General features: G+C 43.3%; 1 protein-coding gene across 2 annotated transcripts; it reads right to left on the reverse strand.

The window, feature by feature from the left end:
• Positions 1 to 4,746: 4,746 nt before the first annotated feature.
• On the reverse strand, positions 4,747 to 56,776 carry LOC147451510 (semialdehyde dehydrogenase family protein). 2 transcript variants are annotated; one of them, XM_086520402.1, is made up of 11 exons: positions 56,382 to 56,775; positions 29,521 to 29,606; positions 11,074 to 11,173; positions 10,876 to 10,998; positions 10,713 to 10,799; positions 10,593 to 10,637; positions 10,430 to 10,525; positions 5,813 to 5,914; positions 5,464 to 5,550; positions 5,248 to 5,315; positions 4,747 to 5,137 (listed from the first exon to the last, which is right to left on the reverse strand). In XM_086520402.1, the coding sequence occupies exons 1-11, from the start codon at positions 56,670 to 56,672 to the stop codon at positions 5,056 to 5,058; spliced, it is 1,167 nt and encodes a 388-aa protein (XP_086376528.1). In that variant the 5' UTR covers positions 56,673 to 56,775; the 3' UTR covers positions 4,747 to 5,055. The 2 variants fall into 2 exon arrangements, with proteins under 2 accessions (XP_086376528.1, XP_086376529.1); XM_086520403.1 differs by lacking the exon at positions 10,713 to 10,799 and having other exon boundaries at positions 56,382 to 56,776.
• Positions 56,777 to 70,531: the final 13,755 nt, after the last annotated feature.

Consider the following 70,531-nt stretch of genomic DNA (forward strand, 5'->3'; position numbering starts at 1 on the left):
ATTTTGACTTATCAAGATATCATTGGCCATCACAAGCATCATCCAAAAACAAAGATCTATGCAAAAAATATTGCATTGTGGTCTTCCCAATCAATCTGATAAATCTAGAACATGGTCAACCTCTTTCAAGACCCATCCCTACTTGGTGCTTCCTAAATCAATGAGTAGACACCACAAAGGCGTGCTACCTAAATTAGAAAATTGGAACTACCCAAATCACTTCTTATGTAGTGTTTCTTGGCATGCTACCTAAACTAGCAAATTTGCACTACTAAAACCACTTGTTATGGAGTGCTTCTTAGCATGGGAAAGTCCACCATGGTGGCGTGCTACTTAAACATGTTAATAGACAGTACAAATTTTTTGATCCTAAAAGTAAATTTCTAAAGGGTGTTGACCTAATCATCAAATGGATACCCGGGAGAAAAGAGTGCACTACCTAAAGTAGCAACGTTGTATGCATGCCATGACCAATGGACTAGACATGCTATGATCTACATTACCTTTGTCACTTGATTGGCTATAAAATTCAAATGAGTTTGAATATTGAAATATGTACAAAAGTATCACCCCTTGTTCCAAATTTTCTTAACTCATCTATTTAGCTTGCACATATAATGTAACAACAAAGCACTTAAAATGTTTTTCCATTGAGTTCCAATCCAAAAAGTTTCCACTTTTTATGTTATTCTTATAGTTTCAACTAGAAACTAATGTCTCAAGTGACACTTTGCAAAACTACTCATAACGTGATGTAGATAAAGAAAACTACGCTAACAGATTCCTAGAAGGTTTAGTCATGCATATGTTGATACTGATAGTAGTATTTGGGATAATATCAAAAGGAAAAATTCTTTGTGATTAGGAAACTACAACTAGAGCAACAGCTATGGAGAAGCACATCAATGGTGATAATGTAATAGCAATTGTAAAATGTGTAATGTGGTGTCCCTTTATATAGTTTCCAACTTGGACAGTCTTCATGACCCTTCAGTAGTGTACATTGACTCCATGCTGACATTTCTCTATCGTATGTGCCAATTGTCACTTGTTGTCTCCTAAGGCATTGTTCTTGTCTTCTCTACCACCAATAGTGCCATATGAGCCAAAAAGATATAGAGCTTGGCATACTCATCACACACTTATAAAAAGGTTCTAGTAAATGACAGGACATATTAGAGGACACGTCTACCTCGAAATGTTATAATGCTATTACAAAAAAATTTCCTTGTTTAATTTCAAGGCTAAGAACTCTTCCAAAGGGAGAGGAGGGGGGGAGAATATTACTTTGTAGTCAATAGTGATACACAAGGTTAATGGCATCAAACCCGCCCATTAGAAAGCGCCGGAGTAAGGCCAAGGTTCATAGGTTGGGGCGCTTGCATCATAGTTTGCAAGCAATTGGGCTAGTGTGGGCAAACAACCCCCTACTTTTAGACCGACCATGACAAGTCATTCTAAGTCTCTCTAAGTGGAGAGCCAAGCCTTGCTCCCTCTCATGATGCAGGCCCGTAGGGGTGCAACATTTAGTTGTGTGTTAATGTAGGCCCATCACCTCCCGTAAGTCCTTTCAAATCATTATTTCTCGCTTCGTGGTTCTAGCGTTGTCAGCCAACAATTACCTATTTTGAAGTACTACTAGCAATGCCCAAGCAACAATTTTCCACTGCTTTCCCTATCCTATTGACATTTATAGATTTTGAGGTTCCCTTAACCCTCTTTTTCTCATGAATTTTTTATCGACCTACAATTAGGGATGGATTTTCTTCTCCTAATATCGGATGGGGCCTTTGCCTCGAACTTAATAAGGCTACCTTAGTAGCCTTAGTAGCCGTCAATGTTGGCTATGTGTACATGGTGTGCAAGTTGTTCAGCATCTCATTTGGATGCACAATGAATTTGGATGCACAATGACTATGTTTAAATCATCCCACTAGATCCAAATCACTTCAATATTTTTCTTGACATTAGAATAACAAGAAGACAATGATTGCAAGTCAAGACCACACGATAAAGAATGTTTTTTCTCATATCAGTTTATATTATCTTGGTCCTCTCGTTACCATCTTCTAGCAACAACTAGTCACCTTTGACCACTTCTTTCTCTAAAGCACCTTCATCCTAGTGTGATCAACCATTTTTTTAAAATAAGAAGGATCTTGAAACATGGTCATGCATGGTGAGGGGACCACATTGGTTTTCAACCATTGCCTCATTGTGCCTCAATATGAAAGAGACAGAAACATTGTTGAAATTTGCAACCCAGAAAGAAACAAGAAACATAAATGAACAAAAAGAACATCAATGCAATGAGGATTATTCATGAGCCTATATTCTTTATCTCTCTTGTCGTAAGACAAGACGCGACCATGATCTCACATCACACTTACAAAAGGCTTAAATGCTTGCCAAGGAACCCATGGCCACAAGGACATAATGAGCTCCTAGTCACAACCCAACTACTAAGGAATAGAGTGTGCATATGGTTGTTATAGCTATACTCGATGGCTTTTACCACATTGCCTAACCCTATTAGAAACAAAACATCAAAAATCAAGAAGATGGAGATAATAGTAGACCAAATCTCAATCCCTCCTCACAAAAATCCTTGTTCTTCTTCAGCAAATCAAAATCCAAAAGCTTTCAATTGCATCCTCATGCAAAAACTCCTCTCCTCAACCCACATAGATGTATCCCACTTACTTATTAAGTCCTTCACTTATTGACGAAGCCTCTCTATCTCTACCTTCAAAAACCACTTCTATGCATATAGTTAGAGTGATGCTTGTACAAGAGTAATCAACCCCCATTTGGGAATGAAAACACGAGACATACCCTCAACCAAACCACAAAGCACCCCTCAACGCATTAACTCTAATTCTCAACAAAGACCCAAGCATCCACCCTCTTCTCTACAGAGACATGTATTTAGCTTTTATCCATAAAGCACTTTTTTCTTGCCCTCTTCTTCAAAAACAACCCAACCTCATCTAACAACTCCTCTCCTAGCCCACACATGTATCCCACTTGCTTATTAAGTATTTTAACTATTTAGGAAACCTCAACCTCTATTTTTAACAAAACTATTCATATCTAACAAAACTTTTCATGTTAAGCAAGAATGTCACTTACTAAAACTAGTTGCATGCAAAGCTATATGTCGCTTGTGCATCTAATTTCCTAAAATGGTTTAAGGACTACCTTCTTGCCTTATTCTTTCAAATACATACTTGTCACATGCATGTATGACTTCGTTCCCATTGGAACAAGGAACCTGACGTACAATGCATAACACAGATAGCAACTCAAGACTTCGCTACATAGTATTTCACAGTGGCATATTGACCATATTTAAAAATGTCCTTGCCTTAAAGAGATCTTCAAAACACAATTTTGCATAGTCAAGAAATCATTGTTTATATTGCATATCGAGTGGATACGCAAGTCTTTATGGGATAGCTAAGAAAAGACAGAAAACCCCACTTCCCTTGGAATCGCAAATGAGATCTTCAAAACACGCTTTGACATATTTGGGAGGTTATGGTTTATGATACCATATAAAATATAATCAAGGAACTGCAAGGACCGTCGCATGGATGAGCAAGCACATCACAAGGAGCAAACCACATCCAACAAACAGCGACACACGACCTATGATTCAATACAAGAGGATAGATCATTCATTATCATACCCGATTGCCATTCTCTGTTGGCTTTTAAACCTTACTCACCCATGCATGAGACATCAACAACCACATCTGACAAGACCTATGAGACCCGACAAGAGGATTGATCAATCATTATCATACCCCACTGCTATTCTCAATTGGCTATGAACACTCTACCCACCTTTGCATGAGCTATATCCTACACCCGAACATCGGTACTAAATGGAGCAAGCTAGGTACATAAAATTACAGCTATGCTCCCTATTAGGTAGTGTCTAATTTTCTTCACCCCTACAATTCGAGCTCCATCTCTCCATTCCTACACGTAGCACTTCCAACCGTTCGCTTTTGTACCTTGCCTTTTTAACCCCCCTTGGAATTTCTGGCCTCCGATAAAATTATAAAAGCTTTCTCTCCTCATTTTGTTGCCAGCCCTAGCTTCACCCCAACATACAACCATGTTGACTTTCATGGTCTTCTACAAGAAAATTTAGTGTACCTTTCCAACTCCCACTTCAAATTAGCTGGTTTGCAGCAAAAGAGCAGCCGATGCTGTTCAAGAGCACTACAATAATTGGCTCTCAGCTCAGTGCTTATGCAATCCTGGGTCACAACTGACTGTCTAAAACATAAGCTTTCAAGAGAAGTAGAATTCAGTATGCTGGTGCCTTGGCTATAGAGTTGTGATGTCATAGAGAAGACACCTTCCTCCCAAGCAACCATGGACAAACTGATGGCATGGCATGAAATATATAAAGTTGTCTATTGTTGAAGGTACCAACACCAAACCCCCTTCACGGAACGGGATTCCAGGTCCAAGCATTCATGCAATCCATATACTTTTGAAGTTATCCATGCCATATAAACCAACCAACCGGTATGCCTCTTGAAGCCAACGGAGCTAACTCACACGCTTCTAGGCACGTGCTAGGGAACAGGAGAATGCAAATAAAAGCAGTCATAATGATGTGAGGCACATGGGTAGGCCAACAAGGGACACTACCGAAAGAAGGTGGCTCGATTGTATGGAGTGTAATACCCTTTGGGATCAATATTTCAAGAATGCTTTCTTCGACAATTGGCACAGTAAAGCTAATCAAATTAATAATCAAAAATTACAAATCATTTGAGGAACATTTGTCTGATCTCTTGCTCTTACGATTAAATTTTTTCCAATGCCGGATAAAGGATTCCTTGAGATTTCTTTGAAAAAACTGGAGTAATGAAAAAGCATACTGCCCTACAACAGGAGCAAGCAAGGGACTACTCAAAAAATTGCAATGCTCAACTCTAAATTGGTTAATGCCGTGTAAAACTGGCCAATCGCCAAGCTAACCGTGGTCAGCAACATGGTGTTCTCTCTCACAAAATTGTTTCGATGGAAGAACTAGAGCAGCTTCTCAGCAATTTGGACAGCATTCAAAGCAGCTCCTTTACGAATTTGATCTCCACAGACAAAAATGTCCAACCTGACGTAGAAGATAAAAATTAATACCAAGGTTCTACTTCCTCTTAAAGACAAACCAAGCTACAATCACTACACTAAGCATCCCAAAGAAATTTTAATCATGTAAAATACCCATGATTTCCCTCTTGAGAAATGTCATGCCTCACTCTTCCAACCGCAACATCATCCTTGTTAGAAACCTAAAACAAGCAGGCAGTTCCAGTCAGTGGAAGACACACTAATCAAATATTACCTAGCCATAGGAAGGCGAGAAGCAAAATTTATCAACTTCAACAAGCTGACCAAAAGTCTTATCCTTTTTACAAAGGTTGAAAATGACCCTTTTACCTCCAAAGGTGTCGGAAAATTATTTGAAGCTCTGTCATCGATAAGAACCACACCTGCTGCTTGTCTAAGCAGCTGCCTTGCAGTGTCCTACGGCATGAAATAGACAGGTTATTCAATAGATAGAGTTTAATCACCTATTTAATACCAACAATGTTAGATTAAATAGCATGTGCTTAATAAGCTTTGTCAGCTAAAATTTGATACATTGACACGCACGTAAAGAGAAAAGAAACTTAAGCCACAGCCATAGTATAGTGATGATCGATGTCATTAAGTCAAGCCACTTGACCAAGTCCTATCAACTTCAAAAATAAGACCTTCATCTTGATAAATATAGATATAGATATACCTCATCCAAAGGTTTCTCAAATTGAAGGTTTATGCTTTCTGCATGAGCACGCATCACTGGTACGCGAATGCATGTTGCAGTCACCTTGACATCTGGATCACTCTGAAATCATCAAAATCAATCAAACTCAATCTCACACAAACACACACACAGAGTAGCCTACTAGACCAGCTTGACGGAGCAGAGGATCAGAATGTGAAAAAGCCAAGTCTGTGCCCGGCTGCCTGGAATTTCTGGCATACAAATAAGGGCACAAAAATCGGACCGTATGGCAGCAGCTGACGTGGCAGTTTTTACACTCGTTGCTTTTCTTTTTTCTACCCGTTAGTGATATCACATGCTTTTAGGCACCAGTTGTAAAGTTGCTTTTCAGCCAAGGTCCTATGAATTAAAGGGCAGGGCCTCAGTTGCAACAAAGAAGTTGTGAGAGGGCTCATATCGAGCAGTTTTGTTCACGACAGTTTATTGATGCAATAAATCATTCCTGCTAGGGGGGGGCAACACTCTACGAATGGGAACTCAGCCTCCAATTGTTTGAAATCGGTTCCACTGATTTTCCATCGGCACACATGGTGCTGCCCAGTTACAGTGGTATCAGCAATCAGTAGTTTGCTTGTCTAACAAGTGAGCCGGTCCTGCTGCTGCTACACAGTAATTGTAGCTAGGCTAATTTCCCTGCATTCACACACCGCATTTGATCACTTCAGATTTTATTGCATCTGTGCATTGGAGAATGTGAGCATGGAGCATAAGCATTGTTACCTGTGGCATACTAACAGTTTTTACTTAACATTGGAGCTATGTACCCAAGTGTAATCGAGAAAGATTACTCTTCTTTAAGAGAGCGGTATTTAACAAGCTGGTGATGTGGCACTGACCACCGACTAGAGCAAACGAGGATACATCAGACGGGGCAGCCGGCAGCCGGCACCAAAAGACCAAAAGCTCAGCTAAGTAGCCCCAAAGATTCTTCCACAAATCATGGGCAACTGTACAAATAGCTGGGCAGGTTTATTGGGCGCAAGTTATTAAAAGCGTTGACTTTATAACATGCAATTAAAAAAGTAGATACTTTTTAGAGATCATTTTTAAAAAAGAATTTGATGCTGTAAAGGACAAGTGGCTATAAATACAGCACACTCTCAGTTGTAAAATTGAGATCAGTGTGTGGTCACATAACAATTATAACTCTCTTAAGAATCAATAAAGAAATACCGCCAAGGGTGCTTAACTCGAGGACAAAAACTCACTGAAGAGGAGAGAACCAAAACTCTCTGAAGAGGACTGCCTCTTCCGTCCCCAGTACAACTTACTAGTGCAAAGTATTTCCAATAAGTCTATTCTATTTCAGTTAAATTGAAAGATTAAATCATCTGACCACAATGATTACACCTAGGGCAGATGCAAAAAATATCCTAAGACCACCAAAACCACCAAGAGGCACAGTCTATGACTCTGCCAGCAATACAAGGTGGAAAAAAAATTGGCAAAAGCAGGCTGAAAATGAGGAAACTACCTCACATAGGCTGGGCACAGCCACAAAATAGCCCTCACTCCCTATGATCAGCCCTTGGGAGATATTGGGGGACTAGCAACTTCGCCAAAATGTAACCGGCTTGACGTTGACAAGGAGGTAATCTCACAGCAACACACGAAAAAAACTGAAAACTTCTGACATTTGAACTTGAAAACAGACAATAGTCACGACATGGAGTGGCGGAGTGAAACCGGCCCACGGGGCGGTAGGCGTTCGCTTTCACCCGAAATTCTTTACTTTAGACACACACAGAGCACTTTGCAAAGGAAACATGCGACGAGAATTAACACTTGAATACACATACGGCTCGGAAGCTAGAATGCTCCGAGCAGACGCCGACAACCTGTAGGCCCCAAAATTGGCGCCCCTTTCGGTATTTCTTTATACATTGAGAGGGTAAATTTACAAAGTAGTGTCCTGGGAATCCTTTGACTATATCCAACTAGATACCACTTGATTTGGCCAAATTTCGGCAACATAACAACCCCAAAATTTGTGCGAAGCCAATTCCCCTGCTGGAACCTACTTCCACTGGCATAAACCCTCTGATTCCTGCTCAAAAACAGTAAATTCAGCACGCTGTATTTATTGGTTTTTGCCCTGTTTTCAACCCCAAACAGTCCCCTAACTGTCCTCTGCCAATGGGGCACTAGTCCCAATGGTTCTGGCGTCCGTATGGCTGAAAAACAGTCAATTTTCTGTGCATACACAGCGCTGAATTTGCACCTGTACGGTGAGGCTATGACCCTCACCGGTGCCTGCTTTGGAGTAGCGGCTAGCTACCCCTGTTCCTGCTCAAGGAGGCTCTTGCCTCAACACAAAAGCATGAACCCACACAGATGTACATCAGTCAAATGAGAAGCCCTCTTGTGGGGCATCACATAACTGCACGTAGGGGAGAGAGAGCAGTGTGTAGCATGTAGGGCATCACTCCTAGCACCACATTGTACTTGAGAGGGAAAGAAAGCACTCCATAGCTCTTAACCTATGACAGGTTCTCAATGAAGCATCCCCCCAACATAAATCGAGCGCCCCCTCTTCTACCCTTGACCTGTAATGCATCTGTGAACAAATAGATGCAAAAAGGGGAAGATTTCCATGGCTGCCAAAACCTGCGTATCGCTGAAAATGCAGCAAAATAGCCCTGTAAACACGCATCTGACGCCTTCCAATGCTGAAAATGAGCTCCTTGGTCCTAGATAAAGTCATGGGAAGCTCAAAAATGGAGAGAAATGGCTGAAAATCAGTGATAACAACCTCCAAAACTGCTCCAAAAAATCAATTACGAGTTCTGTTCTCCCAAACTTGGTAAATTGGCCAAAAGGTGCCACTTGGCACTCATACATGCAATTTCCCTGCATTGGGCTTCCTGCTTAAAAATCTATCAACTGGTGCATTAGTTGACTTTGCAACAGAGTAATAAAATGTTCCCTTGGTCATACCGGAAATAATGACGCGAACACATTTCATGGCCCAAAATAGCAGTTCCATATATTTTAGGAGATGCTTCCATTGGGCTCCCATTGGTCTTCAGACCATCTATCCTCATTGGGACCGCATCCAAAAGTGCAATGTGGCCCAACTGTCGGATACTTTCTGTTGGTGATCCCACCTTGACTTTATGCCTTTATTGAGTTCACTTCCTAGTATCCACCAACCTGCTAAGTGCGACGGGGGGACCTATATGATCTTGAATTGAGCCTAGACATCCTCTTACTATGCGAATTCTAGTGCCGACCAACTTCCCGTCTGCGGGTGAAACTACCGTTCACATTGGCCATACAATGTCCGACCATTTGCAACTTCAAAAAGAGGGTCTCAAAAATTAAACAAAAATCATTGGAAAGAAACCAACAACTAAGGTTAGCAGTTGCCACGTCCTCGTGTGATGGAGTTTCATTCCAGATAAACTAGCCCCAAATTCTAATGCCCCTTTCGGTATTCTTTTTAAATTGATGAATCACAGAGTACACTGTTGAGGAGTCACTCTGCAATTTGCTACCAAGCTGATCTACCACGTGACCCCCTCGGTACCTTTTAAAGGCCCCTAGCCTAAAAGCAATAGATACAAAAAGCTAGCGCTGCAAAAAGCCACTGCTAAAACTGACTAGCGCCCAAACTCTCAATTCACAGATATGCCACATCATCAATTCTATGGATGGCCGTAAATTGCACCAAGTTTTACGTGCTGTCATCTCAGCATTTACAATTTTTTTCGCTCTCTTCTCTTATGTCAGCTGGTTTATGCCATGTCATCACTTTGTGATACAAGGCCAGCCAGACAGATGGCAAACTCCTAACACCCCCTCTCAACTCCTGGTCAGGAGACAACTGGGGACCTACTAGGTGACATTTTAAAAAGCTTCTTGTCAATCCCACATCTAAGAAGACAACAAGACAAGACACGCCTCCATCTCTCTATCAATAACTACTGTGTAACCCTAACTGGCATCTGCAAGTGTCAACACTAGCTTGACACCCCCTGACCCTATGTAGGGAGCCTCCAAAGATACCCCATCGCCCAAATAAATAGGGCCAAAACTGGGGGAAAATATGGAACTGGCCTGTAGGTGAGAAACCAGAAGCACAAGGCAAATGCAAAAAAGTCCTATATCTGGGACCACCAAGAGGCCCACTCTATGACACCGCCAGTAATACAGGGCCGAAAATGAGTAAAATACCTCACATAGGCCTGGCACAACCACAAAGCAGCCCACTCCTTATTATCATGCCTTTAAGAAATGTTGGGCATTAGCAGCTCCGCTAGGAGTAGCAGAGAGGTGGCAAACTCTAGCAAAACATCTAGACACCATTTAGCCTAAAGAAGAGTTGTGATGATACTTAAACAGTTGTTTGTGCAGTGTGAGATTCTCTTCCTCTTTGGAGAAAAAAAGGAAACACATAGATTAAGGCCTTAGATCCACACAATTGTCCCATCAAATTTCAATACTTGCAAAAGCTACATCGCAGACAAAGGTGTTGCACCTTGCCCAGATTTTTGGTAATTTAACACATTGTGGAGTTACTCTCTCCAAGATGCATTCATGAATTATCATTCAATATACAGCATAGAAACATACCCATATCTTCTTAGTCTCCTTCACCAATTTCATTTCCTCTTCATTGTAGCCATTCTGCATTACTGCTGAATTGTGGCTGAAAAGATTGAAGGCATACTAAAACGCACCAAAACAAATCAGAGGAAAGCTCAAAAGATCTCTACTTCCCAAATTAAGTTTCTACCTGTCGCTGGAAGATATTGCATGTGGGAGGCTTACCCTCCAAAACCTGAGAAAAATGCAGTACTTAGAGCTGTACTTCAAAATTCTCTTTTTAAAAGCAAATACAATATACACATTAAACCTCACGAGTTTGCTGTTCTAGCTCAGCCATGGCGGCAGCACCTGCCCCACTGGCTGCCTGGTATGTACTGACAACCATTCTCCTCACCTGTCAAGTAACAACTTTCTTAAGATGCACACATACATTTGTTGGGATTATATATAGAACACTTAATCACACTCACCTTAGCATGGCGATGCAAAGGAGTTGCCGCCATCAAACATATGATTGTCGAGCAATTCGGATTTGCAATAAGAGCACCTTTCTTGTTGCTCAGCTTGATATGAGACATGGCATCTGAGTTCACCTAAGGCATAACAAGCATTACATAAAAAGTAAACCAACGATATGAACCAAGTTATGAGTTAAGTTACATCAGTACCTCAGGAATCACAAGAGGGATGCCTTCATCCATGCGGAATGCTGAACTGTTATCAACCACAACTGATCCTTTATGTACCGCAATCGGTCCAAACTTCTTGCTACAATCAAAGGCCAGCTACAAAATCAGTGCAAATGTGCTTCACAATGTCAACAAAGAGGAGGTGAGGGGATGAACTTACATTTTCACAAAACACAATTCACAAGAATCTGACCTTTATTAAAAGGATCACTGCAACCTTTAGCTGAACATAAGCAAATCAACTACTTAACACCAATTTACTTACTGATGCCTGATTTAATTTTGATATCATATCTAACAGTATCCCAAGTTACATTCAAAGGACTTCTTGTGGGTGGCCCAACAGGCCCTCGCAGAAGTGTATGAACGTGCATGCAGCAGATGTGATCACAAGCATAGAAACAGAAAACGCCTGTTCGGGCCCTTGCCTGCTCGAACAGCATTCCAACATAGGGCTGTTCTCAAAAGACCATGTCCAGATTCAGGTCCAATCCAAGATTAGAAGGCCAAAATTAGGCTTTGTAGCTTACAAGTAATGTTCACCTCTTTCTGGACATTCTTGGGGCCTTGTGCCCTTTGAAGCCTAGCTCCTCAATAGAATCTTGGTGCCCGTGCTTCTAGGTGAGGGCCCAAAGTCTTGAGTGGAGAGTGTGTCTCATTGACAAGGTCATGAACATGCTGTCTTCACTCTGCATATTGACTCCTCTCCCATCTTTATTTTAATGCTGCAAGTAGTGTTGTGTAGAGCTCTCTTCTGCATCCCGGTTTGAGTCTAGGGTTAGGCAATCAAAGACTATGTTGCACATGTGAATGGCAAACGGCTTGCCCATGTTTTCCATTGATTTTACCAAGTTTTTTTCTCGACTTTATATGGTTTTGGATAAAGGTTTGATTTGATCTGGTTTTGATCAAATGATGTGCACGTTCCAAGTTATGCAAATGGTTTTATCATACCAATTGCAGAGTTCTCCATATCCTTTTCGTTGAGATTTTTGTTACATTAAGCAAGCCATTTGCTTTCTCAAATATCATTGATATTAGTAGCAAGACTACTGGTGTAGAGGAAAGCTAGTTGAGGGTACGAGAGGGCAATTTGTGCTAAGGGTTGAGAGAATTTAGAGGAGAGAGAAATCCAACACCTTAAGCGTTGGATCTCTCAAGGAGATTGGAGTTGTCACGACACTGTGACAACCATTATATATATTTGTCGATTTCTTTCCCTTGATTTTATTTTAACTGTTGAAATCACCAATGCCCGGACATTGCATGGCCAATGTGAAACGGCCAATGGCCGAGAGTTTCACCCGCAGGAGTCAAGGCCGGGCAGCCACAATATGGTTGGGCCAATCGGCACTGGAATCCGACTAGTGAAGAAGTGGCTAGGCTCAATTAAAGTCATTTAGGCCCCTCGGTAGGACTTTATAAGTTGGTGGGTACTAGGAATTAAACCAAAAGGAGCAAACTGGACACATGGCAGTATGAGAGCACTCAGCAACCTCCAAGTCAACTCTCAACTTCCAGTGAAGAGGTCGCCCCAAGCACAACTTTAATGGAAAGTTTGCCTTCTCCCCTGTCTCATGTAGCGCGATGATTTGCTCTCGCGCATCTCTCTCCCCCCTTTGCACATATGGCATAGTTACCCAGGAACGGGAAAACAGAACGGGGAATGTGAAACGTAAACTACCATGAAATGCCATTCCCGATTATAGATACTCATGTCTGAAACACGGAAAAGAGATTTGGAACGCGAACCTAGAATGGGAACGGGGAACGGAGACCCGAAAATGGTCATTCCCTATAACTATGACATATGGTAATGCCCCACTATAGTTCTGAGGATTTGATGCGCGTTTGCCAAGGTAGAGCCTTCTGTACAAGAACCGGATTAGCTAATTGCTAATTCCCTACAGACACGCATAGTTCCATCGCGAAGGTACGAGAGGGCAATTTGTGCTAAGGGTTGAGAGAATTTAGAGGAGAGAGAAATCCAACACCTTAAGCGTTGGATCTCTCAAGGAGATTGGAGTTGTCACGACACTGTGACAACCATTATATATATTTGTCGATTTCTTTCCCTTGATTTTATTTTAACTGTTGAAATCACCAATGCCCGGACATTGCATGGCCAATGTGAAACGGCCAATGGCCGAGAGTTTCACCCGCAGGAGTCAAGGCCGGGCAGCCACAATATGGTTGGGCCAATCGGCACTGGAATCCGACTAGTGAAGAAGTGGCTAGGCTCAATTAAAGTCATTTAGGCCCCTCGGTAGGACTTTATAAGTTGGTGGGTACTAGGAATTAAACCAAAAGGAGCAATCTGGACACATGGCAGTATGAGAGCACTCAGCAACCTCCAGGTCAACTCTCAACTTCCAGTGAAGAGGTCGCCCCAAGCACAACTTTAATGGAAAGTTTGCCTTCTCCCCTGTCTCATGTAGCGCGATGATTTGCTCTCGCGCATCTCTCTCCCCCCTTTGCACATATGGCATAGTTACCCAGGAACAGGAAAACAGAACGGGGAATGTGAAACGTAAACTACCATGAAATGCCATTCCCGATTATAGATACTCATGTCTGAAACACGGAAAAGAGATTTGGAACGGGAACCTAGAATGGGAACGGGGAACGGAGACCCGAAAATGGTCATTCCCTATAACTATGACATATGGTAATGCCCCACTATAGTTCTGAGGATTTGATGCCCGTTTGCCAAGGTAGAGCCTTCTGTACAAGAACCGGATTAGCTAATTGCTAATTCCCTACAGACACGCATAGTTCCATCGCGAAGGTACGAGAGGGCAATTTGTGCTAAGGGTTGAGAGAATTTAGAGGAGAGAGAAATCCAACACCTTAAGCGTTGGATCTCTCAAGGAGATTGGAGTTGTCACGACACTGTGACAACCATTATATATATTTGTCGATTTCTTTCCCTTGATTTTATTTTAACTGTTGAAATCACCAATGCCCGGACATTGCATGGCCAATGTGAAACGGCCAATGGCCGAGAGTTTCACCCGCAGGAGTCAAGGCCGGGCAGCCACAATATGGTTGGGCCAATCGGCACTGGAATCCGACTAGTGAAGAAGTGGCTAGGCTCAATTAAAGTCATTTAGGCCCCTCGGTAGGACTTTATAAGTTGGTGGGTACTAGGAATTAAACCAAAAGGAGCAAACTGGACACATGGCAGTATGAGAGCACTCAGCAACCTCCAAGTCAACTCTCAACTTCCAGTGAAGAGGTCGCCCCAAGCACAACTTTAATGGAAAGTTTGCCTTCTCCCCTGTCTCATGTAGCGCGATGATTTGCTCTCGCGCATCTCTCTCCCCCCTTTGCACATATGGCATAGTTACCCAGGAACGGGAAAACAGAACGGGGAATGTGAAACGTAAACTACCATGAAATGCCATTCCCGATTATAGATACTCATGTCTGAAACACGGAAAAGAGATTTGGAACGGGAACCTAGAATGGGAACGGGGAACGGAGACCCGAAAATGGTCATTCCCTATAACTATGACATATGGTAATGCCCCACTATAGTTCTGAGGATTTGATGCGCGTTTGCCAAGGTAGAGCCTTCTGTACAAGAACCGGATTAGCTAATTGCTAATTCCCTACAGACACGCATAGTTCCATCGCGAAGGATTGCAAAAACGGACAGTTTTCTCGTATGAAAACTCATCCGGTTTGAAAGGGAACTGTTTCATTGCATGTGGGAGCCTCTCAGATACGCATAGACATGTTTGCTCCGCTCAAAATGCTGTGAAACAAGAAATTACAGCCTACTCTGTTTTTATGAAGGTTTAGGATTTCGCACCTAAACTACAAGTTATCGCCAGAGGAGCCTCGGGAAAGCCGCAGGTGCTTGTATAGGACAGTTTAGAGAGATTTCCCGCGAGGAATCTCGTCTAATTTAAAAGGCAAGAGACCTTGCAGGTGCAATAGCTCGAGGGGTTTCGAGTGCTGTAATTTGTCGCCAGGTTTTGTAAAGTGCTCTAAAGTGCGTGGAAAGTCACTGTTTACTTGGGATTTTGTCCGTGGAGACTTCTACCGCGGTGATGCTGCCATAATCGGGTTAGAGTAGGGGAATTTCAGCCCGATAAAAGTGGGATAGCTTGTAGAAGTTACAGGTTTTTCTCAAGTGCAATAAGAATAAAGAAATACCCAAAGGGGCGCCAGTCTTTGGGGCCTACAGGGTATCGTTGTCTGCTTGGAAACTCTAGCTCCCAAGCCGTGTTTTCGTTTGAAGTGTTAAATTCCAATCACAAGTTTATCCATGAAGTTCCTCTGTGTCGGAAGGTTTAACAGTGTAAACATCGGGTGAAAGCTAAAGTCTTCTGCCCTACAGGGCCGGTTTCATGGTTCCGTCGCGCGGACAGAATCACTTTTTCCTTAAAGAGTGAGCCTTGGTTGGTTTTCGGCTAAGACACAAAGCACAGTAACTTGGAATTACACTATGGCTGACAGAGTAAATGACACCAGGGAAGAGGGTTTCTCTTCATGGGATAGACAGGTTGTTCCTCCTCCAGTGTTCGAGCATGGCGAAAGTTCACGGCCACCCCTTTCTGTACTTTTTGTTGTTTTCAATTCTCCACAAGGTCAAGGGTTTATGATTAGGCAACTAGATGAGGATGCGTTCAGGACACAATTGGTTGCTCCTATGAATGTGTTTTCTCGATTGGTGCAGAATCCTAGGTTTATGGACTTTCTCCAAGCGCCACCAGTGTCACAGCAGAAAAGGCAACTGTCTCATACTGTAGAGTTTGTTGAGGGCTCAAGCCCAAGTCCCTTGTGCGTCCCAGTAGGGCAAGGAGCACTCACATGTTGCCGAGTCAGTTAGGGCTCCAAGACAAGTTCCTTCTGTCCACGAACAGGTGGTTAGGACGCCTATTCCACAGGCTTTACCAGTTCAGCCAGCCACCTTTTAGAGTGCCAATGTTGCATTAAATGGACAGGGGACCAGTTTTCAGGCTATGCATCAGGTTTTTCACCACCATTGATACATCCTGGGTATTTCGGGGGTGAATCTGTGTTTCAGAGCATGGCTGGATATGCGCCTAGAAACCAGCAATATATGTCAGAAACAGTCTTTGGCGGTATGCAAGGCATGATGCCAAACCTCATGTAAAGTAAAATTGGCCTTCAACAAGGGTTTCAGTGCAATCAGGGCCAATTTCGGGTGCCACATGCCGCTTTTGGTATGGCCGGTTTTTCCGACCAACAGGAAAATATGGCACCGAGGAACCAAAATGTTGATGGCCAAGGGGCACAGATGATCCCCAACACTGTACCCAGGGTGCAAACAATTCCCTATGATAATTTGGGTGTTAGGTGCAGCGGAAGTGAATGTCGAACTTTACTCAAGATGAGTGCTCCAAACTGTGCTCAAGGGTTCCTTTTACTTACGGAAGGGAGAGCCTTCCATTCCTTTAGTAAGAGAGCGCAAATGGTCACAAACAAAGTGGATAAACACTGTGAATGAAGGTGCTGAGTTTGAGAGATAGAGAGAGAAGAATACGACACCAGAATGTTGTCAAACCCTCCTCCAAAGGCCCCACTCTCTATGGCGAGAGCGGTCTACTTATGATTGCACAAATCTCTACAATGCTTGGACTTGCCGACGATGACGAGACGGGCTGAAATCTGAAAATGCTAAGGGGCTGAAATCTGCAAATCTTTATCTGTTGAATTCTGACTCTATGTTGATGATGATGTCGATGGCGACGATGCGACGACGACGCGCTGAAAACGCAGATGCTGAAATCTGCATTTTCCGGGCTGAAACTGCAAACTTCGCGGGATTGACCGTGCGGCGAGAATCTGCTGCGGGAAGGTGAGATCTACGAGGTTCGGGACTTCTTCTACGGGTTCTAAATGCTGAAAACTGAAAACGCTGATGCTTGTGGGGATTCCGTCGCGAAGATCTGTAAAAACATTGAAGTGTCTTGCAGATGCAAAAACGCTAGGGCTGAAAATGGTCTTGCTGTGGAGAATCTGCTAACGTGGGAGTCTTCTGCTTCTTGTTGTCACCAAGCTGTTGCCAATGCAAAAACGCCGGCTGATCTGGTCCAAAAACGCTAGCCTTTTGCTGTGATGCAAAAACGATAGGGCTTGTTGGGGATTTTGTTGAGAAGTTGCCTGTTGAGCAAGTGCTCCTGCTGCCTCTTCTACCAGAAAGTGCTAGCGCTAGGTTTTTATTTATACAAACTTAGAAAAATTGCCCTGCCTACTTTCCAACAAAAGTCACTTAATAAATAAGTGAAAAATATCAAAAATAGGAAAAATGGGTTTAATGCACTGGAAAATTCCCTTGATGGATTCTGATGAGAATGCTGATGATCATGTTGTGTGCAACCGGAGGATATGCATCTACTCTACGTTTTTGGTCATGCACGGTCTGCGAATAGACTCACAAAAGTGCCAAATCACTTCCTATTCTAGACTGACTTGACTGAACTGAACCCTGGTCATGCTGTAGCTTGTCCACGTACACATAGGGTTGGATGTGTCACATGACATTGGGAGTGCTGGAAAAGCCGAAACCGAGAAGTATTGTTGTGGGCTGCCTAAAGGGCTCATGAATTACTGCATAAAGAATAAAGTGGCTATCCTTACTCAGCTTATGGAAGTTGCCAACAGTGGTCATGCCTTGTTGAAGGCAGAAGACAAAGGATTTCAGGGCAACGTGAAAGGGGGCCGAGAGTTTCACCCCCACACAAGTCAAGACCAGGTAGCCACGAGATGGTTGGGCCGATCAACACTGAAATCCGGCTAGTAAGGAAGTGGCTAGGCTCAATTAAAGTCATTTATGCCCCTCGGCAGGGCTTTATAAGTTGGTGGGTACTAGGAATTAGATCACAAGGAGCAAACTGGACACATGGCAGTAGGAGAGCAACTTGCAAGTCAACTCTCAACTTCCAGTGAAGAGCTCATCCCAAGAGGGAGCGCCCCAAAATGAGATCGGGGCTGATTTTTTAATAGAAGTGCTCCACAATGTGTGTGTGAGTAGTGGGTGCAAGTAATCACAGCTTTAATGGAAAGCTTGCCTTCTCCCTCGTCTCATGTAGCGCAATGATCTGCTCTCTCAGGTTTTATGCGCGTTTGCCAAGGCAAGAGCCTTCTGTAAAGGAACCGGATTAGCTAATTGCTAATCCCCTAAAGGTACACACAGTTCCATTGCGAAGGATTGCAAAAACAGAGAGTTTCGTCGCATGAAAACTTGTCCAATTCAAAAGAAAACTGTTCCATTGCGTACGGGAGCCTCTCAAACATGCATAGATGTGTTTGCTCCGCTCAAAACGATGCGAAACAGGAAATTAAAGTGTAACAAACTTGGACACCCCAAGTCAAGATTTTACAACGAACACAGCAAAGATTCACTTCAAAACACTTCACAATTCACAATTAGGTCGCCACGGCCCGGCGTAGTTCCGTGCCTAGAGATATTGACCCCAAAGACTGGCGCCCCTTTCGGTATTCCTTTTTGTATTAATCTGTGTTCAAAGTACAAGAGAGTGGGTACGTGCTCACTCTCAGACTCTGCATCCAGATGCTCTGAGAAGTGAGGCCTAGCTCCCTTATTAATTGATGCAAAGGGATGCCCCAAAAGCTGAATGTTAAAAGCTTCTCAAATTAAAGCAATAAGCCCAAAAGCTGTGAGTGAATTCAGCCAGTATAAATCCAGGGAAATCCATACGCAATGCCACGTCAGTAGCTCTGCAAAAAGCGGGATTTTCCGTACAGCCAGTCTCAGTGGATTTTACGGAGCGTCCTTACAAGCTTGCCACGTCAGCCTGTCTGCGCGTTTTGCGGGTCCGTACCCTGCTGCCTAACTCGGTGAGTGTGTCCAAGGGCCTACTGCCACGTCACCAGTTTTGGGGCCAAGGGGGTACCCACTTCCATCATCTGGTTACAATTGTATAGGGTCTTCTGCTCATGGTAGTCATGGGGAGTTGATCACCCCCTCTTCACCATATCTTGCGTTTGTGGCACTCTCTCTCTCTCTCTCTCTCTCTCTCTCTCTCTCTCTCTCTCTCTCTCTCTCTCTCTCTCTCTCTCTCCGATAGACGGATGACATACACACCATGTACATTTGATTTGTCTCATAGGCCGATTTCGGCCTGACATAGACGTTAAAAATCTTTCTTTCTTTCTTTCTTTCTCTCTCTCTCTCTCTCTCTCTCTCTCTCTCTCTCTCTCTCTCTCTCTCTCTCTCTCTCTCTCATGGTATCAACAGCTTCAGGCTTTGTCGTGTTCCAAGGTGCATCTCCGCATCAGGTACTCTTCCCAAGCGATCGCATCAGCAGCATTTTCTCCAAGAATCAACCAGCGTTTTTACATCCGCCAGTGATCAACGGAAAACCAAGCAAGCGACGACATCTGGAGGGTTTTCCTCACGGGCATCCCCATTTCTACATGCAGTTTTGCATCCTCCATTAGCAATCACCTGCTGGCTGCCAGCGCCAGACATTTCTGGACATTTTTGTCGTGGAAAACTGCTTCAGATCACTTGCGTTTTCTGCTGCCCCTTGCGTTTTTGGGGAGCATCTATGTTTTTGGTGGAAAACCTTGCGTTTTCAGCAGAGGGGGGCAGCACCAGCATCAGCCCACTCAGATCTTAGCCCCACCAGCTCGGTATCCGGTGCTTTGCCGGCGAGAATCATCTTCAGATCTACTGTTTTCAGCCATATATACTTGCTGTTTTGTCTGTTTTGAGCCCTCTCGTGGCAGTGGCAGTGATTCACCGCCCTCCCCAAACCCTCTGCACTGCTCCGGACCATGCCGGGAGCGGACGAGCATGCTGAAAATCACTGGACAGAAGCGTTTTCATCACCTCGCAGTTGCGTTTTTGGGTGGACAGCAGTCACATGGCTTGTGTTTTTCACAAAGGATGAAGTTACCTCCTGCCAGGACACCATCCGATGGCGGTCCATGCGGTCTCTCAGTGATTGCTGCAGTACACGGTATCCTCGACATGGGCTTGATCATCTACTGGCATACGATCCTTGGGAGATCCATTCATTCCAGCCATCATTCGGCGGTTGCACACTCCAGAGGGGGTGGTGACTTGTGGTTTGCCATGGACACACCTATGCACTCATCATAGGAGTTCACACGAGATATGGCCATGCTCATGGCATATGGGAATCCGACATTCCTAGAGAAGACACCACCATCTTGGGTGGACAAACACTTATCACTTGACCTCGACATGTCAGATCCATAGAAACAAGGGACCCGCGGACGGGGGCCTTTACGGTGGGGACGCGACGTGGGACACGGGGATGGGGGACGAGATGCGGGAATGAGACGCTCAGACATCCCTCACATGGGTGCAACAGCAGGACGCATCCCAGGACGAGCGTCCCCGGTGATGGGTGCGGATGGGACGCGGGTAGGGGGTGCCAAGGGGGACTTTTTCAAATTTCAAAAGTAAAAACGGAGCCGTTTTGTGGCCGTCTCACTAGGGGGGTGTTTCTACATAATAGGCCCAAGGAGGACACGTTTTCAAGCTAGCTTGCTAAGGCCTCATGAGTCATACTACATACTACATACCCAAGGGCTTCAAGCTTGACTCTTGAGCCGCCTTGAGCCTTGCCCTCCCCTCTCGAGTCTCTCCTTCCCCTCTCTTTCCCATCTCTCCTCCTCTTGAAGTCGAGACTTTGGAACCTTGAAGCCTACCCCTCTCTCCTTCTCTCTGGATCTCCGAGCTTCCATTTTAATTTTTCTCTAATATCTATGGCATCTCAAGATGGATTCGGAGCTTCTCTAAGCCCTTCTCCTTCTCCTCCGTTCTGTCCCACCATGGCTTCTCAACCCCCTACCTCCCCCAACTTCATATAGGCTGTCACGTGACACATCCAACCCTATGTGTCTGTGGACAAGCTACAGCATGACCAGGGTTCAGTCAGCCAAGTGAGTGTAGAATAGGAAGTGATTTGGCACTTTTGTGAGTCTGTTCCCAGACCGTGCATGACCCGTCACTTAGATTAGATGCATCTCCTCCGGTTGCACACAGCATGATCATCAGCATTCCTATCAGAATCCATCAAAATCCATCAGGGGAATTTTCCAATGCATTAAACCTATTTTTCCTATTTTTGACACTTTTCACTTATTTATTAAGTGACTTTTGTTGGGAACTGGGTAGGGCAAAATGACTAAAGAATATATAAGCAAACCTAGTTCTACAACTTTCTGACTGAAGAGGCAGTAGGAACTTCGCGTTCAATAGGCACCTTCTCAACAAGACCCCCCACCGGCGGTAAACCCTTGCGTTTTCAGCCACAAACCCAAGATCAGCCCAGCGTTTTTCATCAAGAGCAACCTGGCGACAGCAGGACCAAGCAAGACATCAAGCGTTTTGCATCAGCACAACAAGACACCTGGCGTTTTCTCAAATTGACCCCAAGTCAGCCTAGCGTTTTTGGGAGCAGCATATCCACCTAGCGTTTTGTAGTTCCTCCGCGGCAGATCAATAAAGAGGACCAATGTTTTCAGTTTTCAACAGTCAGACCCCGCAGTACGACCCCCAAACCTCGCAAATCTCACCTTCCCGCAGCAGATCCTCGCCGCACGGTCAAATCCCGCGTAGTTTGCAGATTCAGCCCGGAAAACGCAGATGTTGACGCAGATTTCAGCATCTGCGTTTTCAACGCGTCGTCGTTGCATCGTCGTCATCAACATAGAGTCAGAATTCAGCAGATAAAGATTTGCAAATTTCAGCCCTTAGCATTTTCAGATTTCAGTCTGTCTCGTCGTCGACACCGTCGGCAAGTCCAAAGCATTGTAGAGATTTGTGCAATCAATAGTAGACCTCTCTCGCCATCGAGAGTGGGGCCCTTGGAGGAGGGTTTGACAACATCTCTGGTGTCGTATTCTCTTCTTTCTCTATCTCTCAGTCTCATGCACTTCATTCACAGTGTTCATCCACTTAGTTTGTGTCCATTGCACTCTCTCACTAAAGGAACAAAAGGCTCTCCCTTCCGTAAGTAAAAGGAACCTTGAGCACAATTCGGAGCACTCATCTTGAGCAAAGTTCAACATTCATTCCGTTGCACCTTAAATTGGTATCAGAGCTTTGGCAGTGTTCTGTATCACTCAAGGAAAGAACCACAGAATTTTTTTTGCTTGTTGAGGTCGCACGAACCCAAGTTCGCTTGGGCGTGTCGATTCCTAATCATGTTTTTGAAGAGTGACAGGAAACCCAAGAAAGAAGGGCTTGTCCAGCCTCCCCTTGTGCCTCTTTTCACTCATTGAGAGCGGACCGTGCACTTAGCCGCCACCAATCGACGTGAGGTGGGAAAAAGCAACCTTGGTGTGAGCGCAAGGTCGCCAAGGGGTGCACCGTGAAGAAGAGCACAACTCGGGTGAAGAGAAGATCCGTCTCTAACACAGATTGCAAGCAAAGGAAGCACCTCAAGAACTCAAGAACCTCAAGAACCAAAACCCCCAAGAACCCAAGTTCCTCGTGAACTTAAGAACCGAAGAACCCCAAGAACCCAACTTCCTCGTGAACTTAAGAACCCAAGACCACAAGAACCCACGACTTCAGTGGATGGTCATCACTCAAAGCGGAATGGATACTTCGCTTGGAGGTGATGAGCATGAGAGACGCGAAGAAGAATTTTCCCCACCAGGAGGATTTTCTGACCCTCCCCCTTCCCCATCTACGGCAAGGATTGCACTAACTCCTATGAAGGAGTTGTCACATTTGTTTATGAACAGGAAGTTAGAACGCGAAGCAAGAAGAGCAGAAAGAATGGCAGAATTTGATCGTGTATGCGCAGAAAGAAAAGCAGAAATGGATCGCGAGAACAAAGCAAGAAAAGCCATGAGCGACCGACAAATGAAAGAGATGTTGCGACTCGTTTCTCAAGTGCAGACACAGATGCAAGAGATTCTGGAAAAGGAGACTCTCTCAGTCTCTTCGTCTCCAAAGCATGACACACAGGATTTGCATGATGATAAGCATGATGATTTGAATGATAATGATGAGCATGATGATTTGAATGACAATGACAAGCATGATGATTTGCATGACGATCAAGATGTGTTTTCTCACAAGCATGATGATTTGTATGATCAAGACGTGATAGTTCACAAGGATGATGGTTTAGTTGATGCTTTTTCTAGCGAAGCTAACCTCATTGCAGATTCGATCAATCACGAAGAACCGGTCTTGGGTCTTGAGTCGAGGTCCACAGAACCCCCAAAGGAAGCTTCGATCAAACTCGACGAACCGATCTTGGCTCTCGAGCCTAGGTCCAAAGAACCCTTACAGGAAGCACTATGTGTTCGCATGATTAGTCAGCACGCATTGTTCGAGTGTTTCATTCGTGATCGTTTCCTGTATTTTAGTCAGTGTCTTTATGCGATCCTTTTTCCTAGGCATGACATATTGTACGTTGAGCACGTTTCACGCATGAATGAGCACGGATGTATGTTGATTATTCATGAAAAGCTGAAAAGTATGCATTCAAGGAATTAACATTCCATGTTTCGTCCTTGGCATGACACAGTCGTAGAAAGAGCACAAGAAAGATTGAGCATCAAGCATAGACATTTCCATTGTGTTTTGCCACAGTTGATTGATTTAGATAAGAAACACAAGATTCGATCTCATTGTTTGCGTGTGTGTGGTGACCGGGTTGGCACTCCGTCTATTTGTTCATCTACATTGCATGCACAGTTTTTTCGTAGGAATAGTATTTTTCCACTCACTTTACATGGAATGGGTATGTTCATGTTTTTGTGTTAGAAGTGGTTTCAAGCAATTTCATCCTCGGAGATTCTTGAAGAAGGTAGACGCATGACTATAGACGAAGATGAAGCATCAAAGGAGCCACAGAAGATTTTGTGTCGCTTTCGGCGCGGCCCAAAGAAGCAAGGTTGCAGACCTTTATGAAGTTCAAGTATCGCATGACCCACGATCAGAGTGGGCCGGCGAAGAGTCCTTTCCAGGATTACAGATGTTGTTGGCGGTCTCCCTCCACACCATACAGTTCGGTACCAATACCTCACTTTCAAAAGGACGGGATGTCACGTGACACATCCAACCCTATGTGTCTGTGGACAAGCTACAACATGACCAGGGTTCAGTCAGTCAAGTGAGTCTAGAATAGGAAGTAATCTGGCACTATTGTGAGTCTGTTCGCAGACCGTGCATGACCAGTCACTTAGATTAGATGCATCTCCTCCGGTTGCACACAGCATGATCATCAGCATTCCCATCAAAATCCATCAGGGGAATTTTCCAGTGCATTAAACTTATTTTCCCTATTTTTGACATTTTTCACTTATTTATTAAGTGACTTTTGTTGGGAACTGGGTAGGGAAAAATGACTAAAGAAATATATAAGCAAACCTAGTTCTACCACTTTCTGACAGAAGAGGCAGCAAGAACTTCACGTTCAACAAGCACCTTCTTGCGTTTTCAGCCACAGACCCAAGATCAGCCCAACGTTTTTCATCAAGAGCAACCTGGCGACAGCAAGACCAAGCAAGACATCAAGCGTTTTGCATCAGCACAGCAAGACACCTGGCGTTTTTGCAAATTGACCCCAGATCAGCCTAGCGTTTTTGGAAGCAGCATATCCACGGCAGATCAATAAAGAGAACCAGCGTTTTCAGTTTTCAGCAGTCAAACCCCGCAGTACGTGTCACCAAGAGGTGTATTTTTCTTGTTGCCTTTCGTAAATAAGTACTAGATAGTTTTATTTCTACTTGTTTCCCCGGAACCCTTGAAACGGTGCAAGTGGACATTGCATGGCCAATGTGAAACGGCTGTGGCCGAATAGGTTTCTCACATCGGGAATCTGGGTCGGTCAGTCTGGGACTGGTCGGGCCAGTTAGCACTGAATTCTAATGAGTATGGAAGCCTGTGCGCGCCAAATGAAGTCTGGGCCACTCGAAAAGTCACTTAAAACTTTATAAGTCAGTGGGAACTAGAGAATTAACTCAAAGGGGCACACTGGACACTTGGCAAGAGGAGAGCTGCCTGCAGGACACCTCAACAAGAGGAGGCGCCCAAGAGAGAGAGAGGGGGCTGATTTTTTACTCATAAGTGATCTACAGTGTGTGTGAGTAGTGGGTGCAGGTCTACAGCTTTAATGGAAAGCTTGCCATCTCCTCTGTCTCATGTAGCGCGATGATTTGCTCTCGTGCATCTCTCTCTCCCCTTTAGTACATATGGTAATGCCCCACTAGTTGGGCTACTCAGATGAACATGTACAGTTCTGAGGGTTTATGCGCGTTTGCCAAGGCAAGAGCCTTCTGAACAGTAACCGAATTAGCTAATTGCTAATCCCCCACGGGTATGCACAGTTCCATCGCGAAAGATTGCGAGTTTTGAGAGTTTTCTCGCGTGAAAACTCGTCTAATTCACAGGGGAACTGTCCCATTGTGTGCGGGAGCCCTTGGGACACGCATAGGCGTGTTCGCTCCGCTATTGCAGCCTGCTGTGTTTTTCTACAGGTTTAGGATTTCGCACCTAAACTGCAAGGGAACACCAGGGGAGCCTCGTGAGAGCCTTGGGATGCGTGTACAGGCTTTTGGGCACCCGACAGTGAAAAACAGAGAATTACAGCCCGCTGAATTTCTGTGACAGCTCACCAGAAAGCTTCCAGATAGCGAGGGAATCCGCCCTAGACAAGTACTTTTGACCTACAAGGGTTTTTGCGCCGTTATGCTGCCGAAATCAGGTCAAAAACCTGCGTTTTCAGCCCTCTCCAGGTTTGGACAACTTTGTGAAAGCTTGTACTAAGTGGTCGGATCGTCTACCTTAAATTGAATAAAGAAATACCAAAAGGGGCACCAGTCTTTGGGGCCTACAGGGTGTCGGTCTCGTGTGAGCGGTGACATTCTAGTCGCTGGACGCAACTGTGTTCTCTTTCATTCTCAATGCCCTGTGTAAAGTTAACAGGTAATTGAAATAATACCGCCCTCCACGTTGTACACGCCGGTTATAGTACGACCACCAAACCTCACAGATCTCACCTTCCAACAGTAGATCCTCGCCGCACGGTCAGATCCCGTGTAGTTTGCAGATTCAGCCCAGAAAACGCAGATTTCAGCATCCGCGTTTTCAACGCGTCGTCGTTGCATCATCATCATCGACATAGAGTAAGAGTTCAGCAGATAAAGGTTTGCAGATTTCAGCCCTTGGCATTTTCAGATTTCAGCCCATCTCGTCGTCGTCCTCAGCGTCTTCGACACCATCGCCAAGTCCAAAGCATTGTAGAGATTTGTGCAATCAATAGTAGACCGCTCTCGCCATCGAGATTGGGGCCCTTGGAGGAGGGTTTGACAACATCTCTGGTGTCGTATTTCTTCTCTCTATATCTCTGTCTCATGCACTTCATTCACAGTGTTCATCCACTTAGTTTGTGTCCATTGCACTCTCTCACTAAAGGAACGGAAGGCTCTCCCTTCCGTAAGTAAAAGGAACCTTGAGCACAGTTCGGAGCACTCATCTTGAGCAAAGTTCAACATTCATTCCGCTGCACCTTACATGGGCATGGTGGAATAAACAAGTTTTTTTTAATGCGCGTCCCCTGGCCTGTCCCCCGCCCCTTGTTTTGACGAGTCCCGGGGACGTCCCCGAGACCCATCCCCGTCCCCATGTGACTATGGTCAGATCACTTGCTTACACAAGAGCACCTACATGGACTTAGGCAGAAGATCCTGGATCTCTTCTTGGACAGGTTCATTGCTTGGATCTACAGACTGGAGTGGGACTTCAGTGCTTTGGACTCTCTTGGAGAGTTTACCCGTGAGTTGCAGGAGATCAAGCATCATTACGCAACTACATCCGAAGTCACCCGGAGCTTGGCTTGGATGGTAGTGCAGTTGCTCTTCAACACTCCTGATCGTTTGGAATGCTACCTTCAGAGTTGCTTACACTCACCCTCGGTAACCTTACAGCAGACTTATCCCCCTACCTGGGCAGTAGGCCACTCCCAGCTCATTCACATAAAGAGCCACACCGAGTTGCGTTTTGGTGGCGTTGTTGGCACGGATTCTGTTTTGGTTGACACCGGATAATTGGAGGCAGGAGATATAAGCAAGACGGCGCAGACAGATTGGTCTGGCCTTTCCTCTTCTCAGAGGATCTTCACAGTGCAAACTTCTCAATCTAGCTTCCCTACTCATACAGGATGATTACCGTGCAGATAGCTTGGTCTGACCACACCTCTTCTTAGAGGCCCTTCACAATGCAGACTATTGAGTCTGGCTTTCCCCTCATCTTGGATTACCCTACCTACTGACAAGACACCATTCGGTGGTGGTCCGTGCAGTCTCCCGGTGACTGCTGCAGCTTACGGTAGCTTCTACAGTGCAGACTGTTTAGTCTGGCTTTCCTTGTTTCGGAAGACGCTTTATGGAGTGGATTGCTACACCTGGCCTTCCTGGAGTTTTTCACAGCTTAGCCACTTGGCCACACTGGGTTACAAGTTCATGCATTGACAAGCTTCACGACATGCTTATGACGGTTCCTGGGCTTCCCCATTTTCTCCAGACATTTTAACTACAAACACCACATATCCTATTGGGCAGGACACTTGCAGGTCTATTGACACTTCTTTCACGACTAGGAGTTGTTTTCACACTCGGTTCGGGACCTTGACGCAATATCTTCACCCTGTATCGACGGAGTACACCAGTTTGCTACAATGCTCATGACGACACTTTACCATGGAGATCTCTCGGAGGTTGGGACACCCTAGATTGTTGCAGACATCGCAACAGACATCTTCATCCTTTGCCTCACATCTTCGCTTCACGCGGTTTGTTCAGCATCACCTGCTGAGAGGGGGCGTTAGACTTACACCACTCTGCTATTTCACAGGTCTAGGGCATACATGTACGGCTAGTGTGCCTTCGGGTTGGCCACCCGTTGCATATGCATATAGGTTGCATTGTCCGGCCGCTCACCTTGTCCGGGCGCCCTCATATTTCATATATATATTTCTTTTCGTGTTGGGTCGTGGGAGATTTTTCCAGGCTTTGTCCTACCTCGCTTTGGGCACCTATTTATGGGGCCAGGGAGGTACCCACTTCCATCATCTGGTTACAATTGTATTGGGTCTTCTGCTCATGGTAGTCATGGGGGGCTGATCGCCCCCCCTTCACCATATCTTGCGTTTGTGGTCTTCTGTCTCTCTATCCTCTCTCACGCTTCCGCACACGTGCACTCTCACAGAACTTGCCTCTTGAATAAAGAGGTTATGTGGTAGCATTATCACTAGTGTCTTGCCACTAGTGCCCTTACATGTCTCAGGTATCTTTGCACAAATCTTACCTTTTTTAAACAAAAAAGTGAATTGTCTTTCATCTTTGACAAGTGTCCTTACACACGTAACAAGTGTCTTAACACTTGTTTTTCTTTTGGATTAGTTCTTTTAGATTCTTCTAGCCCTTGACTAGAAGCTTCTAGAACATTCTAGAATCGACAAAAAACTAATAACAAAAACGTCAATATGGAAATCAAATGAAAGCTCTTTTCGAGTAGAATACCTAATGCTCAAGCATTTTCAAAACAGCACTCTATGCGAGTCATCATGCATGTTGTACTCTCTGTGGGCCTAAGGTAGATTCTATCCATTCCATACACTTGTATCCATCTATACCTCTCTTTTAATATAGTCCTTCATGTTTTTCAAGCATGTCAATGGCCATTCATACTTATAGAAGTATGTCTAACCAATCACGATTCTGTTCAATCATGGTTCCATAAACACAAGAACACGTGTCCAATTATGTAATCTTTCAATCGGAAAGACAACATATGTAATCTTTCTTTGATTGATGGGTTCATGTGCAAAGACGACACATAAGATCTTCTATGGCCTTGAGCAGGCTCTTAGAGATTGGTACAAGAAAAACCATGCTAATCACTAATGCCAACAACACTTTCCTAAACTAAATAAATTCAATTAAGTTTTATACCAAGGACGCTCAGGCAATTTTTAAAAACAATGACAAAAAAATTGAATACCTTAGAGCTCTCTAAAATACTTAAGAAATTTATTGAACATAAGCAAACCCTACCGAAAATCCAAAGGAAAGGAGCGCGAAGGGAAGTAGGGTATAAATTTACCTTGGGAATATCAAAACATTGCCACAAAGCATGAACGTGCATGCTAGAAATTTTATATCACATAGAGCCTAGAACTCAAACAAGGTTAGCACAACAATCTACCTTAAAGGCATTCCTTATGATCTCATCTCCACAAATAGTCTAATCTTTAATGACTCAAAGTGGTTTAGATTGAGCATTACCCAAACTGCCAATTAGAGAGAGAACACACAAAATTTGCACAATGAAGAAACATTCGACTATATTTGTAAGTGACACGATTGACAGAACTTGATCCATGACAAGCTATACTACTAAAGTTGTCATTCACCAAGGCGAAATCTTACCTGATAGAGCCTCCGGCGCTAAAAAGAGCAACATCAATGCCATGAAAACTATCCTCTGTAAGCTCCTCAATCACTATCTCTCGGCCCTGTGTGAAAAAACAAGGCACATAACACAATTAAAAGAACACAGAGTTAGATGCTAGTGTTTTATCTCAAATAGTCATTACTTAAAACAACTTACTAAGCCTAATCATTTTCACTTGATGAAACAACTATTAAGTACACCGCAAACTCTCACCTACGTGCAACTCTCTCTCCCCTTGCCCCTCCCGCTCTATCTCCTATTCTCTTTTATATCTACTATCTTTTTTCTGATTTACCTAGGTGCCTTGGACTTTTTCCCAAGCAAGCCTATATTACATACTGTAAGCTAAGACTCATGCTAGACTGTAGCAGAAGCATGTCCACGTAGCGCAAGTGAAGTGCGCACGTAACATCCCCCGCTGTTAAAGGTGAGGCACAATTGTTGAACTTCCATCTTTGGATTCTTTCTGTACTTCTGATGTTGAATGCTTCTGATGCTTGTGGATGCATCACCAATGAAGATTCCTCCAAACAGGTGGATATTGCGGATGTAGGTATGGCACAATGTAAACACCGACCAACCAAGTTACTAGGTAGCCTTACTACTGTCGCAGAATACCAGCCTCGGTGTTGACTCTGCCTTGCAATCAAGTACTACGACTCAAATAGTCGGGTCGTGAAAACACTACGGGTGAAGCTGAAAGGTAAGGGTGCTCGAAGGGTTTCTTGTAGAGGAAGTAACAGACTTGGACACTCCCGTCGAGAATCTACCGCGACACCACAATAAATCACTTCAAAACGCGACACCACAATAAATCACTTCAAAACAGTTCACAGTTCACATGATTCGACACGGCGGAGTTCCGTGCCTAGAGATATTGGCCCCAAAGACTGGCACCCCTTTCGGTATTTCTTTTGTATTAATCTATGTTCGAAGTACAAGAGTATAGGCAGGCGCTCACTCTTAGACTCTACGTCCAGATGCTCTCGAGAGTGGGAGGCTTGCCCACGTTTTTAAAGAGTTTACAAGGGATGCTAAAAGCAGAGCCCAAAAGCTGAAAATCAAAAGCTGTCACAAAAATAAAGCTCTTCCAATTTTCCTCTCACAAACGCTCTTAGGGAAAAATAAAGCAAGGCTTTAAAAGCTCCCTCTCTCTCCTCTTGCGTAGAAAAAGCAGGCCACGCAAAAAGCTGGAGTTCCGTACGGCTGGCCGCAAAACGCGCCGCATATTCCGGGGGATCTGTACAATAGTGCCACGTCAGCCCTAACAACGTGATATCTGGAAATTGCCACGTCAGCATTACACGTCATTTCCGGGGCTGCCCATGACCAAGGGAGTGTGTTAGGGTTTGCCACGTCACAAAATTGTGACATACCCCCCTCTTGAAAGCATTGTAATTGCCCTCAATTACGCCTTCCAAACAGACAGAGCCCATAAACTATCTTATCAGACACTGACTGTTAGTACCGACGCACTAGGAACACACATCTAGCACATGTACCAATTGACAGTCACAGCACACGACATCACAGGACGTCACTTGACATCACAGGACATCACATGACAAATCACATTCAACATTCATTCGGATCTCAAACCATGAGTTATAGGCAATGCAATTAGCAATCGCATCTAGATCCACTCAGCACCTCATAGATGCGCGATTGACTAATCCCTATTGCAACCATGTCTATCGAGATCATTCAGACCAAAAATGCTGCAATCATTTCGTCTATCAATTCCTGCACTTAAACAAGTCAAGAACAAACCAATTTCATATTATCCGAAATTCCATTTCATAAAGTCATACAGCAGAATACTGTCAACTCTCAGTATCCCTGAAGCTCAAAGAGACGTCAGTGACTCTAGTATTCTAAAAATCAAGGCATCTGTTGACAAAGGAGCGGAGTAACTCCCCTCTTGTGCAACCCACTGCACCAGATCTCCGACCAAGCTGAATTCGGGGTTCTATTTGGAATAGACTATGCTAAACCAAAAGCTTCAAGGTAAAGTTTACAATGTGAGGAGTATCTGCTAGGTCCTCCTCCTCCATCCACTTCCCATCCAATGCAAGATAGTTCTTGAATTTAACCAAGAACCACCTTCTCACTTTACCCTTATTCTTTATGTCCTTATGTGCCAATATCTGTTCTGGAACAAGAATCTCCTCGTTCTCTTCTACTTCGGGTTGCTCATCATGCTCCCCATCTTCGGGCACATCACCTTTAAAAGGTTTCAAGAAACTCACATGAAATGCATTGTGAATCCTCCAAGAGTCAAGCAGTTTCACTCGGAAGGAGACATCATTTATCTTTTCGGAGCTGGAAAAGTTCGTAGTAATGTATACTAAGCTTTGGAAAAAGCCTCTCCTTTCCCTTTTTCTTTCTCAAGCGTGCCTTCTCAAAACGTAAGAGCACCCAATCATTCTCCTTCAATTTCAAATCGTGACAATAGCAATCTGTTGCCTTTTTCTATCTATCCTGAGATTTCTGCAAAGCCTCGCGGCCCTTGGCAAAAGCCGTGTCCAAGTCGCGTGTATACTCATCAGCTTCAAAAATCTTATCTTTCATGCTTAGGCAGGGTGGAACCTTCACAGCACCTTCAATAATCTCAAATGGCGCCTTCCCCGTCGAAGAGTGTATCGTGTTATTGTAGGCAAATCCACCAAAGGTAGATACTTTTCCCATTGAGTCTTCTGATCTGAGATGTAAGACTTTAATAAATCTAAAACCACTGAATTGGCAATCTCAGATTGCTCATCAATCTGCGGGTGGAAAGATGACAAGAACTGCAACCACGTGCCAATGTTCTCCCAAATTGCCTTCCAAAACAAACTCATGAATATGGGGTCCCTGTCGGAGACAATCATCTCAGGCATGCCATGTAATCTGAAGAACTGGGCTAGAAACAGTCTCGCTAAGTGATCCGGCTTGATTGTTTTCTTCACTGGAATGAAATGAGCCTGCTTGCTAAATTTGTCAGTAACAGTCCAGATACCATCATGACCACACTGTGCTCTCGGTAGATCAAAAATGAAATCCATTGCAATACTTTCCCAAGGGCGGGTGGGTATGGGCAAAGGCTGTAACAATCCATGTGCTTTATGCCTGTCAAACTTGACCTTCTGGCATACCAAGCAACTACGCACAAACTCGTCCACATCCTTCTTGAGTCTCGGCCAAAAGAAGTATTTCTCTACCCCTTTCAAGGTGGTAGCAATGCCACGGTGACCAGTAAAAGGAGGACGGTGGCATTCGATCATAACCTTTTCCCTCAACGGCTGTATAACGCACAACATGGTTTTCCTCATTAAGTAGCCATCCCGAATGGAATATCCCGCTACTGTCTCCCCATCCCATATCCGTGTGAAAATGTCTGAAAAATTTGTATCTGTGGCATACTGATCGACCATATCCTCGAAGCTCCTACGATGAATCGCGGAAATAGCCAGAACCAGCGGCTTCCGAGACAAAGCATCTGCCACCAAATTCTTTTGTCCTTGCACATGGATAATCTGGAAGTGAAACTGTGACAAGATGTTCGCCACCGCATTTGCTTTTCCGATATATGCTTCTGTGACAAGAAGTAGCGTAAACTCTGATGGTCTGTGAAGACAGTAAAATCCGCTCCGAGTAGGTAATGCGGCCACTGAGTAAGAGCATGGATAACCGCCAAAAGCTTTCTCATAAATCTGTGCCGTCAATTCCGGCCTTGAGAACAATCAGCTCTCGTAAGCAATGACATGGCCTTCTTGCATTAAGACCGCATCCATACTACGACCACAAGCATCACAATATACTTTAAATGACTTCTGCAAGTCCGGCAAAGTCAAAACTAGTCCCGTAGTCAATTTCTCTTTCAAAGTCTGAAAGGCAGTCACCTCTGTGGATCCCCACGAGAAAGGGACTCCTTTCTGTGTCAAGGTATGCAAAGGGGAAGCAACCTCTGCAAACTTTCTAATGAACCGCCTGTAGTACGAAGACAATCCCAAGAAGCTTCGAACTTCATGGACATTCTTCAAATCGGGCCAATCACGGATAGTCTCTATCTTGGCCGGATCCATCTGCACTCCTACTGCTGACACAATGTGTCCCAAAAAGTGTATCTCTGGTAGGAAAAATTCACTTTTCTCACTAACTTGTGATCTCGTAATGCCTGAAAGACCTGAAGCAAATGTTCTCTATGTTCTGCCTCATCCTTGGAGGAAACAATGAAAGTGCCAACAAATAGTCTATACTCTCAAAAAATCCTGTCCACCGTCCGGTTAAATGTCGCAGGAGCATTGGTTGAGCCAAAAGGCATCACCAAAAACTCAAATAACCCAAAAGTCGTCCGAAAGGCTGTCTTGTAAACATCTCCCGGTGCAATTCGGATCTGATGATATCCACTTTTCAAGTCAATCCTACTAAAACACGAGGATCCCTGAAGTCGGTCAAGTATATCATCGATTCTAGGAATCGGAAATCTGTTATTGATGGTGATTTTGTTGAGAGCTCTATAATCAATGCACATTCTCCAAGATCCGTCTTTCTTCATTGCCTTTTTTTCCACGGTCCTCAGCTGCTCTCGAACTATCAGGCCTCTCGTCATCATTGTCCTTCTATTCTTTTTGTGCCTTTTTAGAGCACTTCGCGGAGATATGCCCAATTTCCCCGCATCCAAAGCACTTCCCCTCCTTGATGTAGCGACCCCTCTCTTGAGGAGTAAGTTTGGGTCGTGCATCCTTTTCTTTCTTTTCTGGGTTGCTCTTCCTCTTTCTACTTTCATTTGTCGAAGTCTCTTCGGCCCTTTGCATCATGATCTCACCTGTGGGGTAGGTCAAACTGCCTGAGTGAATGGCAAAACCCTGTTTCGCATGACTCATCAACTCCTATATGGAAGCTGACTTTTGTTCTAAGCAGTGATCTCGGATCTCTGTAGGAAGACACAAGGTAAACCGCTCAATCTGTTCCTTGAAGGAGATCTTCTTAAATGAAGAGACGGGTAGAAAAGAGCTCCAGAATCTCTCGCAATAACCAAACACAAGGGACACTTTACTTCACTTGAAAGAACTTAACTGAACAGAATGAAAGAGAGAGACAAGAGAGAGAGAGAGAGAGAGAGAGAGAGAGAGAAAAGAGATGACACTGAATGTCCGATCCCAAACCCTCAAGGGCCCCCTTGCTCTGTTGCCAAAGTAAGTACTTTCTTTATTCTTGCACAATACTGATACAATAACTAAATGCTGAGATGTTGATGCTAATGGGTACTGATGCTACTGATGTTGGGTACTACTGAGATACTAAGGGGTACTGCATGTAGTGGGGTACTGAGGTACTGATGGGTACTAAGGGGTATTGCGGTTACTGAAGGATATTGCAGGTATTGAGGTACTGCGGGGTTTTATGTCAACGACGATGATGATGACGACGACGACGAGGTACTGATGGTTCTATGTCGACGACGATGACGAAAATGACCCGGTACTGATGGGTTCTATGACGAAGACAATGCTCACGACGACGAGGAACTAATGGGTCTATGTCGACGACGATGATGTCGACGACAAGTGTCACAAGAAGGGCACCACGTGCCAATAGAAACGAACAGACCGAACAAACTTTTAGCACTTCAATAACAATTGAACTTTCAGAGAGAGAGAGAGAGAGAGAGAGAGAGAGAGAGACGACACCGACACGGAGTGGCGGAATTTCACCCCAGAGAGTATTGGCCCCAAACCTTGGCGCCCCATTCAATATTTCTTTATATTGCATCATAAAAGTACAAGCCGGTACTCCAATCTCTGCACCTTCTCCAGGAAGCATGCCAGAGAATCCTTGGCACATATTTAAAGGCCCTTGACCTATGAAAAGCAGTTTACATGAAAAGCCTTCAAACTCAAAAGCTTCTGGTTCAAAAACAATGCCAAAAAGCTGCCAACGTAAATCACGGAATTTCGTACAACTGCCACATCAGCACTGTCAACGCCTTTTGCAAAAATCTTCCACGTCAGCACTATCAACGCGTTTTGCGGAAATCTGCTATGTAGCATTGTCAACGCAAATTGGGGAGATCCGTACAGTTCTGCCACGTCATCAACCAGTTGGGCTAGCCTTTGTATGTGTGTGTGTGTGTGTGTGGGGGGGGGGGGGGGGGGGGTCCTGCTTTATTTTTAATTCCTTTATGTCATTGGGGCCCCATCGGACGCGGTCCCCATAAGTTGATAGGACTTCTTCTTCTATTACTTCTTCTTAGGGTTTAGGCTCCTTAGCCAGGTCCTGCAAGTTGGCTCCATTCTTCAGGGCTTTGACACGACAGCAGTTTGTGGCATCCCCCCTTCTTGAAAGAAAGTAATCGTCCGCGATTACAGCATATCTGCAAAACAACTCAAGTTAGCTCAAAGATTTCCAAGGGTCATTCCCAAGGACAATCAGTTTGCTATTTTTTTTGTTAAGAAGTTGGCTTCTCCTTTCTGCTCTTTTGATCAAGGAGTTAGCTTCTCCTTTCAGCGCTTTTGATCAAGGAGTTGGCTCCTCCTTTCATCCAGATCGAAACTCTTGATATTCCGGCATAGTAAAATTAGCCATCACACCCAAACCGCATTGATCTTTTGCGGGTGTCTTGATGCACTAAAATTACATACCCAGACAATCTCATCCAATTAAGAATATTCAGTGGTTGGCACATCACAATGCAACACAAATGCTCACATATGTATGTTACAAGACATAGAAACATAAAGGCGTCGATGAACACTCCCCGCGCAAATAACTATCCAGGTCCAGGCCATGAGCTGTTCAACGACTCCTCCCGCAAATAACCGAAAAAGGTCCGGGCCATGAGATATAGAGGCCTTTTACAACCAAACGCCCCGAGACCGCAGCCTACGTTGTTTGAAGGTGCTGAGAGTAACCACTGCTCAGACTTCTTAATACTCCCCCCGTAAATAACCATAGAGGTCCGCGCCATGAGTAAACAACAACAATACTCCCCCCGTAAATAACCACAAGGGTCCGGGCCATGAGTAAAAACAACACTTCCCCCGCAAATAACCACAAGGGTCCGCGCCATCAGTATGAATAAGCAAGCATTCTCAAACATCATTTGTCACTACTCCACTCGGGAGTAAAATCACCAATCAATGAAACCAGCATTAAAACCAGAGTCAAACATTTCAAATCGGCACCAAGACAAGTTTAAAACAGATATCATCCATTTCACACAGGATCACCAAACAAGTTCTCAAACAGATTCTCAAACAAAATTCAAACTTAAAAAGCAATCTCGACATTAGCCGAGCTCGAAAAGAGTAAGGTGCAGCGGAAGTGAATGTTGAACTTCGCTCAAGATGAGTGCTCCGAACTGTGCTCAAGGGTACCCTTTACTTACAGAAGGGAGAGCCTTCCGTTCCTTTAGTGAGAGAGTGCAAATGATCACAAACAAAGTGATGAACACTCTGAATAAAGGTGCTGAGACTGAGAGATAAAGAGAGAAGAGAATATGACACCAAAGATGTTGTAAAACCCTCCTCCAAGGGCCCCACTCCCGACGGCGAGAGTGGTCTATGCTATTGATTGCACAAACCGGTACAAGACTCTGATGAAAACTTGAGAACTATGATACAATGTGTGACTAGGATGAAGTCGACGGCAACGACCTGACTCTATCTTCTGCTGAAAATGGTGCTGCAGGAAAACGCTGATCTAGCTGAATTCTGCTGCTTCAAAAACACCATCTGCTGCTCTCCTAAGTGCTGCTGAAAACTCTGTTTTACTGCTATTCAAACACGCTGAGTATGGCTGTACAGAAACGCTGAATAGGGCTGCCCAAAACGCTGATTATCGCTGGCCAAAAACGCTGATTAGCTGCTGTTAAAGACGTTGGCTGAGGCTGTAATTTGCTGATGCAAACAATGCTATTGGAAGCGCCACATGCAGGGGTGAATTACTGCTGTAGAAATCTCTAAGAGCAAGGGCTAAAAAACACTGGAGTTGGTTGTTGAAAACGCCAAGCTATGGGGGTGTTGTTCTTGATGAGAAGGTTCTCCAGAGGGCCTGCTGCATTGGGTGCCTGTTTCTCTCCTTCTTCAGCCAGATAGTGCTAGCCCTAGGTTACTTATATATTATATTTACTTAGTCAAATTGCCCTACCTAGTTCCCAACAAAAGTCAATTAATAAATAAGTGAAAAATGTCAAAAATAGAAAAAATAGGTTTAATGCACTGGAAAATTCCCTTGATGGATTCTGATGGGAATGCTGATGATCATGTTGTGTGCAACCGGAGGATATGCATCTACTCTACGTGACTGGTCATGCACAGTCTGCGAACAGACTCACAAAAGTGCCAGATCGCTTCCTATTCTAGAATGGCTTGATGATTGAACTGAACCCTGATCATGCTATAGCTTGTCCACGGACACATAGGTTAGATGTGTCACGTGACATCCCCTCCTTTTCAAAGTGAGGTACTGGTACCGAACTGTATGGCGTCGAGGGAGATCGCCAATAGCATCCGAAATCCTGGAAAGGACTCTTCGCCGACCCACTTTGATGTGTGGATCGTGCGATACTTGAACTTCATAAAGGTCTGCAACGCTTGCTTCTTTGAGCCGCGCCGAAAGCGACAAAGTCATCTGTGGCTCCTTCGATGCTTCAAGTTCGTCGATAGTCATGCTTCTTCCTTCTTCAAGAATCTCTGAGGCTGAAAATTCATGAAACTACTTCCAACACAAAAACATGAACATACCCATTCCATGTAAAGTGGCTAGAAAAATTCGAGTCTTTCGAAAAAACTGTGCATGCACTGCAGATGAACATAGAGACGGAGTACCAAACCGTTCATCAAACACATGCAAACAATGGGGTCGAATCTTGTCTTTCGGACCTAAATCAATCAACTGTGGCAAATCATAACAGAAATGCCCATACTTGATGCTCATACTTTCTTGTGCTCTTTCGACAACTGTGTCATGCCAAGGAAGAGACATGGAATGTGAATTCCTTGAATGCAAACACTTCATCTTTTCATGAGGAATCCGCATACATCCATGCTCATTCATGAGTGAAACGTGCTCAACGTACAATATGTCATGCCTAGGAAAAGGGATCACATAAAGACGCAAGACTAAAATACAGGAAACGATCACGAATGCAACACTCGAACAATGTGTGCTGACAAATCACTCGAACACATAATACTTTCTGTGGGGGTTCTTTGGACCTTGACTCGAGAGCCAAGATCGGTTCGTTGTGATCAATCGAATCTGCAATGAAGTTAGCTTCGCTAGAAAAAGCATCAATTAAACCATCCTCCTTGTGAACAATCACATCGTGGTCATACAAATCATCATGATCGTGAGAAATCGCATCTTGATCATACAAATCATCATGCTTGTCACTGTCATCCAAATCATCATGCTCATCATTATCATTCAAATCATCATGCTTATCATCATGCAAATCCTCTGTGTCATGCTTTGGAGAAGAAGAGACAGAGAGAGTCTCCTTCTCCAGAATCCTTTCAATCTTCGCCTGCACATTAGAAATGAGAGATGGAGAATGAACAACTTGCTCTCCACGAATGACAATGGGAGCCACTTTTGGCATTGAAAGTGAACGTATTTTCCACCCAATCAATGAGAGGGTTATGCTCACGAAACATCGAATGCCCAAAATCATATCACAAGGTGAGAGAGGAGAGACTAAAAATTTTCTACAGAAAGCAGCTTGTTAAACTGTAAACAACACATCAAGGCACTTCTTCGTGATGAGAGAGTCCATATCGGGAGCGAAGCCAGAGACCTCAAGAGGAGATTTCTGACTAACCTCTAGACGGGCTCTCTCGAGTCTCAACAAGAGGGACTAATCACATCATGCATATTGCCTGGGTCAAACGATATGACAAAACGCTGCCCCGTCATATGACCATAACAGTTAATGGGAGACTCATCAATGGGAGGGTCATGAGAAAGTTGGGGCACACTCGTGTTGTCATTTATTGCATTGACAAAGGAAGTGGGTTCTGTGGATTCTTTAGATTCATTCGATTCAAGCTTAGGACATGTTCTTTTTATGTGACCCTTAATGTGACAATGAAAACGTTGACCTTCCTTAGAATAAGTGCTTTGCTCTTCCGACGTGATGTATCCTCCTAAAATTCTTTGTGCTACCTTTTCATATGGAGTGAGCTTAGGTTTAGCAATTGTGTTAGCTTTACCCTTAGGTTCATTGGAAGAGTTCTTTTCTGAGAGACTATTGGAAGATTGGTTAGAAGAGTTACCATTCTTACCGTTCTGAGAGTTCTGAGAGATCTGAGAGGTACTTGTCGAAGTCTTGTTTTCCTTAGGCTTTTCCTTGTTGTGCTTCATCTCCTGTGCGAGAGCAATTGCTACCGCCTTGTTGAGATCGATTGGATCGAGCACCTCGACATCATACTTGATATACTCGTCCAATCCATAAAGGAATGCCTCCTTACGCTCCGCATCCAATTTGGGTAATTGAGTGCCGAGCTGCAAAACACGATTAGAGAAAGACATAACTGGCATACCATTTTGCTTGAGACCGCGCCAATCGTCCTTCAATCATGCGAGGTATTGAGGTGGCATAAACCGCGCCTTGAGCTTGTCTTGGAAATCGGCCCAAATGAAGGAAAGGGGCGTCAATTCGTCGGCTTCCTCTAGGTGCGCGGCTAAATGTGCCTCTTGCCATGCGTGGTACCAATTGATGGCATCACCGGCAAGGTACATAGCTACCGTCAAAACCTTGCTATTTCTTGTCTCCTTAATTGGTCGCAAAATAAGCATTAAATTGATGCAACCAAGAATGAATAACCGTAGCATCCATTTTACCATCATACTTACTGAACTCGATCTTCTCTGTGACTAGGTTGTTGGAGTCCGAATCTTGGCTTGCGCCACTTGATGAACTACCAACATCTTTGGCTGCCTCGGACTTCGAGGCGAGAACATGTCGGACCAATTCTTGCATACGTCTTTCACTCTGTGTCGCACGCTCTGTCTGTCTTTCTTCGGCCGCCAAACGATTCGCTTCTTGTTGTGCGATCATGTCCAGCATTGTCTTGACCAAAGCCTCCATAAGATTTGGTACAATCCGTGGCGTAGATGGAGAGGGGGGAGGGTCGGGAAAACCTTCTGGTGGGGAAAACTCTTCTTCGCCACTTTCATGCTCACCACCTCCATGCAAAGTATCCATTCCGTTTCGAGTGATGACCATACACTGTGATCTTGGTTCTTAAGTTCTCGAGGAACTTGGGTTCTTATGGTTCTTCGGTTCTTGGGAGTCTTGAGTTCTTAAGGTTCTTGACGGTCTTGAGGTTCTTGGGATTCTTGCGGTTCTTGAGGTTCTTCTTTCGCTTGCAATCTGTGTTAGAGAAGGATCTTCTCTTCACCCGAGTTCTGCTCTTTCCCGCGGGCGCACCCCTTGGCGGCCTTGCGCTCACACCAAGGTTTCTTTTTCCCACCTCATGTCGATTGGCCGGCCACTAAGTGCACGGTCCGCTCTCAATGAGTGAAAAGAGGCACGAGGGGAGGCTCGACAAGCCCTTCTTTCTTGGGTTTCCTGTCACTCTTCAAAAACACGACCAGGAATCGACACGCCCAAGAGGACTTGGGTTACGTGCGACCGCCACAAGCAAAAGAAAAAAAAAATATGTGGTTCTTGTGGTTCTTTCCTTGAGTGATACAGAACACTACCAAAGCTCTAATACCAATGTAAGGTGCAGCGGAAGTGAATGTTGAACTTTGCTCAAGATGAGTGCTCCGAACTATGCCCAAGGGTTCCCTTTACTTCCGGAAGGGAGAGCCTTCCGTATGATCACAAACAAAGTGATGAACACTCTGAATGAAGGTGCTAAGAAGAGAGATAGAATACGACACTAGAGATGTTGTAAAACCCTCCTCCAAGGGCCACACTCCCGACGGCGAGAGTGGTCTATGCTATTGATTGCACAAACCGGTACAAGACTCTGATGAAAACTTGAGAACTATGATACAATGTGTGACTAGGATGAAGTCGACGGCGACGACCTGACTCTATCTTCTGCTGAAAATGGTGCTGCAGGAAAACGCTGATCTAGCTGAATTCTGCTGCTTCAAAAACGCCATCTGCTGCTCTCTTAAGTGCTGCTGAAAACTCTGTTTTACTGCTGTTCAAACACGCTGAGTATGGCTGTACAGAAACGCTGAATAGGGCTGCCCAAAACGCTGATTATCGCTGGCCAAAAACGCTGATAAGCTGCTGTTAAAGACATTGGCTGAGGCTGTAATTTGCTGATGCAAACAATGCTATTGGAAGCGCCACATGCAGGGCTGAATTACTGCTGTAGAAATCTCTAAGTGCAAGGGCTAAAAAACACTGGAGTTGGTTGTTGAAAACGCCAAGCTATGGGGGTGCTGTTCTTGATGAGAAGGTTCTCCAGAGGGCCTGCTGCATTGGGTGCCTGTTTCTCTCCTTCTTCAACCAGATAGTGCTAGCCCTAGGTTGCTTATATATTTACTTAGTCAAATTGCCCTACCTAGTTCCCAACAAAAGTCACTTAATAAATAAGTGACAAATGTCAAAAATAGGGAAAATAGGTTTAATGCACTCGAAAATTCCCCTGATGGATTCTGATGGGAATGCTAATGATCATGCTGTGTGCAACCGGAGGATATGCATCTACTCTACGTGATTGGTCATGCACGGTCTGCGAACACTCACAAAAGTGCCAAATCACTTCCTATTCTAGACTGACTTGACTGAACTGAACCCTGGTCATGCTGTAGCTTGTCCACAGACACATAGGGTTGGATGTGTCACGTGACAAAAAGTCGATTGACTTTCCATCCTGAAACCTACAGCAAAAAAATTACGGTTAGGTTCCTTCCATAAGATCGTAGCCGACCACAGCATGGTCAATCAGCTCTTGGACAGGTAGTGTTCCTCTGGCGGCGATGGTAATCCCAAATCATAGCAATCACATCGAACCTTCAAGGTCATTGGCTCGTGAAGACATCTACTAAGAGATGTCGAGAAATTTCAAGTTATAATCAGCTAGTGTTTCCATGGCAAGCATTTCAGAATACCCCCCTCTGCCAGAAGTTGCACTCCGAAGGAAGATGTCAGAAACCATACAACTTCGGGCAAAAAAAAAAAATTGAAAGCTTGCCAAGTCCTTGGAGTGTGCGGCTTGGTAGCTATAGAGATCAACGTCTACATGGCACTACCTCTGAGAAAAACAGCAGCTCGAAACAAATATTGGATCCTTCTCTTGCAAGTGATCTTTATGGCTTTTGCCCTGTAAGACATGAGCGGTGAAGACGGGAGCACGCCCGATGCGCAATGAGGTGAGGGTGGGAGTGGCTAATAAGTCCGGGGTAAGAGCATGAAGCTAAAATTTCCAAAGAACTTTTGAAAGTGCGATCTTGCTATGTCTCCTCTTTGGTAGGACCGGTATGCTTTCAGAAAAGCACACGCCCGATGCTGTGATGCCACTGCCACAAGACGGGCATCACGTGCCAATAGAAAAGAACAGACTGAACAGACTTTTAGCACTTCAATAACAACTGAACTGAGAGAGAGAGAGAGAGAGAGAGAGAGAGAGAGACGACACGCGACACGGAGTGGCGGAATTTCACTGCAGAGAGTACTGGCCCCAAACCTTGGCGCCCCTTTCGGTATTTCTTTATATTGCATCATCAAAGTACAAGCCGGTACTCCAGACTCTGCACCTTCTCCAAGAAGCATGCCAGACAATGAGCCCTTAGCACATATTTAAAAGCCCTTGGCCTATCAAAAGCAGTTTACATAAAAAGCCTTCAAACTCAAAAGCTTCTGGTCCAAAAACACTGCCAAAAAGCTACCAGCGTAAATCACGGAATTCCATACAACTGCCATATCATCGCATTTTGCGAAAATCTGCCACGTCAGCACTGTCAGCGCAAATTGGAGAGATCCATACAGTTCTACCACGTCATCAACTGGTTGCGCTAGCCTTTGTGTGTGTGTGTGTGTGTGTGTGTGTGTGTGTGTGTGTCTTGCTTTATTTTTAATCCCTTTATGTCACTGGGGGCCCATCGGACGAGATCTTCATAAGATGGTAGGACTTATTGAACCTTATGCTGGGTTCTATGGAACCTTATGCTGAGCTAGGCAGGGCCCGAACCAAGGCATAAGGGGTGCTAGGTGCTGGGTGTTGGGTGTTGTGTCGACGACGACGACGCTATGGCTGAATGTCGAAACTGCTAGCGATGCTGATGGCTAGGAACTGCAACCATGACGAGGCTAAGGGTTGAAATCTGATGCGATCATGCTGGCTGAAAACGCTGATCATGCTGGGCTGAAAACGCTGGTGGAGAACTGCTGGTTCCTGTGTCACTTGGTACGGCTTGGTTCTTAATAGGCTCCTTCACTGCTCCTCTGCCTCTATTGGAGCCCAAAGGTTTCTTTTATAGGTCCTTTGGCCATTTGCCCTATCTATATCCCAACAAGGGTAAATGAAAAGCCACTTATTGACAAAATGCACTCTTAAGAGATGGTTCATGCGCAGTAAATGCCCACTTGCTAAATTGCGGTCTTGTGCAAGAGAGGATATGCAACTATGACCGGCATGGACATGCACGTCCTGCTAGAGGCTCACACAGGTGTGAGCCTCAGTCCTAAGCTAAGACTCATGCTAGACTGTAGCAGAAGCATGTCCACGTAGCGCAAGTGAAGTGCGCACGTGACAGTAAGACAATCACTTCTACAGAATGTCACTCAACCACTTGTGACATCAACGTCTAATTCACTTCTTGTGTTGTGAACTACGAGTCACACGACGAGAAGAAAACTGCTCATAAATGGTAGAATTTGAGAGACCAGAATTTCAAAGTAAAGAGCAGCCCCTCTAGCAATAGAGGCCAAATTTCGTGTGTGGGGTCCCTTGACCTCCCAAGGCCTAAGCTATATTATGTTTGCAATTCAATTTCTCAAAAATCAAGTTAGTGCTTGAGATTTTCCATGCAAAGGACTCTTTTCAATAATTTTCCACACTTTGGATGTGATGTGGTAGTAGAATTGATATAGCTCAGAAAAGTATGGGAGCGCTAGAAGCTTGCAATATTGAAGCAAGTGAAAAGTATCTATTGGAACATAAATTAGGGTCTAAGTCACTTGAAAAAAGCACCTCTGATAATAGTGTTTATGAAATTAGACATGATAAAGTTGATTAGATACATACGGCTAAGATAATAAATTGCTCAAGAAAGTAGAAATATACACATGAGCAATCAGTTTGTTTGAAGCTGGAGGGTTCAGATTCTTGATGTCGTCAGCACCAAATGACATACAGCTAAAACAATAAATTGCTCAGCATTGAGAAATCAATTTGTTTGAAGCCGGAAAGTTTGAATTCTTGATGCCGTCGCCACCAGATAGAAGCTAGGAACAGGAGAAAATCAAGTAAGAGTGTCGAATGCACATGTCCAATTCTAGGACATCCTAAAATGCATACACAGACATTGCATATAGAGCAATATGTTGTGCAAATAGAGTTGATGAATGGGTGCTTCAAAAAGGAGGTGTGGCTATCAAAGCAACTTGATAGGGCTTGACAAATTACCACCTCTTTAAGAAGAGTTTTTTATGTCGTTGATAATTGCTCTCATCCTTCTATGCACTTCTGTGTGAATGTTCGACTCGTCTTCTCTCCATCAGCCCTTAAAATGATAGATATTGGGCTCCACATATGTAATAGAGAATACTAGAGTAGCAAAACTAGAGGGAGAATGGAAGGTGGAGAGGAATCATTAAGAGAGGTAGAAGAGATAGTGGTAGTGACAAGAGCTCAAAAGAGGCTTAACAATCTGAGTCAACAACAACATGAGATGAAGAAGCTTCAAGAGAGTAAGACCAAATCTAGTCTCATCAAAACAAGCATCACGGGTGAGAACAATATTCTTTGAAGTAGGATCCCAAAACCAAAATCCTTTGGAGCGAGAGGCACAAACACAAAAGATCATCTCTTCGATTTAGCATCCAAAGTCCTCTTCTTACAAAGCACATAAACATGAGCAACACATGCGAAAACATGAAGGTGGGAGACATAGATTTATGAATTGTAAATAACCATTGCGTGATGCCATCCATTGCTCTGTGAAAGTGTTGTTGAGAGATAAATTGATGTAATTGTAACTTCAACCTAAAACGAAGAAGGGAGAACGACATTATGCAAGAGAGCATTTGTCATCTCCTTCATTGTCCTATTCCTCCTATGCACAAATGACTTGACAATACCAAACTCAAATGTGGCATGTAGGTGTGAAAGGGTGCTCGGTGGAATGTTTGATTGGGATTCTACAATGCTCTTGGACAATTATTTGCCATCCAGTTTCCACCCAAAAGTTCCATGCAATCATTTCTTATGAAGGCTAAAGTTATTCATGATCAACGATCGGCTATAAAAAGTGCATTGACCAGTACTCAATTAACTGCTTTGGTTCTCACGAAGTTGCCTGAGGCGTATGAAACGGTCTAGGACGCTTCGGCTACAAATCACGAACGAAAAGCTGGAATATAGTGACTCAAGGAAGGACAGCAAAGGGGTTCTTGGTGTGGTGGTGACTACATTGGCAAGGACTCCCGCCTTCTAGTCACATGGAGATCGGTGCCGCCACCAACTTCAACCAAAGGCTTGTGAGTGGCAGAGGGGCAAGCAGTGCTCCCTATGACCAATTTGGACCTTGTGTTGAAGGTAAAGTTATCAGTGTTTGAACCCGTGGGTCGGAGTTCAAGGAACATCCATGAGGCAAGGAACCAATCACACGTATCTAAAACACTATGGACGAGTGCACCAATCCGTTGTCATTGGTTGATGATAGACAGGATGCATTCCACAGTTCATTATCTTGAAGTATGTTGGACTTGATGTGTTCACAGTTCAAGAATGGGGATTCTTGGACATAGTGTGGTCTACAGTTCAAACTTTGTAAAAGGCAACCGATGCTCAAGATGGCGTTCTTCTAAGGTAAAAAGTTGAGGGTAGGAAATCCAAGGTGTATCCAGCATGACCGGTGTTGTTGGGGTGTCCATGGTAGCTTCTTCATCGAGTTGGTCTCCTATTTATGTCCACTATGAGCTACAGAGAGGGTGTTTGAGTTTTGGCATCTCAAGTGAACTGCCCCATGTCATCCCATTATTTATTTTGGCTTTTAGGTATTTATTTTGATTATTTGTCAAAGTTTGGGTAGGGCAATTTACTGAGATGGGTATATATGTGACCCCTTGCACCCATTGTACATAGTATTTAGTTATTCATTGCCAACGTTGCCAGGGGGGTAGCCACTTCCACACCTCTCATCTCACGGAGATCACATCTGATTGTATTGGGTCTTTTGCTCATGGTAGTCATGGGGGTTGATCGCCCCCCTCTTCACCATCTCTGGTGTTTGTGTTCTCTTGTCTCTCTCTCTTCTCCTCTCTCACACTTCCGCACACACGCACTCTCACATGGTATCAAAGCTTAGGCTTTCCATGGCCTAGGACAACGCATCTCCGCATTAGGTTCTCCTCCCAAGATCAACATAACCAACGTTTTCATGAAAAATCTGCTAGCGTTTTGCAAACAACCAGGCGCGCGATGAGATCTGCGTTTTTCGTCGCGGAGGAATCCCCTCCACTTGCGTTTTTGCAGATCAAGTCAGCGTTTTTGCACCAGGCTTCTAGCGCTTCACTTCTGGGATCATTTAATCGCCAGAAACCTCCTCTGCTCCATCTACGTTTTTCAGCCAGATCTGCGGATTTGGGTTTTCAACCCATTTTCGGCGGTTTTATAGGTCACTTTGTGTCGTTGACACCTTCCACAAGTTGTTGAACACTTCCCCTCTTTGAGATAGATAGCCCTTTCTCTAAGAGTCTGTCGGGGACGTGTATCTTTCTTTCCTTTGTCCTGAGAACTCTTTCTCTTTCTGCTTTCATTGTGAGAGGTCTATTGGGTTCTCTGAGTCAAGATCTCATCAGTGGGGTAAGTCAAATTTCCCAAATGTATCGCAAAACCTCGTTTCACATGACCCATCAATTCTTCAAAAGAATTCAACTTCTGTTCCAAGCAGTAGTCTCGGATCTGTGTAAGAAGTCCGCAGCAAAACCGCTCAATCTGCTCTTTAAACAAGACCTTCATAAATGAAGAGGTTGGTACAAAAGAGTTCCAAAATCTCTCGCAAGCGTCCAAAGAATCTCCCTTGGTCATTAGAAAATGATTCCAAGCGGTTCGTATCTCTCGATCGTACTCTCGAGTCAGCCAAGAAGAACTAAAGAGCCTTTTGAATTTCATCCATTTAATTGGCGCTTCCTTTCTCAGTAGAAGTGTGGACCCCATGTTCGAGCATTTCCCTTGAAGAAAGAGGTAGCTCTCCAAATCTTGGAGTGCTCTGAGTAATGCCCTCCAGAGAAAGCTATGTCAAACTGTTGTATGAAGGCCAAAGCCCTCAAAGCATCTCGGAATCCAGAAAAACTGTCAAACTTAATTGATTGTCCACCTTCTTTAAATTCTCTAACTTTCTTGCTTTTATCTTCGAGGAAGTCATACTGGTTGGCTCTGTAGAAGTGCTTGTCCATGTCTTTTTGCGAGTACAAGTTCTACTTTTATGCAATCGTCTATCTTTTCGGCTTTACTCCCTATCTGAGAGGAGAAGCAATGGCCACACGCCATTTCGAGTAAATCTTATCAATCGGGTAATTCTTCAAGTGTATCACCCATCTCGGGTCCCTAGAGTACTTAATCAATCTGTTCACACATATGCCAATCTGCAATTGACGTTTGTACTCCTTTTCTGGCAAATTTGTCCGAAAAAATTTGCCCAAATCTTCATTCTTTTCTTCAGTTCCACGTCTGATCTTCAACTTTTCTTTGCCTTTCCATTGAGAGGTGTCATCTCTGTCAGATTCTTCACAAGAACCCATGTGTAATCTGGGATTCTTAATGGCTTTATGCCCTCTAAGACAGAGCGATGAAGACGGGAGCGCATCCGATGCATGATGTATGAAGGGTGGGAGTGGCTAATAAGTTCGAGGACGGGGCACGGAAATTCTTTCCCAAAAGCTGTGCGCTCTGCAAAAAGGATCGGATCCTTTGTAAAAGAAGAATCCTTTTGTGCTCTGATACCACTTTAACAAACTTGGACACTCCAAGTCAAGATTCTAACATGACACAATAGAGATTCACTTCAAAACAGTTCACAATTCACACTTGAGTCGACACGGCTCGGCGTAGTTCCGTGCCAAGAGGTATTGGCCCCAAAGATTGGCGCCCCTTTCGGTATTTCTTTTTAATTAATCTTTGTTCAAAGTACAGAGTGGGAGGGTGCTCACTCTCAGACTCTGCGTCTAGATGCTCTGAGTTGTGAGGGCCCTGCCCACTTATTTATAAGTTACAAGGGATGCCCAAAAGCAGAGCCCCAAAAGCTTCTCTTTTAAAAGCTTGTAAAAATAAAGCAAGGTTTCCAAAAGCTTCTCAATTTCAGCCAGCGTATTTTCAGCCTGCGCAAAAAGCAAGGTTTCCGTACAGCTTTGCCACGTCAGCAGTGCAACGCAAAAATCGGGATTTCCGTACAGCAATCAGCGTGGAATGCAGAAATCCACACGGTTCTGCCATGTCAGCCTATTGCCGCGTTTTCTAGTGGTGCCAAGGGTGTGGGTGTCCAATATGTATGCCACGTCACCGGTTTGTGACATCCTGTGTAAACAAGTGATCTGACGTGTCGAGGTCAAGTGGTAAGTGTCTCTCCACCCAAGATGCTGGTGTCTTCTCTGGGAATGCCATGATCCCATATGCCATGAGCATGGCCATATCTCGTGTGAACTCCTTTGATGAGTGCATAGGAGTGTCCATAGCAAACCACAAGTCGCCACCCCCTCTGGAGTGTGCAATCGCCGTATGATGGCTGGAATGAATGGATCTCCCAAGGATCGTACGCCTGTAGAGGATCAAGCCGATGTCGAAGATACCGTGTACTGCCACACTCACTGAGAGACCGCATGGACCACCATCGGGTGATGTAACCTGGAAGGAGGTAACTTCATCCTCTGTGAAAAACACAAACCATGTGGCTGTTGTCCACCCAAAAACACAACTGTGAGGTGATGAAAACGTTGCTGTCCAGCGATTTTCAGTGTGCTTGTACGCTCCCAGTAGGGTCCGAAGTGGTGCAGAGGGGTGGATAATCAATGTCACTGCCCCAAGTGGCTGAAAACAGAGAAAACAGCAAGGGGTAATGGCTGAAATCTGTAGATTTGAAGGGGAACTTCGTCGGCAAGGCACCGTATGCCAAGGCCGGGTAGGTGGTGGTAAGATCCGGGGTCCAAAAGCTAAGCACTGCCCCCTGCTACAAAAACACAAGTCAATTTGGAGTCCACTTTTACTGCACTTTTTGGCACCAAAAACCTTCTGTTTGCTGAGAAAACAAAGGCTTGATGGGTACCCTAGTGGTTGCGGGGAATTTGGACACATCTCCGAAAAGTGCCCCAAAAAGGCACAGCAAGAACAGACTGAAGACAGGCTAGAGAGTTCTAAAGCAGCAGAGGAACGTGGCACAAAAGGCAAATGAAAACAAAGCTGGTACCACATTGTGTGGGGCCCGAACCAAATCAGATGAACGAAAGTACAAAACTTTGATGCACTTAGGGCAAAGTGAAAGATCAAGAAGCCCTCATTTTCTTTGATGGAGGAGCCAAGGCCAACTTCTTTTGGCGGCTCGATTTGGAATTACGCCCGACAGGCTGAGGCCACAGGTGGAGGCAATTCTAGCGGCACCCGGACCGATCATTGGCAAACTTCGTTTGCAATGTCAGGGGTGTTTAGGGCACGAGGACTCCTACGTTATGCCCTTGGGAGGTTGTGACGTCCTCCTCGAAATCCCTTGGTACCACAAGAACAACGCCGTGGTTGACTATCGGGCTGACAAAGCGACTTTGACAAATGAAGGGCAAAGAGATTGTACTTGATGAAATTCAATTTTTTTTACTCGATTTTTCTGGAGAGAACTGAATGATGATTGAAGGTCGAATACATTTTGACCTTGATAAAGAACACCAGGATTTTCTCCACACTCATGCAGATTGCTTTTCAGAGGGCCTGCCAGGCGAGTTGCCACCAGCTTGACCTGAGGATTATACTATTGATCTGCTACCTGGAAGCACACCACCAAACCGGCCAACTGACCGTGTGAGCCGAGCCCAGAATGAAGAGATTATGAACCACGTGAAAGACCTCTTGGAAAAGGGTCTTATCCAGCCGAGTACTTCACCTTACTGCTCTCCAGTGTTGTTGGTTTTGAAGAAAGATGGATCTTGGAGAATATACTTTGATTATAGAGCTCTAAACAAAATCACCATCAAGAACAGATTTCCGATTCCTAGGATCGATGATATTCTAGACCGACTACAGAGATCCTCTTGTTTCAGCAGGATCGACTTGAAGAGTGAATATCATCAAATCCGAATTGCGTCGGGAGATGTCTATAAGACAATTTTTCGGACAACCTTCGGTTTATTCGAATTTTAGGTGATACCTTTTGGCCTTACCAATGCTCCAGCGACCTTTAATTGAATGATGGACAGAATTTTCAGAGAGTACAGATCTTTTGTTGGCACTTTCTTTGATGACATTATTGTCTTCTCCAAGGATGAGGCAAACCATAGAGAATATTTGTTGCAGGTCTTTCAGGCATTGCGAGATCACAAGTTGGTGATGAATGCAAAGGAGAGTGAATTTTTCCTACCATAGATACACTTTCTAGACACATCGTCTCAGCAGCAGGAGTGCAGATGGACCCGGCCAAGATTGAGACTATATGTGACTCACTGACTAGCCCGATTTGAAGAATGTCCATGAAGTTAGAAGTTTCTTGGGCTTATGTTCTTACTACCGGCAGTTCATTAGAAAGTTTGCAGAGGTTGCTTCCCCTTTGCATATCTTGACACAGAAAGATGTCCCTAGATGTCCCTTTCTCGTGGGAACCCACAGATTCAGACATTGAAAGAGAAATTGACTAAAGGAGCCGTTTTGAGTTTGTCGGATTTGCAGAAGTCATCCGAAGTATATTGTGATGCTTGTGGTTGTAGTCTGGGTGCGGTCTTAATGCAAGAAGGCCATGTCATTGCCTACGAAAGACGATTGTTTTCAAGGCCGGATTGGCAGCACAGGTATATGAGAAAGAGCTTTTGGCGGTTATTAATGCTCTTACTCAGTGGCAACATTACCTACTCGGAGTCGATTTTACGGTCTTCAAAGATCACCAAAGTTTACGCTACTTCTTGTCACAGATGCAGCTATCGAAAAAGTAGATGTGGTGGGCAAACATCTTGTGACAGTTTCACTTCCAAATTGTCCATGTGCAAGGACAGAAGAACTTGGTGGCAGACGCTTTGTCCCAGAAGCCGTTGGTTCTGGCTATTTCCACGATACACCATGAAAGCTTCGAGGATATGGTCGATCAGTATGCACAGATACAGATTTTGCATATATTTTCAGTCAAATACACAATGGGGACGTAGTAGCGGGACATTCCATTCGGGATGGCTACTTGATGAAGAAAACCATGTTGTGCATTACACAACCGTTGAGGAAAAAGGTTCTAACCAAATGCCACTGTCCACCATTTACGAGTCACCGCGGCATTGATACCACCTTGAAAGGTGTGGAGTGATACTTCTTTTCGCCGAGACTCAAGAAGGACGTGGACGATTTTGTACGCAGATGCTTGGTATGCCAGAAGGTCAAGTTTGACAGGCATAAAGCACAAGGATTGTTACAGCCTTTACCCATTCCCAACCGCCCCTAGGAAAGTATTGCTATGGATTTCATTTTTTATCTCCCGAAGACACTAAGTGGGCACAATGGTATCTGAACTGTTATTGACAGATTTAGCAAGCAAGCTCATTTCATTCTATTGAAGAAGACAATCAAGCAGGATCACTTAGCGAGACTGTTCATTGCCCAAATTTTCAGATTACATGGCATGCTTGAGACAATTGTCTCTGACAGAGATCCCCGATTCACGAGTTTGTTTGGAAGGCTATTTAGGAGAACATTGGCACATGGTTGCAGTTCTCGTCATCTTTCCACCCGCAGACAAATGGGCAATCTGAGATTGCAAATTCCGTCGTACTGGATTTATTGAAGTCGTACATTTCGAATCAGAAGACTCAATGGGAAAAGTATTTTCCCTTGGTGGAATTTGCCTACAATAACACGATACACTCTTCAACAGGGAAAGCGCCATTTGAGATTATTGAAGGTGCTCCAAAGGTTCCATCCTTCTTAAGCACGAAAGATAACATTTTTGAAGCCGACCAGTATACGAGGGACTTGGACACAACTTTTGCCAAGGTCCGGGAGGCTTTACAGAAATCTCAGGAGAGACACAAAAAGGTAGCATATCGACATCGTCGCGATTTGAAATCAAAGGAGAACGATTGGGTGCTCTTACGTTTTGAGAAGGCACGCCTAAAAAAAACGAAAAGGAAAGAAGCGGCTTTTTCCATAGCTTAGCATGAGATAATGTGGACCTTTCCAGATAAAAGAAAAATTGAATGATATCTCCTTTAGACTGAAGTTGCCCGATACTTGGAGAATTCACAATGCTTTTCATGTGAGTCTCTTAAAGCCTTTTAAAGGTGATGTGCCCGATGATGGGGAGCCAGATGAGCAACCCGAAGTGGAGGAAAGCGAGGAGAATCGAGATACTCCTTCCATAACAGATACTCGCACATAAAGATAGAAAGATTAAAGGTAAAGTAAAGAGGCGGTTCTTCGTTAAATTCAAGAACTATTCCGCATTGGATGCGAAGTGGATGGAGGAGGAGGACCTGGCAGATACTACTCAGATTGTGAAACTTTACCTTGAAGCATTTGGTTAAGCATAGTCTACTCCAATAGAACCCTGATTTCAGTATGGGCGAATCTAGTGCAACGAGTATACACAAGAGGAGAGTCACTCCGCTAGCATCTGGATGCAGAGTCGAAGAGTGAGCACCCTCCCACTCTCTTGTACTTTGAACACAGATTAATATAAAAAGAAATATTGAAAGGGGCGCCAGTCTTTGGGGCCAATACCTCTTGGCATGGAACTATGCCGGGCCGTGTCGACTAAAGTGTGAATTGTGAACTGTTTTGAAGTGAATATATGATGTGTCGTGGTAGAATCTTGACTTGGAGTGTCCAAGTTTGTTACACAAGAGCATCTACATGGACTTAGGGAGAGGATCTTGGATCTCTTCTTAGACAGGTTCATTGCTTGGATCTACAAACTGGAGTGGGACTTCAGTGCTTTGGACTCTCTTGGAGAGTTTACCCGCGAGATGCGGGAGATCAAGCATCATTACGCGACTACATCCGGAGTCACCCGGAGCTTGGCTTGGATGGTAGTGCAGTTGCTCTCCTACACTCCTAATCATTTGGAATCCTACCTTCAGAGTTACTTACATTCACCCTCAGTAACCTTACAGCAGACTTATCCCCCGACCTAGGCAATAGGCCACTCCCAGCTCATTCACATTGAGAGCCACACCGAGTGGCGGTTTGGTGACGTTGGCGCGGATTCTGTTTTGGTTGACACCGAAGGATTGGAGGCAGGAGATACAGGCAAGACGGCACAAACAGATTGGTCTGGCCTTTCCTCTTCTCAGAGGATCTTCACGGTGCAGACTGCTCAGTCTGGTTTCCCTACTTCTACACAATGATTACAATGCAGACAGCTTGGTCTGACCACACCTCTTCTCAGAGGCCCTTCAGAGCGCAGACTGTTGAGTCTAGCTTTCCCCTCATCCTGAATTAACCTACCTACTGACAGGACACCATCCGGTGGTGGTCCATGCGGTCTCTCGGTGATTGCTGCAGTTTACAGTAGCTTCTATAGTGCAGACTGTTTAGTCTGGCTTTCCTTGATTCAGAGGAGTTTATGGTGCAGATTACTACAACTGGCCTTCCTGGAGTTTTACACAACTTAGCCACCTGGCCACCTTGGGTTGCAAGTTCATGCATTGACAGGCTTCCGGTCATTCTCATGACAGTTCATGGACTTCTCCATTTTCTCCAGACGGTTTGACTACAGACACCACAGATCCTATTGGGAAGGACACTTGCAGGCATAGTTACCCGGAACGGGAATTCGGAACGGGGAATGAGGAACGGCAACATGCATGAAATGCCATTCCCTGTTTCGTATACTCACGTTTGAAACACGGAACGGGGATCCGGAACGGGAAATTGGGATGGGAACGGGGAACGGGGACCTGAAAATGGCCATTCCCTGTTACTATGCTTGCAGGTCTATTGGCACTTCTTTCATGACAAGGAGTTGTTTTCACACTCAATTCGGGACCTTTACACATTATCTTCACCCTGTATCGACGGAGGACAGCAAAGTGCTACATTGCTCATGACGGCATCACACATGGAGATTTCTTGGCGGTCAGTTCAGCCCAGACTGCTACTACACTTGCAAAGTTCGCCGAATTATTGTCCTTCAGTGGACATTGCAGCACACATCTTCATCATTTGCCTCACATCTTCGGCTTCATTCGGTTTGTTCAGCATCCGGTGATGAGAGGGGTGTTAGACTTACACCACTCTGATGCTTCACACATCTAGGGCATACTTGTACGGCTAGTATGTCTCCGGGCTGGCCACCCATAGTCTAGGTTGCTCCTGGTCCGGCCACCCGAGTTTGGGGCCGGCCGCCCAATTTGTCCGGGCACCCACATATATTTCCATACATCATTTTCTATTGGGTCGTGGGGATTTTTATCAGGCCTTGCCCTACCTCCCCTTGGGCACCTATTTATGGTGCCAAGGGGGTACCCACTTCCACATCTCTCATCTCACAGAGATCACATCTGATTGTATTGGGTCTTCTACTCAAGGTGGCCATGGGGGGCTGATCACCCCCTCTTCACCGTCTGGCATTTGTGTTCTCCTGTCTCTCTTCTCCTCTCTCACGCTTCCGCACGCGCGCACTCTCACAGTCTCTACGCTTCTACATCCTCGACTTTGACAGTTGTTACCGCTAAGATGACAATGCTATTGGCAGCCGATAGACGGTTGCACCTTGTAAGAAGCATCTTTTCCTGGTAGCAGGTGTGAACTCCAGTGCCCCTAAAAGAGTAATAAAGTTTATTACCTGCTAAAGTGGCCACATTACTAAATAATCGAGACAATACTTACACACACACATATTCACTCCTCTACTCCATATTTAAACCTCTCTTTATAGAAAAGACAATTCTTATTCAAACACATTCTCTTACTTAACGCTCCATAATTATATTCTCAGTAGTCAACAATACCTACTTGTCTTTCAAATCTTATTCTTATTCATGTTTTCTTTTATATAAAGACAAGAAGTTTGTCAAAATATGAGCACATTACAAAACCTGAGCTTTGCATATTAAATGTAAGCTTTCTTCCCAACTATGCTACGATTGTTCTGGAATACGTCCTAACACTAGGAGTTCCCCACACTAACAAGAAGAACGACGGTCTTTCTGTGATTATTTTCTTGTCCTTTTTGGTAATTTCTCTCCTATCCTTTGAAGCACACTATTTTTCCGGTCCTACAATGACTTTTCATCCTCTGATGTTCCCACCCCGTAGCACTTACAGGGCACATCTAGCTATTTTGTACCATAGTCTTTCTTTAAAGAGGACACGCTCATGTACACCGATCTGTCTCAAAGGCTAATTTCGGCCATTAATATCTCTCTCTCTCTCTCTCTCTCTCTCTCTCTCTCTCTCTCTCTCTCTCTCTCTCTCTCTCTCTCTCTCTCTCTCTCTCTCTCTCTCTCTCTCTCTCTCTCTCTCTCTCTCTCTCTCTCATATTTTACCTCAAAGGTTATCTGCTTGCCCGCAGAGCGTTTACTGGCAAGGAGCTTGAGATTGCGATAAGGGAAGTCACGCTCAGACAGGACACTTAGAAATTCCTGACCAACAGCTCCGGTGACCCCCACAATTGCCACAGAAGGTCCTTGTTCACTGAGGCCCATGCTCACCACGCGCCTCTTCTGAAAAGGGGGGCACTGCATCATAGCTGCTGCAGTGAAGCGCTGCCCTTCCCCTGACACGAGAAGCGATTGCCTCGAAGAGTAGACATGGGGCACGGGTCGCACGGCCGCCATCGCCAAACAGCTTGCCACTCACTTGCGCTGCACGCAGTGCGCACTAAACCTCAGACAATTTTAAGAGCATTTACCTCTAGGCGATCCACTTGACACAAGATTTAGAGAGGCTCGCTCTTTACACACCCACAGTATAGAACGTTGAATTTGGAAGCCATCGAGGGAGGGTCAAGGGTAAGGGTATGTAGATTTGCGGCCAATTTCAAGAGTCGCCCTCCCCATGCAAGTGGAAACACTCGATGCTCAAGTGGTATGGTAACTGCCCAAAAATTGGACAGTCAGTTACCAATACCAACGGGCTTTAAAGGACTTCCATGTGCGGTACTCCGCTTTGGGCTAGAAGCTCGTCAAACAAGCTATACATAATGATGTCGAGTTGAAGCCTCTACAGCGTAGGACACAAGCTTGTCGGACTTGATAGTGGTGTTGCCAACAAAGTGAGAGCTTGCAAGAGTTTTGAGAGGGGATTGGCAGGACGTGACAGAACGCAAGTTCAAGGGATAATCTGCTGAATCTGGTAGCTCATGCATATCATCAACCCATGGGCAAGGTTTTGACACCAGAGACGCACCTTGTTGCACAATGCTCTAAGGTGTTCACTACTAGGAACCACAACCTGCGAAGGCAAGCATATGTGTGCTTCTAGCTCTCTGCAAGGGAGATCTAGAAGAGTTTTGGTGTTGTTATAGTATTTTGCACGATATGGTGACATTTGCACTCATTGGTTATTGCTCCAATGGGATCTAACAACATTCGTTGTGCTGATGCCGAGATCTTCAACTGCTCCATAAGATGGTGAAAGCAGTATACTAACAATTGTGTGCTCTTTTTTATGTTTCACAGCAAGAAGTTGTTCAATGCAAAAGTTATCTGCTCGATTTATATGTCAGCGTAAGTTCTATAATTTAACCCTTTTTTCCTTTTGAATCTCATCTTGTTTCAGGTTTGTTGGATCCAAGAATGTTGTGAATGGGTTCAAGATGCAATTAAATTCTTGGTGAGGCTTGCATCTGCAAGATCACTCAGTAATCCTGTTTTGCATTTGTGCATCTCTATGGGGGTAAAGATATTTACTTAAGTTTATTTGGTCAGATGTTTCAAGTTCAAGTTGGTCATCACGTTGTTGATGATTAATATGTTTGATGCATCAAATGAAGTAGAAGATTTTAATGTAAGAGATTGGGATACTTGCTGCATGTGCCAAAATGAAGTAGACATCCTTGAATCTCTTATGTTATGATACATTCAAACAATTTGTGTATTGATCGATGGAGAGACCTTATAGCAAACAAGAAAGTAGAAGCATAGATAATCTGAGATAAGTAGACCAAAAGCTAGATTTGAATAGTAGAAGCATATATTGTTTGAGACAAGTAGACCCAAAGTTAGATTTGCATGAATGTAGGAGCATAGATTATCCAAGACAAATAGACCAGAAGCTAGATTTGCATTATGGATTACATAAGGCTGTATTGAAGACTATTCACAAAAATCGGAGTAGACATCATTCGAAAAACACCAAAAGGATGGTGAAAATGTATGAATACTTGTCCGTATCCAAAAACTAGGAAGACTTTTAACTACGCTTGTCCCAAGACCTTCATAGCCTTGCCTTTTGATGTCTACTTTCCATTGCATGCCAAGGCTAATCAATGTGTAGTGATTTGAGAGATAAACCTTTAAGAGAACCCTTCTCCCAAAGCACAGAATGTAGCTTGGTTTCAAAGGCTAGTTGTTGAGTTTCCCAATCCTTCCTTGAAAGCTTTGCTTGACGTGCATCCACTTTTCATTGTCTTGCAGCCTCCTTCTTTGTAAGAGATTCTAGTCTTCTCCTCTCCTTTTCCATGCGTTTTTTCTCCTTTGCTTCGCTATCTCTTGTTTTTCTATATTCTTTGCTTGCATGCTCTCAATATATTGATTGGATGTCAAAATCAGGCTATTTGTGTAGTCCACAAATGCTTCCCAATTTTCACGCTTTATGTACACTTCCACTACGGTCACTTGAAGAAGATCTATGATTCCATTCTGATATGTGTGTAGTTGAGGACATGTGTTCTCCTTTGTTGCTTCAGAATTTTTTATCTCTTCTTCACACATTTGCATACCTCCTTGAGTGTGAGTCTTCTTTGCTATTGATTGCAAGATTCCATCATCATAAGAAATATTCATGATTTTTTGTAGATTAGATGTCCTGGCCATGCGACTTAGAAGCTATGATTTCATAGAAGCACTCTCTCTCCCATTCTCCTCTCCTTTTGCAAGCATTTTTTTCTCCTTCGCTTGGCTATCTCTTGTTTTTTGGTATTCTTTGCTTGCATGCTCTGAATATATTAATTGGATGTCAAATCAAGCTATTTGTGTAGTTCAGAATGCTTCCTAATTTTCACGCTTTATGCACACTTCCACTACGGCCACTTGAAGAAGATCTATGATTCCATTCTAATCTGCAAATGTGTGTAGTTGAGGACATGTGTTCTCCTTTGTTGCTAAGTGTGAGGCTTCTTTGCTATTGACTGCAAGATTCCATCATCATAAGAAATATTCATGATCTGTTGTAGATTAGATGTCTTGGCCATGTGCCTTAGAAGCTCTGATTGCATAGAAGCATGCTCTCTCCCATTTTCCTCTCCTTTTCCAAGCGTTTTTTCTCCTTCGCATTGGCTATCTCTTGTTTTTTAGTATTCTTTGCTTGCATGCTCTCAATGTATTAATTGGATGTCAAAATCAGGCTATTTGTGTAGTCCATGAATGCTTCCTAATTTTCATGCCTTATGCACACTTCCACTACAGGCACTCGAAGAAGATCTATGATTCCATTCTAATCTGCACATGTGTGTAGTTGAGGACATGTGTTCTCCTTTGTTGCTTCTGAATTTCCTAGTTCTTATTCACACATTTTCATACCTCCTTGAGTGTGAGGCTTCTTTGTTGTTGATTGCAAGATTCCATCATCGTAAGAAAAATTCATGATATGTTGTAGATTAGATGTCATGGCCATGTGACTTAGAAGCTCTGATTGCATAGACGCATGCTCTCTCCCACTTGTATCACTTACTTGAGATCTTGTAATGTCTTCTTTGTGATGGTCACTCAATACTCCCATTGGAGATGTGGGAAATATATCATATGTAGGAAATATGTCTTCATCCAACGTCTGTGTGAAGGCCATTGTAGGAAACAAATTTCCTTGAAGAGATGGAGTTGATCCGCCTTCATCTAGATGCTCCCTTGACATAGCATTCAACACGTCAGTTTCCTCTTGCTCTATGGTTCCTTGAAGAGGCATGCAAGGCACTTGAGATACATCCTCATCAATGGTTGTGGTGCCAGCCACAAGATTTATGTGGTTGCATGGCATCTTCTCAAAATATATGGTTGCTGCATCCAACGGTCACATTTCAATTGCACTGAATCCTGATTTTATGTTAGCTTTTGTAAGTGCCAAATTCAAAGCCTTGGTTGCTATAGATTCTAACTCCAATTTGCTAGCTTGGGTTGATGCAGTCCGATGTTACCATATTGCCCTTTCCCTACAAAAGTACACTTTGAATGATTTTAAAATTGATACATTCAACGGTTGTAATTTATGTGACGTATGGGCTGGAGTATGACAATATCTATACTTGAAGCCTTGGCTTTAGCCACTACATCCAATGAGACATGGCTTCCATGTCCCTCTAGAATGAGAAGGTGCCTATTGTTTTTGCCCATGTCATTCATTATAGCATTTTCAAAGTGTTGAATCCAAGCTTTGAAAATCTCACCTATCATCCATGCTTTTTTATGAATTGCCATTGTTGCACCATGTTCGCAATGAGGAATGTAATTTCCATTGATTCGGGTGCCTTTGAATATTTAGTATGAGGGTATCGCCTTGTCGGATGCATTTAGATAGCACAATACCGTCATCCACTCCCCAGAATCATACGTAATTTTGTAGACGGACTTCGTCCCCTTTTTTGCAAGCACCTTCATCCTTATTTCTCTGTATCCTTGAAATCCGGTCTCATCCTACATTCCAAATGTTGGTGATTGGGTAGTTATACTCGGTGTACCTCATTGGCTAATTGAAAAAAAACAGGAAGGCTCTTCTGTATTAGGTGCACCTTCATGGAGCATTTATAATGCATAAGAAAATGCAACAAGTGTTCAATATATGTATGTCATTGAAGGAGAAGGTGCCAATTGTCATTTGCTTTCTAGACCACTCTTTGGTTTTGCTAAAGATATCACATGGGATTTACATACATTCATGAATGTTCTTCAAGGACTTATCAAAATGTCTACATACTCCCTACACACATGGTGTTAATTACATTTATCAATCAAGAGAACATCAATATTTTGCAAGAAGCATTGAAATCTATTAATAAATGGAGCCATATAAATAGGGGATCTATTGATTACAATCCACACAAGTTAGATTCTCAAATTTTTATTATCAAAAGTTACATGTTGGTAGCTTTGTACACAACTGCCAAGGAGTTTTATGATTTAGGTCGCTATTCATCATTGGTAAGCATAGAGACAATAGGAGAGACATTGGTGAACATTGACAATCAAGGATCTACTTCAAATAGTGAGGACACAGAGAAAGATGTTGAAGAAGATCAAGGCACCATTAGGATAGTGAAAATGAGACAATTTGTGGACCTGTCTCTATCTATGTTTTGTAGGAAAAATGAAGTTTTCATTGATCTTTTCTCTAGATTTATTGTCAACAAGCAAGCATCTCTAATGAAGAGAAAGTTAATAGTTGTTGTTTTTTCACCACTCCAAGTGACTGAGGTGGCACGAGAGTTGGAGAATATTGTGAAGTGGTCTAAGAAACTTATGGCATGGTTGAGAATTAGGGAGAACTCAAAAGGAAAGAAGAAGACTGATGATGTAATGGAAATGGCCTATACACTTTGAGAATAGCAGAATTAAGAGAATTAGAGTGAGCATTTTTGTGAGACTACTTGGAGAACATAGAGGGTGAACTTAATTAGCGGTAGCAACATAACCATTATACTTACTTAGCTTGGCATGAACAATACTTTTGCAAGAGAGAGTATTAGAGAACATGACAACACTTGAGGACCGGATTTACTTGGAGCCGGTCCCCCCTCCAAAAGACTTTTGTATTATAGATTCTCCCATCAAGAGAGACTTGGTACAATACAATCTTTGTGTTTCTTGTGATCTTGGTGATGCTATGAAGATGGAAAGCTTCATAGCATCACGAGCATAACATAAACTTTGTAAAAGCATTAACCATCCCCGGTCTCAGTCCCAAGGCCTCAAACACCTTCGAACGCCAGTCTAGGGATACCTGAGTCACTATTTCCAACAGACTGGTACCACCAATGGAAGAAACCGTGACTTATGCTCCACCAGAGCTTGCACCAATATATTATGTAGCTAATCGCTTCTTGCAGAAACACTGTTTGGGTACAATGCTTCAATGCAAGGTTTTGCAAGATCGCCAAGTGTTATAGGGGTTATCTAAAAGCATTGCAATTACATTCTTCACCCACAACATCCATGAAACATGAAGATAACCTCCATAACAATGTTCAAAACGCTTTCAGACTCATTCAGAATGTAAACAGAATTACAGGTAACACACAGGAAACATTCAGGGGATTAACCAACATCCTGCTTCATCTTCATCATCATTCCCGTATTACAGAACAACATTTCGCCCCAACAAGGCATCCAAAAATGAAGGTAGTTACAAGCCAAAAGTCGCATCCCTTAAAACATGCCTTTTAAAGTTTCAGACATCAATCACAACTCTGATTAGTCCATCAGTTCCCTGAATGCATCCTGATCACTACCTGACAGTTTATTGATTGCCCATTACATTAATATCCTTCTTTACTAACTTAACTAGGTAACTTGTGGTCAAGGTCTCCCCTTTTACAACCAAAGCTCCCGAGGTGTGCACCATATCCGACATAGTGAGCTCAACAAAATCGATAATAGATCCCAGTCCCACTTACCCTAATATAATTAACAAAATCAAGCATTAATAGGCTACTTAAGGACCTCTCTTCTTAAGCAAGAAAAGAGAAACCAAATGCTCTGATCCCAATGTAATGGAAATGGCCTATGAGCTTTGAGAATAGCGGAATTAAGAGAATTAGAGTGAGCATTTTTGTGAGACTACTCGGAAAACATAGAGGGTGAACTTAATTAGCGGTAGCAATATAACCATTATACTTAATTAACTTGGCATGAACAATACTTTTGCAAGAGAGAGTATTAGAGAACATGATAACAATTGAGGACCGGATTTACTTGGAGCATGTCCCCCCTCTAAAATGGTTTTGTATTATAGATTTCATCAAGAGAAACTTGGTACAGTACAATCTTTGTGTTCCTTGTGACCTTGATGATGTTATGAAGATGGAAAGCTTCATGCATCACAAGCATAACATAAACTTTGTAAAAGCATTAACCATCCCCGGCCTCAGTCCCAAGGCCTCACAACCTCTTGAATGAGGGTAGGGAAGAGGAAGAAGAATCATTCATAGGAGAAAGAAATAGTTCCCACTTAACATCACTCTTCTTGCTTAGCATAGCATAATAGCAAAGTAATGAAGATGAAGAAGATGGCAAGCTTAAGCATTGAAGCATGGCTCTTGGTTGGACTTGCATTGTGTTGGTGTAGGCTCTCAACTTCTCAACAAGCTTGGGGAAGGAGATGGATCTCTTGCACTTTGCACCTCACACAATGAGTGTGTGTGTGTGTGTGTGTGTGCGCGCGTGCATGGTAGAGTATACCCCCTCTCATGCTTGGTCCACCTCTCTCTCTCTCTCTCTCTCTCTCTCTCTCTCTCTCTCTCTCTCTCGTATTACTTAATTAGATCATTTGAACATGTGTCCTCTTTTTCCTCTTTGAGAGAAAGAGCTTAATTATTTATTTTAATGCATCTAAATATTCATTGGACCCCTTTAAAGCCTACCCAATAGGATTCAAGCACATCATGAGGGCCAAATGGGGAGGATCTTGACATGTGTCTTTTATACTTCTTAAGAGATCATGTTTGAATTGAACACTTCAAGAACCTTAGTCATTTAAGCATGAAAGTAGTTTATGCCTCTTGAGAGATCATGTTTGAATTGAACACTTCAAGCACCTTAGTCATTTAAACATGAGAAGCACCTCAAGCTTGGGCAAGGTTCCCACAAACACTTTAAGCACATTAGTTAGCAAGCATGACAAACGCCTTATGCTTGGTAGGATTCCCACCTCAAGGTCAGCCCTAGCTTGCCTAAGGTCAAAGGAGTTTTTACCACTAACTTTTGGAGGTCTTTAATGAAGCTAACCCTAAGGTCTTTAAGCTCCATTAGGTAGCATTGATCTTTAATAGACCATCTCTCATTTGGACCCCTTTAACCTTGGCCCCGTGTTGAAACAGATCCATAAACACATGTCTAAATTCTAGCCTTGTTCCCGTTTATTCTCCCACATTATATGATCAGTTTAATATGAAAAATTATTTGGGTTAAGGTCTTTAATGAAGCCAACCCTAAGGTCTCTAAGCTCCATTAGATAGCATTGCTCTTTAACAAACCATCTCTCATTTGGACCCCTTTAACCTTGGCCCCATGTTGAAACAAATTCATAAGCAATTGTCTATATTCTAACCCTTGTTCCCGTTTATTCTTCCACATTAAATGATGAGTTTACTATGAGAAAATCATTGGGTTTGGTTAGATATTATATTTTATGACATATGATAATCAAAGTGGTGAAAGACCTCAAGAAGAACACATGATTGAAGGTAGCTCTTCACGTATTCCAATACCCAAAGAGATGTTGAAAAGATCTAAAGAAGTTATTTTGGACAAAATTTGAAAAAATATGGGCATGGGTGAGTTTATCAAACAACTCACCCACTCATGGTAACAAATACTTATTCTTAATGGTAATCGTATTTTCAAACCACGATAATCTATGCACATGTGCATGGTACCATCTTTTTTCTTTTCACCAACAAAATGGGAGTTATCGAAGGTGAAGAGCTTCGTTGACTAAACCCTCTACTGAGGTAGTTAGCAAGTTGATGTTCCACCTCAATAGCCTCAGAATGACTCATTCAGTAAAGCAATTTACTAATGGGTTTAGTATTTGCATCCAAACCTTTGGAGAATACATCTTTGTATTCCATTAAAAGTTCCTTTAATTGATTAGCACCATTCACTTGTTGTGCTGATAGAGAAGTAGCAAGAGAAGGCAGAGAAGAAGAATGTGGCATCGAGAAATCAACTACTAGACTGGAAGTATTATCAACGTTGGATAAAAAATGACACAAGAAGCAACACAAAAATATTTTTGCTATGTTTGAAGAGAGTTACGTAAGCTCGGATGTACAAAAGAATGGTGAGGGAGGCACGTCCTTTTTTTCTCAATAGCAACACATGCACACCATTGGATTCAAACATTAGCCTATTATGCTCATAGCTACGACGTAATGAGGATCCCAACCCATGTAACCACTCCCAACTTAATAGCACATTTTCCCTATCTATATTCATGATTTGAAAATCCAAGGTTGTCTCATATCCTTGAATCTCAAGTGGGACCCCCTTTACTTGTGTATCCCACACCTCAACATCATGGCCATTTATCATAGCTACCTTGTAGCGGTGGGTACTAGGGGTTTGCGCCAAATTGAGATGTTTCAGCAACTTATAATTATAAAATTGTGAGATGAATCGTCATCTACTAGGATTCTCACCTTGTGACCCTTGATAGACCCATGCATTCTCATAGGCTCGTATGGACCTAAAGTCGGTTGCCACATAGAGGCCGTAATACAACCCTCATGCACCGCTTTGGTGTGTGTTACTTCCACCTTGGAGTAGTGAGAAGAGGACTCTAGAGGAAGAAATTGCACCATGTGCACAAATTTCTCCTTGCCTCGGGTAGAAAATTTCCCCTTGGGACAATCATTTTTGCCATGTCCACTTCCCAAGCAATTAAAACATAACTTATCCTTTTTCAATTTTTCAAAATCCTCAGTATTGACATATGGCTGCGAGGCCCCTCGGGATTTTTGGACACATTAGATGAGGCTACCACAAACTTCCTCTTATTATTTTATTGAATTTGTAGTTTCTCGCATGTGCATGCTATGAAATACTTTTTCATCTAGATCATCATGGATATGAGCCTGCACTATAGCCTCCTCACGTGTTTTGCAACCTTGTATTTTAGCGTGTCTCTTAAGGTCACAATCCAACACATATATCAATCCTCTCACTTGTTGGAAGGCGTCTAAATGCTCCAGCTTGAGAATAACATCCCTTTAGTGCAAGATATACTTAAGCGGTGTCTTATGCCGATGCATAGAACACTTATCCCATGCAATCCAGTTTTCGTCCTTCTCATTAGTGGGAACAAATTCTTTCTAAACACATCCTCGAATGCAGCCCAAGAACAATGCCACTGTTTTGAATGCATTAAAGAAATTTTGCTTCCAAGAGGTTAGTCTGATAACAAACACAATGATGGCATGGAAGATGCCAATAGAGCTTAGTGGTATCTATGTGTCAAGTTAAACATAAAAATTCAAGTTTTCCTTAATCTCAACTCTAGGATAGAAGTGCCAATAAGTGGATGGGACCAAATTTAGAGACAATCTATAGAGGCAATACTTTCCCTAAACAAAGTTGGCAATGTTCCCAATAGAAGGAAGTTTTACAACGTCTCAAATTGCTAGACAGTCATATGCAGACATTTACTTTTTGGCTCACACCTTGGACATTTCAAATGTAGCTCATACCTCCTTTTGGAACCAATCCTATGAAAAAAAGGCAGAGACCATCATTAGTAATTATGCTCTCATGCATGTTTATTTGTGCGTACATGCAACCACCAAATAGATTTATGAGAGATAAGACACACAATAGTTTCATGATGGACATCCAATCGCATGAGAAAATCCTGCCATTGCAACAAAGGAATGATCAATTGAAGCAGTTCACGTGGTTTCAATCCTACGTTTAGGACTTCAATATGGAATGGATGATAGAGATTAAGCACCTCTACTAAAATATTATGCTATTCATATGCAGCCAAAACCTGAGAGAACTACCAACAAGTACAAGTTCTCAAGTTACCACCAACCTCCCTTCTCTTATAGCCAAGACCTGTGAGAACTCCCAACCAATACAAGTTTTGAAGCCACCACCTTTATTCACGAAGTAGCCAACAATTAATGAGAGCTCACCCGACACATTTTTAGCTCATTAAATTGGAGAGCTCAACACATTTTCAACCCATTAAACTAGAAACTAGATATCCTTCAAGATAGTAAAATTATACATCTTAGGTCTTTTCTTGTAATACAACACATGCAATACATCTCTTTGCAAGTAGTTCTCATCAAAACTCAATCCGAACACATCATCAACACCAGAATGTTTCCACTCAAACATACAAACACATACATCACGCACAACTATGCGACAACATCCATGGTAGCTACTACTCCGTGCAAATGTAAAGAATGCTTGGCAGAGAGGCACCCGCAACTTGAAGGCTTGTTATGCACATCCTTGCTTTTACATAAAATAAGAGGTCGTGTTTGTTGTTGTGGTCGAGTACATGTGATTCCTGTATTTCTATGTAAGATACCAAGAAAGAAGCCCCCTTCATCAACCCTAAGGAAAGCTCCACTTCAACAAAGATTGCAAAGCGAACTGCAAGCTCGGAAAGAATCACTCTACCAACTCCAAATAAAAATTTCTCTGTCAAAAACTACACTCGCCTTCTTGAAGACATCAACTAGCCCACAATATTCAACAAGTAAGTTCTTTGCCCCTTAAATTTCACGCAATTACTTTACTTTTGCCTATGACATGCACTCATTAATAATGCTTTAACTCGTCTGTTATGGTGACAACCCATGGCAAAGAAAAGAGCCATTCAATCTACTAGTTGCAACACAATGCAAATGAGTGATAGGATTGCTTCAATAATTGTCAAACAATTTGAAATTTTCAAAGGAAGTAGACGTAGCAACAAATTGAAAAACAAAACCCCTCCTCTTCTTAGTCAAGAAAAGCCAATTTTTCCAAAACCATCTCTTTCCTCACATGCCATCCCTCTCCTTGAACAAAATGAAGAATCCCCGAAGACACCAAAGAAGCCAAAACCTCGTCCAAATCTGTCTTAGATAGAGGAAGACATGGCAAAGGCCCTGAAGCCCGTGATGCTAGCCTCTCTTCACAAAAATGCTCTATACAATTTGGGATAATTTGAGGATTAGTAGCCAATTGGTAAGAGGGTAGAACTCGATCAAAAAGAAAAGGACCTCTAACTGTTCTCACACATGAAGAGGAGGAAGCCCATATGCAATGGGTCTACTTAAGAGCAAGTTCGGGCATGGTGTGCCAATAATGGATGTCAAGCTCAAAGTGGTAGAAATTTGTCAAGTTAGACACACAATATATACCAATGAGATTTTTGGTAGAAGTTGGTGGGACGGATTTTGACGACGACATCTAAAGCTAGTATTTAGGGTCTCTAAGCCCTTGCAAAGGTCAAAAACTTTCAAGTCTTTGTCCCATGTTGTATCTTATCCTAGAGCCATTCTTTGCAAATACTTGCAACTCTTTATAAATAGTGTCAGAGATTTTAAAATATTTACTACATTCATCCCAATCTGTAAATTGATCTTGAGAATACTCTTTGTTAAAAAATTGTAGGAATTCTTCTTGGAGTTCTCTATTCCCTTTAATCATCTTGGCATGTTGTATATCCATAAATTTGGAATGGGTTTTATCTCATACAATGACAATATTCTTGCTCTTCAGCTCCTTCTGAACCTACTCAATATCTTGTGCATTCAATCTTCATAAACATTTGAAGGTTGAGATTGTTGGTGGGTGCCAAAAACTTTCGTTCACATGCATTGATATGGTTTTAAACCACCCGTCATAAACTTTCTTTAGTGAGCACACAATGTGGGTGTCACAATTGGCAAACTCTTTCCAGTTGTAAACGACACCAATTTCCAATGTCTGCAAACCATGAAAAAAACCAATCAAACACTAACACCCACAAAAATCAAACAAGAGCACTCTATAAACTTTTAGTTCATGAATCTCGATTTAAAGTGGGAAGAAATTAATTATAAGAGATGTACATGAAAATTTGAGAGTTCATAATTTTTATTTCCAATTTGTATTTTTGGGTTTTGGACAGCCATCCCAATCTCATGAAGACCGTGGAAGAGCTAAAGATACATAAGTATCAACTCAAGATGCATACAAACCTTTGGAGATGATAAAATTGTCTTTGAAGTTTGAGTTTGAGATTTAGACAATTCTCCAAATCTGGTTTGAGATTGACATTTGCACGGTTATCACATCTCATCATTTCCTAGAGATGTGGAGAGCTCTAAATCTATGAGTGACAAGCCTATGAGATTTGAAAAATCATCACAATCGCATATTCAAGCATGAGTTTGGTTTGAGATAGAGACTAAGCTATTATCTAAATATCATCCCCAAGGATTTTCTATGAGTTAGGAAGGTTTAAGATGTTAAAAACAATTTCCAAGGGGTTTTGATTTGATATATGTCTTGGAAAAAAGAAAATTGAGTACAACTAGTGTAAAATGAAGCCGTCCCATGGAAAATATGTTCTTTGAAGGTTTGATTTGTGATTTGGATGGTTGTCCAAATATGGTTTGAAGTTGTTATCTGGCATCTGGTCCAAATCTCATCATACTCTAGGATTCACTATTTCTTAAATATGTTAAATCATAAATATGTTAAATATGTTATCTGGCAGGTCTATGAGATTGGGACAACTGTCCAAATCTCAAATTCAAGTATGGATCGTGTTACTTGTTGAGATTTGGATGTTGTAAAAAATGGTTATCAAGCGTTTTGGATTTGAAATAAGCTTTTAGAACTAAAATTTGATGGTAAAAAGACTTATGTGTAAGATTAAAAAATGAGCATCTAGCATCTAGTGAAGCAAAGGCATGAGAAAGGTGGTCTTTGAAGTTTAGGTTTGATATTTAAATGATTGTTCAAACCTCATTATCCTTTAGGCTATCATATTCAATAGTGATATTAAGAGTCCTACATCTGTGAGTGATAAGTATACTAGATTTGGACAACCGTCCAAACCTCATCTTCAAACTTGGATCTTGTTTGAGGTTCTCCAAATCTCATTGTCCTCTAGAGATATGGAGTGGTCTAAATCTATGAGTGACAAGTCCTTGAGATTTGGACAGCTGTATAAAATGCATGTTCAAACATGGATCTAATTTGAGGTTTAGAGTTGGACGCTAGGACAAATCTTAAATCTTAAGATTGTATATGTGTTAGAGGTGTCAAGCTGCTAACAAAATGATCAAGGATCTTGAATTTGAGATAAGTAGGACACTATACCATAATTGTTGCAAAACCCATACGTAGACCAAACAAAAGTAGAATTTGGAATCCAACTACAAAAACCCCATGGAAAAGGTGTTTATCTAAATCTAGTTTGGAGTTGAGATCAGAATGATTGTCCAAACCTTGTCATCATTAAGCTTGGATCGGTTTTGTGGTCGAGACTTGTATGTTGGTCCAAATATCTTTCTCTAAATTTGTGTATGTGGTAGGAATATCAAGATGTCAACAACGCTTATCAAGAACTTTGGATTTAAGATAAGCTTTGAAAACAAAAAATCAACCATAACAAATGCAAGACTCACATGTAACTTAAAAAAACAAGTGTTTAGTATCTGGTGCAACAAAACCATGAGAAACATGGTCTTTGAAGATAAGGTTGACATTTGGACAATTTTCCAAGAGACCTAAGGATAGGTGAAACTTTTGTTTTGAAATTGAGAGTTGGACTC

Source organism: Adiantum capillus-veneris, chromosome 9 (genome assembly GCF_014529385.1).
Source record: "Adiantum capillus-veneris isolate H3 chromosome 9, ASM1452938v2, whole genome shotgun sequence".
NCBI lineage: Eukaryota > Viridiplantae > Streptophyta > Polypodiopsida > Polypodiales > Pteridaceae > Adiantum > Adiantum capillus-veneris.

Excerpts from the sequence above, each read along its gene's own strand:
- LOC147451510 (XM_086520402.1), bottom strand. The coding sequence starts at position 56,672 with ATGGCGGCCGTGCGACCCGTGCCCCATGTCTACTCTTCGAGGCAATCG. Across the intron at positions 10,999-11,073 it reads TCCCTCTTGTGATTCCTGAG|GTGAACTCAGATGCCATGTC; the intron begins GTACTGATGTAA and ends GTTATGCCTTAG. Across the intron at positions 5,316-5,463 it reads ATTTTCCGACACCTTTGGAG|GTTTCTAACAAGGATGATGT; the intron begins GTAAAAGGGTCA and ends TGCTTGTTTTAG.